The following is a 59,924-nucleotide window of genomic DNA, read 5'->3' on the forward strand; positions in this document are numbered from 1 at the left end:
CAGCAAAGATGAAAAATTGAAGCTAATATGAAAGGCATCTTGTTCCTGTCTAGAGGGACAACTTCCAGCCAAAACACATTTGAAGCTCTAATTACATACTTAAAGATTTATCCAAAATGCCAAGCATAAGTTATAGACTGCCTATGGTGGAGTGTATTTCTTCCAGTGGCAAATTTACATCTGTTCCTTTGGACACACTTCATTACTAGCATATGATCATCTTAAACATGTTTCCATAAACTCCCTCCTAGTATACATTCCCCCTAAATATATATACACACATACACACACAGACTTGAAGATTAAAAACCATGAAATGTATTTTTAGGGGATTTTTTTTGGTAAGAACTCATAATCAGATCCCTTTAAAATAATATTCACGTTACACAATAGTTAACTGTCTTCATCTTTTTGTAATTCTTAATTTTCAAGTTATGAAGATCCCACAACTAAGAATTGTTGTGGTTTAAGCCTCAACTCAGATGATAAAAATCTTAAAACTCACATAAAAAGATCTATTTCTGATCTTTATAATCTTATATCAATTTATCATACATTGGGAAACTTTATCACCAGCCCTTTAAGAAATTATAAAGGATAACACCCAGCATTTGATCTTGAATAGATTTTCAGCCAATGAATGAGCCTCAGAAATGCCTTTAAAAAGGCTGAAAATCTGAAATCATTTAAGACTTTTTTGGTGCATATTATCATGGCTTTTTTAAAGCTAAGAATCTCCTGGAGATGATTTAATAAAATGTGCTGATGCCTTGAGTACTTTACAACACACAAATTCAGTGTGATCTATTCACTTCATTCAGAAACATTTTTTGTGTGTGCAGACCGAAGAATTTTTCCCACAACAGTAAGGGTATGTGTCTTGCATCCTGATTAATTAAAGCATAACAGCATCTTACAGCCTATAATCTACTTTTTTAAGTGAGCATTTAAATTCAAAAGTACACTGTATACAGAAAACCAGGCTGTTTAAAGGACCACATCTCAATTATATTGCATATATAAATTGATTATATTTGTAAGAGTATTTTACATGTAAAACACCCCCAAAAGATTAATGGGTATATGCTTTTTAATAATGTGTTTATTTCCAGCAGTGTTTATGGTACTAAGGCCAACTTTCTTAAAATTTGAAGGGAAAATAAATATTAAAATCTACCAACAAAATTGAGAACTCACTCCAGTCCCAGGCTAACTCCAGTGATGGGGAGAACGGGCAGTGTGGGCAGCTAGGTTGATTCTACTGCCAACCTAAAAGCTTACAGTACTTGCATGATTTCCAGAAGACCATGGCAGACTGTGTGCAGACTGATGAATGGAGAACCCACAGTCATCGAGAATCGGCATCAAAATAACGTCTCAGTGATGACAATTTACCTTCTTCCCTTGATCTTCAACTCATAACCAAACAATTTTCAGACAAGACTCAGAAACCGTTTTATTAAACTGGAACACAAAATGCGTGTTATAATAATGTCAAGCCTTTATCAGAAATCAGTACATAAGTGAGGATACACAGCCAAAATGAGCCATCAACAAAAGCAGTATAAATTTTAAATAAGTTTCAGATTTCTATACTCAATATGCTAAAGAAAATAAAACCGAAAGAGTAGTTTCAATTTCACAATTCACAGTTGATTGGTTTTAATCCCATGACACGTTTGTCATTCTGCAGCCCCAGAACACAGACTTCCAAAGCAGTGACTGGCACTCCGACCCAACAGCATACACAGATCTTAAGCCTCTGTATGACATTTAGAGAAAATTTTAATAAACAACCCTAATTACACACAGTTTGGGCTGACATTTTTTAGCTATATCCTTTATCAAAGATAGTTCTAGTGAAATAGCAAAAGCAGTTTTAAAAGTTTGCCATGCCATTCAATAAAGGGTTCTAAAGCCTCCCTTGGTTTTACATTTTATTCTCTAATTTAAAACAATAACTGCATTAAAATGCAACCTTAATGGTGAAAGCAAAATCGGTTTTGCTTCTGAATCTAGAGCATATTTCCAAGGAGAAGCAACTTATTGTCCCAGCAGATATATGGAATGCTTTAAAGCAGGATCTGACATACTCCAGTAAGGCATTTCAAAGCAGACACATCATACCCAAACTAAATCATTATGGTCAGTCAAGGATACCACAGGTGAACACCAAGTAACGCAGAGTTAACGTGAAATTCTTACAAATGACACACGATTTACAAAACCCCAGAAAGGTACTCAGGTACCAAAAGAGGGCAGAACAATGACCAGCCACTCCAAAAGAGTTTTGTTCCTATACATGCCATATTTGCAGAGTAGAAACAAACTGCCCTATTTGCGCTTTGCCCTAGGATAATATCACTCATTCTGACATGTGGAGTTACTCTTCCTTAAAAAAATATATCATGTAGAGAATACACAAATAATAATAAATGATATAGAACATTTATTATTTTCACTAGTGAGGGGGTCACTTAAGCACTTACAAAGACTTATAAATGAATCATGAAGGTCATCAAAATGCAAAAACATCCAATAAATGTTGCATTATTAGTATTCAACAGTGCAGCAAGATTTTTAGCAACTGCGTCGGGCTTAATTTGGAACTATGGCCATGAGAATATGTTTAAGTTCAAAGAACTGCCAGATGTCTAAAAAAAAAAGTGTAATTAGTAAAAATATGGATTTTCCCTCCAAGGGCCCAAAGGAAGTGTTCAGTTACTTTGGAAGCCATGAATTTTATCAAACACACACAAGAATATGAATCTGGAACATTTCAATTCTGATTCAATTCTACCCATTGAATCTTCATGACCTGGAGAAAGTCACTTAAAATTCTTTAGATTTTATCTAAAGAATCTTATCCACAAAAAGTGGGCATAAAAATAAAGGCATATGTAAAAATAATTTTTTCTAAACATGACTACAATAAAGCTAAAGATGGTTACTAAGGCTTACAATTTCAACAACTCATTGTACAGTACAATCATTTTTAATTCTGCTAATTATAGCTGGAGGAAGTGTGGATAATTACAATTCTCAAGGAATTCAAATCAAATTCTTTAGAAAAATTAATAGTTTCAACTTACTAAGCTACTTAATCTGCTCTCCTAGAGTTGTTTAAAACAGCTAATTATATAGGGGTTTGACCCTTTACTCCCCTCTACCTTCTGGTAGAGCAGCTGAAAGTAGTGAAAGGAGAAGTGACAAGAGGGAGAAAAGCAGCAACAGATTGAAATGAGGTATTCGCTGATTTCATAAACCCCAATCAGTAATTTACAGTTTTTTGAAGAAGCTGCATAGTTTGGCAAAAATACATTATCAGAAGTGGGGAAAAGAAAAATTATATTGAAACTTTAAAATTTATGACAAGCACTTAAAAATGACCAATTCTAAAATAAACTTGTGTTTGAAAGGAATTGTCCTCCCTCACCCTAAGTACACACAAAAAGAGAAACTGGAAGACAAAAGTCCACAGGAGGAAAAAAAAAAAAGTATGTTAATTGGCTCAGATTATCAACTTCATACACCACTTTCAAAATAGATATTTAAACGAATACTAAACCTTAATTAATGACACCCATGCTAAGAATTTAGGGCAGTGTATTGCCTAAAATTTACTTTGGAATGTTCTTTAAAAAAAAAATCTGATGGATCGATGGATGAAAAGAGGGATAGAGAATATGAACAGATACATGGCAATACAAGTATAGTCAAATGTTGATGGCAGAATCTAGCAGTGGTTATACTGCAAAGTTTTTTCAACTTTGATATATGTCTGAAAATTTTCTTGAGAAAATGTTGAGGAACATGTTAACATTTCTATAATAAAATCAGTCTAGCAGGGCGTTTCTAAGATTCTAAGTAGTCAGGCAATTTAGAATTTTAAATTAATTAAACTAGGGAAAATTTTGCTTTTAATGGCTTCAAACCTGATTTGTGAAGATGCTTCATTTAATATAGAAATGAACTAACACAATTAATAATTATTGTGCCAGTCTCTTCGCTTTAGCTGCAAATACATAATTTTTCCCCTCTCTACAGAAGACAAGTTTGAAAATGACCACTAGAATAAAGAATTTTTCCAAACATCAGTGTCAAGCTCTTCCAATCAACCACACTGCCATTCACTAAGTACAAACGCAACACAGATCAAGGTGAAAAATGATCTCTGACTTCTGCCAGCTTGGGAAAACTGGATTCATTTTCAGAATGTATGGTTTCTGATCAATAATGACAATAGTTTTACTTGATATCAAATTGACATTTATTTAAAAAAGGGAAAAAAAAGACGTAGAACAGAATTCACACAGACCTTTGTTATTCCAAGCTCCTATTTATGAATGGTGATTAATAGCAATAATTCTGTCTCTCTTCTCTCTGTGAAATGCTAACACTTGCTAAAGGCACTCAGATTCTGGGCTTAACGGAGACAAGGTCACATGGGACCATAAGCCAGTACGTTTTTTGGTAGCTACCCAGAAAGGAAGTTTACAAATGTTCCTCCCATTCATAACGGGAAGAAAAAGTCAAACAGCTATCAGTAGAAGCGTTTTATGAGAAGCTATTTACACAGCTATTTGTCCATTCAGCCAGAGTGACAGTAACTGCTCACAATGGTAGGGGTTCTCCCCTGCCAAGAAAGCAAAAACAATAACAAAACACTTTTTATCATATATGAAACTCCTGTACAATGATTTGGCTAGAAGAAAAAAATAGTTGGTAAGGTCAAATTTGTTTTAAAACATCTGTTCAAAAGCCTGCATTAAACTTTTATCTGTCCTGACAAAACATGTCTCAATTTCTTTCTAAAGCAGCTCTATTGTCCTAGCATATGCCTCACCAAGTTCTTTAAAGGGCATTTCCAACCTTAGTTCTGACAATGAAGACACAAAGTAGGTTAGGTTCCAAAACCACCCTTCCTAGCCCTCCCTGTAGAAAATACCATGTTGCACAGTTACATGTGTCCCCTGACACAAACGACACTCATTTTACGTAGGTCACTGGACCTCAAACTGTTGTTGCTTGCTGTCCCAGCCAATTCAAGAGTGAAGGAAGATGTAACCAGACATACATATCTCCCTTTCTCCCTGTTCAAACTGTAGATAGGTAGCTATAAGCAAGCATATAGTTCTGTAGAAAAGCTTTCTAAAATGAGGTGGAAGATCTCGTGCTTCTTGTTAGCTTTTTAAGTCAGGGGAATGTAAGGATGATGTCAAATAGCCACGATTCTTCTTTTAAACTCAGGGCTTCAAAAATCCTACCTGGTTTTCTAAGTTTACCAACTAATTAAAAGGTCAGTGAAGAAGAGTTGGAGGAGGAACTTTTTCCAAATAAATGGTATAAAAAAATTATTCACCTTGCAGAATTTAGTGCAATAAGAGACAGGCAGACAAACATAAACAACATGCACATATTTACAAGTTGCAGGACATGATGCACAATGTGAAGACCAACAAAGTATTTTCAAAGCATCTTCAGTGCACTCAAAAGGATTACAGGGCACACTCAGTTTAGTAACTGAACTTTTTTTACAAAACCACTTCAAAGGTATATGCAATCCAATCTTTTAGTTGAAACACGAATTTTCTTTCTTTACAACTTCTTACCCTCAATACCTAAGAAGAATTCTAATTGTCATCTTCTAACGTTGATTTTTTATGACAACTTACACAAAGATATTATTCACAGAGAAAAGAGACTGATGCTATGAGTTCCTATGGATGATTACCGAAATCTAAGTATTTTTTTTTCTAATTTTTGTTGTTGTTGTGGTTTAGGCCTCTGTCCATCCTTGAAGACAGCATAGAAAAGGACACTAACATAATTCCTGGGGAGCACAAGGTGCAAATCCTAAAGTATGTTACAGAGACAGACTGAGCTTCACAAAATGAAACCAACGAAGATCACATATCACTGACTCAGAAGAAACAACAGTCTGCTTAAACAGAGAAAAAACACTGTTTATGGAATACATGAATATGAGAAATTGTACCATGCAGAGATGTATCTATTTAGGCATTTCCTGCCTGATAACCTCTGTCACCCTTTGTTTTCACCTATGGAACAGAGAAGAATACTGCAAGGTAACAAGCTCAAAACATAACCTACTGTCATAGAGATTTGTGATTTTTTTTCAGATGTGCATGTAACTTTTACAAGTGATCATGGAAGTTATTTATCAACTTCCCAGAGTTTGGAATTTAAGGAGCAAACTGAGTTATTGTAGGCAATACGGTACTAAAGTGTCCTATAAAACAAACACATAGCTCTTTTTTAGTGCAAAGAAATATAGCAAGTAAGAAATAACACTATAAATCTAACTTCTTTCTTTAAAAGAAAATGTGCTTATGCATTCATAACATCCATTAAGGGCACTGGGAAACTGGAAACCTGAATCCACAAGGCCTGAAAAAACATCAAGCCCTTAAGTCGGCTGCTTTTTCTACGTATATAATGAAATTGTTAAGTGGAGAGAGCAAGGGGAACCCTTCTTATAAAACTATTTCCAATGGAAAACAAAGTGGATGAATGACATTTTTACAAAATATAAATTCATGTTCGTATCTTCTACTGTTATTTGAAATAAGGGTTGAAATACCTCTCTATGACAACATATATGTACGTGTGTGTGTGGGGGTATGCATACACACACATCTACCTATGGAGGAAAAAAACTAGATTTTTAGGTAATCATAGAACCAAGCGGCCAGCACTATAATGTTAAAATTAACCAAAAAATTATATTTAGCAGCAAAATGAATAACCTACTGGCCAATAAGAAAAGCCCTAAATTGCTCAAAACTAAGCAACTCTACTTTATAGATTACTGAAAAAATAATAATAATAATAATAATAAAAGGGTTATTATACTAAGAGTCACAGGTCTAGATAGAATCCTAACAGAATAGTATTTGATTCTTCTGTTTCTGGGAGAAGAAAAGTTACAAAATAATTCTACTTCTCAAAGAACCACCACTTCAAGAGAAGACAGTAACTGGATACTATACAAGGGTTAATCACACAAAACTCGTTTTTAAACATGGGTCTGAGTTGTTTAAAAATTGTCCCAAAGTATTACAGAAGAAGAATGATTGTAATTTGCCTTCCCCAATTTTTTTTGCCTACAGAATTATCAAGAAAAAATAGAAGTTTTACCTCTAATTAGTAATACAAGCAATCAAATGTGAACTGACCATTGTGCAAACATACTGCTTAAAATATAAACTTCCTGATCAAGTGGGCTTTCAAAAGAAATACGGATGACCACTGGTCTTACCCATATAAAATATAGTAAATAGATAAAATGTAGTTAATGAATATTCACAGAGCACTCCATTAGTTAATCTAGATATATATTATAGCTTCTTTTTTTTTTTTTTTGGAGACGGAGTATTGCTCTGTCGCCCAGACTGGAGTGCAGTGGCACGATTCTTGGCTGACTGCAACCTCCACCTCCTGGGTTCATACAACTTCTTATTTTAAACGCAAAAAAACAAAAATAATAATACTGATATAATTATCAGATGCCAAAGTGATCTATCATATACTTGTTAGTATCTTCAAGAAAGCCGAATTACAAAGAATAAAACCATAGTTCGTGTATATTTCTACTGGAAACGAAGATAGTGAAACTTTATTTGCTTTTTAAAAAATTCCTCTGTGTATAAAACAGCAGGTGGTGATATTTTTCAGGATGGCCACCAGACTGGCAAGACAGAGGAAAATGTAAGTAAACCGTAAGAATCAGATTATCAAAAAAGTCTGGCAAAACAAAATATCAAGCAATCTGAACTTATGGTTTAGATCATGATATAAGCGCATGTTACTATCAATGAAGTAACTCTAAATTGGAAAATCAAACACACCTTTGTTTCCTAAAAACTGCTGGAAAATATATCTATATATATATATATTTTTTTTTTTTTTTTTTTTTTTTTTTTGAGACGGAGTCTCGCTCTGTCACCCAGGCTGGAGTGCAGTGGCGCGATCTCGGCTCACTGCAAGCTCCGCCTCCCGGGTTCACGCCATTCTCCTGCCTCAGCCTCCAGAGTAGCTGGGACTACAGGCACCCACCACCACGCCCGGCTAATGTTTTGTATTTTTAGTAGAGATGGGGTTTCACTGTGTTAGCCAGGATGATCTCGACCTCCTGACCTCGTGATCCGCCTGCTTCGGCCTCCCAAAGTGCTGGGATTACAGGCGTGAGCCACCGCGCCCGGCCCTATTTTTTGAAATCATATCCATCTTAAACTCATTGAATATTCAAATATGAGGCTTGGAAAACCCACAGCACAGCTGGGGCATGAAAATGGGCTTGTTAGACAAGCTGATTCAACTAGGGGGGAAAAAAGAGGAGGGAAGAAGGCGGCAATTATATGTGTGAAATCCACAACTGGAAATCAAGTTTAGCTGTTTGGAAGTATACAAGCTCATTGGGAGTATTTGAATTCAAGAAAATTTGCGCTTCAATGATGGGGAGACATGATACAGAAAAAAAAATGTCCTGGGAAAGACCCTAACAGTTTCTAATAATGTATCCTACTGACAATGCATTGAGGTGGCGGTTCTGGTTAAGCCCTGGGAAACTGAAATCTCTGCTGACCTATTTTTACTTTGATCTAAAAAGAATTCAATACAATTCTTTAACAGTACATAAAACTACAATTGCAAAAGAAAATGGCAGAAAAAAATGTCCCGGGAAAGACCTTAACAGTTTCTAATAATGTATTCTACTGACAATGCATTGAGGTGGCGGTTCTGGTTAAGCCCTGGGAAACTGAAATCTCTGCCAACCTATTTTTACTGTGATCTAAAAAGAATTCAGTACAATTCTTTAACAGTACATAAAACTAAAATTGCAAAAGAAAATGAAACTTTTAAATAGTCAAAGTTCTAAGCCGTCAGGCTACTAGTTGACCAGAACTTGAGCAAGATAAAAAGTTATTTCTGATGGGGTAGGTAGGTCACATGCTATGAGCGGCTCAACACCATTGACCCTGCAAAAGCGTTATGACCTAAGAAGCACGTTCTTCACACCCACCTCCCCCCGCCCCGCCCCCGGGCCCCCAGGTTTTGACATCTCATGGTACCACTGTGGGTTACATGTATTAACATTAAGCAGAGGAATGTACTCATATCAAAAAGACCACAAAGCAGGGCAAGTTGACAAAAGGCAAACAACAGGCAGGAAAAGCTGCTCTATCTTAATATGATAATCACTATACATATCCCAGATTCTCCATCTCATTCCTGTACCGCTGTTCAGACACCTTGCTCTTATGTTGCTTGCTCTCTAAATGCTGCCGGAATTCCATCTCTTCGCCAGCTCCAACATTACACATTGAGCAGTAAAACTGGCCACTTGGAGTAACACACATGGCCAGATCACGTGGAATTCTCTGCCGAGAGCGGGGATTGAAGTAAGGACCTGCTAAAGCAAGAGATAAAAATAATATATTCAAAATATTCATTAAGTGAATGACAACCTGACCAATTATCACTGTAATTTGTAATTCTAAGTTCAAATTATAAAATTCACAGATTCTTAGCTTTAAGTGAATGTGAAGTTAATGGATTTTTAAAATTACAATTTTACACAGGTTCGATCTAAAAAGATAAAATGATTCCTCCAACCATTGTCAGAAAAATTGCTGTAGAGCCAAACCCAAATTCCAAATGGCTGTGTCTCTAAAAAAGTGAATACGCTTTTAAAAATACTTTAATTTCCAAGCATTATATCAGAAGTCTTATGCTTATGCTAACCCTTTAATCCAAAAATTCTACTTGTAAGAATTATCCTAAGAAAATACTAAGAATTTTCACACTGAGATTTAATAGCAATATGTTTATCTCAGCAGTGATTATAAAAGCAAAAATTTAGGGGGAAGAAGAGATTCAAAAATAGGATTAAAGAAAGTATGGTAATGAATGCAATGGAAAACTATGCCATTGCTAAATATAATAATGCTATAGAAAACTCTTACGCTATTAAGTAAACTATGAATATCCCAAACTAGGATCCCATTTCTATTTTAAAGAAGTCATACATATGAAGAGACTAGAATGAAATCTGCAAAAGTGTTGGTGACATTACTGATCATTTCATTTTCTTCTTTTTACATTACTGACCTCATAAGCTGGACGCTTAGTTCGTTAACTTTATGCTTTTCACTTCCACTATAATAATATATAGGTAATACTTTTCTCAAAATACTGCTTTCACTGCATCCTACAAGTGTTAATATATTTTCATTACTGTTTCACTGTAGGAATTTTTAATTTCCAGTATAATTGTTTCTTTGAACCATGAGTTATTTAGAAGTGTTTTTAAATTGGAAAACAAATGGAAATTTTGTTTGCTTTTCTATTTTTGTTGTTGACATCTCATTTCATTGTACTCTGGTCAGAGAACATAATCTATCCTAAAATTTATTTTTCTGATATTAATACAGCTATCCCAGCTTCTTTCATTTCAGATGGATTTCTTTCATCCAATTTAACATTTTTTGGACTTTGGTAATTTTACATTTATTACAATTATTAATATATGTTTAGACTTTTCTTAATCATAATGAATTGTGCTTTTTTTTTTTTTTTTTTTTTTTTTGAGACAGAGTCTTGCTCTGTCACCCAGACTGGAATGCAGTGGTGTAATCTCAGCTCACTGTAGCCTCCACCTCCCAGGTTCAAGCGATTCTCCTGCCTCAGCCTCCCAAGTAGCTGGGATTACAGGCGTATGCCACCATGCCCAGCTAATTTTGTATTTTCAGTAGACACGGGGTTTCACCGTGTTGGCCAGGCTGGTCTCGAACTCCTGACCTCAGGTGATCCACCTACCTCAGCCTCCCAAAGTGCTGGGATTACACGCACGAGCCACAGGAGCCTGGCCTGAATTGTGCTTTCTATATGTCCTTTTTTTAGTAGGCTTCTCTGGCTTTTCAGTTAGCTCTGTTTTCTATTTGTTTCACTGTTCAAGTAAATGACCTCTGCTGGCATGTGCATGAATCAGAGGCTGAAGTAGAGGGGAGGGTGAGGGACTACTCAGCCCACTCTCCCTACTGAAGACAATCAGAAAATGCAGAATTTATTCCTATAAATCAGTGTTTGTGAACTAAATGTGTATATCAGAAGCATCAAGCAAGCATTTTCAAAACACACATATGTCTGGGTCCTACTCCAAATTTATTCATTGAAAATCTCTAAGTCATGGTTCAGGCATTTTGTAAAAGCTCCTTGGGTAATTCTGTTTCACTAGCCTGGTTAAAAAACACTGCTTTAGAATCTTTTCTTTAACATGGTACAACTTTAAACCAAGTAGCCCATTTTTATCATGTCTTTTACATTTCTCAGCTGGAAATATAAACAAACATAAGGGGACAAAGATAAGAGATCCTAAAACACAGACTATAGTGTAAAACCAAAATAAATAATATATTATTTACAACAATAAAGTAAATAAATGAGACCTGAAATACACACCAGCCTGAAAGGCCGCCACTAGACTAATTCAATAAAACACTGACTAACTCCAAATTCTCAGGGCTATCTATTATCATTAAAAGAAATAAAAACAAAGGAGACTAGGTACAGAATGTACCCAAGGTATGTGGAAACAGACAAGATACCTGAATTATTCTGTACTGTATACATATTTCTCCTGTTAGGCATCATCTTAAACTCATTCCCTTCTTTCCTGGCCCGCCGTTGACCCAGCTCTGAGGATTCCCTGGAGAAAAGAAGTTTAAAAAAGAGTGAGTCTTCTAAACAAGAATCCCTTTCTACTCTTTTTCTTTAAAGACAGTCAATCTCACATAACACTTTGGCCTCAGAGAAAATGGCAATACCTACGAGAATGAGTTACTCTGAGCTTCCGCCAGCCGCAGCCTCTTGGCATGATTCTTCCCTTGATAGTGAGCCTGAGCCACAGCTGGGGAACTGAAGGAGGCATCACAGAGCTTACAGTAATCATTCTCCGTGGCCAGGATCACTCGGCCTCCTGGCTTAAAGGAGCCCATCTGACATCAAAGACACAAGAAGAAACAAAGTTAAAAAAAATACAGAGTTTCCTCCTTCTCCTCAAAGGTCTTTCTAAGAGCTGAAAAACAACCAAAGGATATGGCATGACCACAAGCATTAAGCTTCATCAAGAAAATAATTCAATCCAGGAAAACAAAAAGGCTGGGAGATACTTAATCATGGTTTTGCATTATAATCACTTAGGTACCAAATTAGTGAATGGCTAGTTGCTGTCGCCACTGAAGACATTTTTTAAGAGTTTAAAAACCTTAGATTTAGGACAGTAAGTCATGGGTAAAATAGGTAAGGCCTAAAATCACATTACGGGAAACAGTAAAGTCTGCAGAATCCATCGATAAGCATTTAGTGACTGTTAACTCTTTATCAGGGTTGCTGTCTAGTCCAGGAGGGATACATAGTCATATATTTTTTTAAAAAGAGCCCCTGTCCACAAAGAGTCTACAAACTAGCTACAGATATAATCCGGAAAAAAATTAAAAATAAGTAGCAAATCCAGACAACTGTAGTCAGGTTGTGGAATAACATGTTAAAGAGAGCCTAACAGATTGCCCAGAAGATAGTAGGCATTCAGTAAGTATTAGGTTAACAAAAAAAATGACACACTAGGTTTTGGCCAGAAGAGAATAATATAGTACATGATAAAGATTCTGGAAACCACATATATCAGCAACAGTTGCAGAAAACAGCATCATTTCACTTGGAAGGGAAGTTTTTTCTGGGGTATGCTCTGAAGAAAGGCTTAGGCTGCCTGCCCGGGAGGGTGGAGCCCACTGAAAACAGCCCCCACTGGGGGTAGCTATTCAATTCTAGAGCAGCCTTCAGAAACCAGTGACAGGAAAACTATGCAGCTTGAAGATCTCTCTGGGTATCTTCTTGTTCTCTGATTTGGTTTTTTATATATCTCATTTTCCCCACAAATCCATGAGAAGGAAGAACAGCCAGAATTGCTACCCACACTTTTAAATACTAAAAACTAACACTCAGAAAAGTAAAATGATACAAACTGGTTAAAAGCAAAGGTCTAAGATCAAAAGAAATTCTTGGGCTGGACACGGTGGCTCATGCCTGTAGTCCCAGCACTTTGGGAGGCCGAGGCAGGTGGATCACCTGAGGTCAGGAGTTCAAGACCAGCCTGGCCAACATGACAAAACCCTGTCTCTACTAAAATAACAAAAATTAGCTGGGCATGGTGGCAGGCACCTGTAATCCCAGCTACTCAGGAGGCTGAGGCAAGAGAATTGCTTGAAACCCAGGAGGCGGAGGTTGCAGTGAGCCCAGCACACCATTGCACTCCAGCCTGGGCAACAAGAGCAAAACTCCATCTCAAAAAAAAAAAAAAAGAAAGAAATTCTTGCTCCACCACTTTACAAAACCTGTAACACCATGGAAAGTTACTTAGCTCATCTAAGCTTCTAATAAACTTCAGTGAGGCTGAAACTGCTGACCTATGGACACCAATTTGAGTAATATGGCCAATACCTCTAAGTCGCTGCAAGCATTAAATGACGTCAGGGCCTGGGACTAAAATGAAGCAAGTGAGACACTTGCCTTGGGCTCAGAATTTAATGGAGCATCAAAAAAAACTCAGCAATCAAGATTAATAATACTTTCATGGAATTTTTTTAATTACATTTTCTTTTTATTTTTTTGAGATAGTCTCGCTCTGTCACCCAGACTGGAATGCAGTGGCACAATCTTGGCTCACTGCAACCTCCACCTCCCGGGTTCAAGTGATTCTTGTGCCTCACCCTCCCAAGTACCTGAGACTACAGGCACACACCACCACACCCAGCTTAAAAAATTAAATTTAATGCAAAAAATTAAGGATGAATAAAATACCAAAATTTTACATTCAGAATCAGTAACAACACTGCCACACCAAGTCATATTGCAGCCTGGGGCAAAAGGAAAATCAGTAATACTTATTTTAAGTTTTTAATGTTTTGTTCACCACTATTTTAAATCAATTTTACATTTCTAAAATATTGTATTAAATATCTATCTTTATTACTGAGTTTTTTGGCTCCTTCTTAAATTTTATGCCCAAGTTTAGTGCATCCATCACCTCACCATAGTCCCAGCCCTGACTGAAACAACGTATGAAACATGCTCAGCACAGTGCCTGGCACGATATGTACTCTATTATAACTATTATTATTTATGACCACTGTATTGTTTTTATGGACATATAACACTTCAAAGACAGATTAAGAGTAGACTCCATGTTTCAGAGGCTACTAAGGTACAGGAATATCTTGCCTAAAGCACCTGTTCTATCTTCCAAAGAGCAGAAGAACTTGGTTTTCAAGTCTGTTTCATGATAGCAAGGTTCAAAACATGTTTACACAGGCTCTCTGAATAGAGGTAAGTAATAAGCAATCTCAAACACCTAATTTTGCAACTGGAAGGCAAAATCTGAAATAAATGGGATGAACTGCAATAAAGGAACACATGTTTGAAAATCTCTCTTTTCATTTTGGGGTTAGCCTAGACATTCAGGATCATTTAGCCCAGAATTTCTTTTTTTTTTTTTTTTTTGAGATGGAGTCTCGCACTGTTGCCCAGGCTGGAGTGCAGTGGTGCAATCTCAGCTCACTGCAAGCTCCGCCTCCCGGGTTCGCACCTTTCTCCTGCCTCAGCCTCCCGAGCAGCTGGGACTACAGGTGCCCGCCACCACGCCTGGCTAATTTTCTGTATTTTTAATTGGGACAGGGTTTCACCGTGTTAGCCATGATGGTCTCGATCTCTTGACCTCGTGATTCGCCCGTCTCGGCCTCCCAAAGTGCTGGGATTACAGGCATGAGTGACCGCACCTGGCCTATTTAGCCCAGAATTTTAAGAAATGTATAAAGACTCACGTAACAATAGCCTGCATTAAATCCAGCACTGTAGTTCAAGGAGTTAAAAGTACCAAGCAGCATCTTTCAGGATTATTTTCCCAACTGTACCCTAATGGACACATGGACGACAAATGTCATCTATAACCATTTGTGCATATTACAGCTTCCACCCTAATGCTGCTTCACCCTGACACACATGTCTCACCTGCGGAGGGACTGGAACAACTGGAGTAGCTGCAGGCTCGACCACATTGCTCATTCTAGCAGGAGGAGGACAGCTATTTGCTGCATAGTAATTTCGGAGTTTCTTACCATGATTTTTACCCTAGAAATAAAAATAAAATGAGTACAGCAGTCCACCCTTATCTGCAGTTTCAGCAATTTCAGTTAGCTATGGTCAACTGTGGTCCAAAAATATTAAGATATTTTGAGAGAGAGACCACATTCACATAATTTCCATGACAGTATATTTTTATAATTGTTCTTTTTTCTAATTAATTATTGTTGTTATTCTCTTACTAGCCCAATTTATAAATTAAACTTTCTCCTGGGTTATGTATGTACAGGAAAAAAAAAAAACGCATATAGAAGAGTTCAGAAATATCACGGTTTTAGGCTTCTACTAGAGGTCTTGATATCTCCTATGGATAAAAAAAAATGAAAACTGTAATCACCATGAGAAAGTGTGTCAAACTGAGTTAATCAATGTATTTACTTAATCACTTAAAAAAAAAAAGAAAAAAACACAATACTAACTACATTTTATTCCTTCACACATACACAACCCTGGGGGTAAACAGACTACTATAGTGCTAGATTTGATTGCTAGATCTTGAAGTAAAAGAGCCTACTCTTTGGCTCTAACAGAACAATTAAATTTTTCTGGGAAAGACAAGAGAACACAGCCAAAGGAAATTAATTTCCTGTATGTTTCTTAAAAAGTATCACATTGGCTGGGTGCGGTGGCTCATGCCTGTATCTCAGCACTTTGGGAGGCCAAGGAGGGTGGATGACCTGAGGTCAGGAGTTCGAGACCAGCCTGACCAACATGGTGAAACCCCATCTCTACTAAAAATACAAAAATTAGCTGAGCATGGTGGCACATGCCTGTAATCCCAGCTACTCGGGAGGCTGAGGCAGGAGAACCACTTTAACCTGGGAGGCGGAGGTTGCAGTGAGCGGAAATCACACCACTGCACTCCAGCCTGGGTGACAAAGTTAGATTCTGTCTCAAATAAAAAAAAAAAAAACTCTCCCTCTCCCTCCCCCTCCCCCTCCCCCTCCCCCTCCTCCTCCCCCTCCCCCTCCTCCTCCCCCTCCTCCTCCCCCTCCCCCTCCTCCTCCCCCTCCCCCTCCACACAGCCTCCCTCTGATGCTGATCCGAGGCTGGACTGCTTGCCGCCATCTCGGCTCACTGCAACCTCCCTGCCTGATTCTCCTGCCTCAGCCTGCCGAGTGCCTGCGATTGCAGGTGTGCGCCGCCACGCCTGACTGGTTTTCGTATTTTCTGGTGGAGACGGGGTTTCGCCGTGTTGGCCGGGCTGGTCTCCAGCTCCTGACCGCGAGTGATCTGCCAGCCTCGGCCTCCCGAGGTGCCGGGATTGCAGACAGAGTCTCGCTCACTCAGTGCTCAATGTTGCCCAGGCTGGACTGCAGTGGCGTGATCTCGGCTTGCTACAACCTCCACCTCCCAGCCGCCTGCCTTGGTCTCCCAAAGTGCCAACAGTGCAGCCTCTGCCCGGCCGCCACCCCGTCTAGGAAGTGAGGAGCGTCTCTGCCTGGCCGCCCATCGTCTGGGATGTGAGGAGCCCCTCTGCCCGGCCGCCCAGTCTGGGAAGTGAGGAGCGCCTCTTCCCGGCCATCATCCCGTCTGGGAAGTGAGGTGCGTCTCTGCCCGGCCACCCATCGTCTGGGATGTGGGGAGCACCTCTGCCCCGCCGCCCCGTCTGAGATGTGAAGAGCACCTCTGCCCGGCCGCGACCCCGTCTGGGAACTGAGGAGTGTGTCTGCCCCACCACCACCCCATCTGGGAGGTGAGGAGCGTCTCTGACCAGCCACCCTGTCTGAGAAGTGAGGAGCCCCTCTGCCCCGCAGCCGCCCCGTCTGGGAAGTGAGGAGCCCCTCCACCCAGCAGCCACCCCATCTGGGAAGTGAGGAGCGTCTCCGCCCGGCAGCCACCCCATCCAGGAGGTGGGGGGCAGCCCCCGCCCGGCCGCTACACCGTCTGGGAGGTGGGGGGGCGTCTCTGCCCGGCCGCCCCGTCTGGGAATTGAGGAGCCTCTCTGCCCGGCCGCCACCCCATCTGGGAGGTGTACCCAACAGCTCATTGAGAACGGGCCACGATGACGATGGCGGTTTTGTCGAATAGAAAAGGGGGAAGTGTGGGGAAAGGAAAGAGAGATCAGATTGTTACTGTGTCTGTGTAGAAAGAAGTAGACATAGGAGACTCCATTTTGTTCTGTACTAAGAAAAATTCTTCTGCCTTGGGCTGCTGTTAATCTATAACCTTACCCCCAACCCCGTGCTCTCTGAAACATGTGCTGTGTCCACTAAGGGTTAAATGGATTAAGGGCGGTGCAAGATGTGCTTTGTTAAACAGATGCTTGAAGGCAGCATACTCGTTAAGAGTCATCACCACTCCCTAATCTCAAGTACCCAGAGACACAAACACTGCGGAAGGCGGAAGGCGGCAGGGCCCTCTGCCTAGGAAAACCAGAGACCTCTGTTCACGTGTTTATCTGCTGACCTTCCCTCCACTATTGTCCTATGACCCTGCCAAATCCCCCTCTCCGAGAAACACCCAAGAATGATCAATAAATACTAAAAAAATTTTAAAAAAAAGGAAAGAAAGAAAAGAAAAGAAAAGAATATGGGATTTTAGGAAAAAAAAAAAAGAAGTATCACATTTTCCAGTGACTTATGTCCTCACCCAACTTCTTGCCATTTATATGCCACAGATAAATATGAATTTCATGACACTCTGATCTAATGTACTTTATAAGTTAGTAATGAAATGGATAATCCAATTATTCTTTTAAAATTGCCCTTACAGAGTATCTTTTTACTTACAAAGGATGTTCATTGCATTTATTCATTTGCTGCTCACAAAAATCTTGTAAGAGGAATTTGTTAATATTGTCCATTTATGACAGCCAAGGAACTGCAATCCAGAGACTGTAAGGAGCTTGCCCCCAGCTCCCTTCTCAAGGGCTAAATAGCACAGCCAAAGCCTGAGACAGGCCTTCCAAATCAAAGAATGGCCCTTTTCCACTACAGCATGATGGCTTCAAGATGCACTAGGAACCTCTACTAACATCAACTTGCCTTTCTCATCACGTTTTATTAGTCACATGATTATATTCCTTGAACTGACACAAACTAGTGGCAAGGGTCAATAGTACAAAAGCATTCTAAATAAGGGTAAAACAGTATATTATTCTTTAAACTGCATTGTAAAACTCAAACCTGCAGGCAAACATTTATTCACCATCTATTTATATGCTAAGCCCTAGAAATAAACTAAGGACTAGCACATAGAGGAGGAGACAGATACCTAAGCAGCTAAATAGAGTAATGAACTAAGATCCATCTTCTCCTCACTTCAATACCCTAAAGGTGCTTTTACCATGGTCACAGTGAACTCCAGAGTCAAATCCAGTGGTCACATATGTGCCTTCATCTTACTGGAACTCAAAGTAGCATGACACAGTTCATTTCCTTCTTGAAACATTCCTCCTACTATCATCTATACTCCTTCTTCCCTCCCCACCTCTCCTCCTCTATCAGACCTCTAAACTCTACAATGTCCAAGGACGCACCCTTAGCCCTCTTTTATTCTCTGACTCTAGGTTATTCTACCCAGACCTATAGCTTTCAAATACCATGAGTAAGTTGGTGACTCCCCAAATCATCAATCTCCATCTTTGACCTTCAGAACCACATATCCAGCTTCCTCCTGGTCATCCATACTTTCACGTCTTAAGAGGCATATCCAACTTAAAACAACTTTTGATTCCTCCTCCATAGAACTTTCTCATCACCACCATCACCACCACCACTAGTCATCCACAGTAGGTAAATGGCACCACCATCCACAAAATTACCCAAGAAAAGCCAAGGGGTCCTTTTCCTGATTCCATCCTTCCCTAAGCCCAACACATTCAACCCATCAGCAAGTCTTGTCATTCAAAATACATCCCACATCACTCCACTTCTCTCCATGGATACTACAAATACCACAGTAATCCAAGGTACCAACATTTTTCATTTGCAGTAGGTAACAGTGGTCATTTGCAGTAGGTAACAACTCCTAATTGGTCTCTGCTGTTAATCTTGTCCTCCTAGAATTCTCCTCATTATAAACCCAAGTAATAATTCTTGACATGAATCAGTTCCATGTCACTCCCTCACATAAAACTCTTCCAATGGCTTTCTGCTATACTTAAAATTGACAAATCTTACCTATAAGGCCCTACACGATCTGGCCCTGTCTAACTGACAAATCTCACCTATAAGGCCCTACATGTTCTGGCCCCATCTAATTGACAAATCTTACCTATAAGGCCCTACATGATCTGGCCCCGTCTATCTCTTGGGCCTTATGTCAGACAGCACTCCTTCCTTTCCCCTGCTCATTATGCTCCTGGCTCACTAGGCTGCATGTGCTCCTTAAACATGCCAAGCTCAGGCTAGCTCCAAGGCCTTTGTACTTAACTGTTCCTTTTGCCTAGAATGTACCTCTTGCAGATCTCTGTATGGATTGCTCCTTCTAATCTTTCAAGTCTCAACTCAAACTGGACCTCACTCACTCTCAAGTGTCACAACCACTCCCCCTCTCCACACCACACACACTCCATCATATTACCACACTGGCCGGTTTTATTTTATCTTAGTATCACTAATCACTATCTAAAATAATATAGTTTGTTGACTTGTTTTTTTTTCTCTTTCCTCCGCTCTGTAATGTAGACTTCTTGAAAATGAGGACCTCATCTGTCTTGTTTACTGTTCTAATCCCAATGCCTAGAATAGTTTCCAGAATATAGCAAGCAAGCAATAAATAACTGTTGGATAAATGAACCAAGTATTATAATGAAGATAATAAACTGCTAGGAGAACACAGAGAAGGAATTTCTTACTCCTGCCTGAATGTATCACGGAAGACTTCCCTGAAAAGGGGGCAACTGACTCATCTTTTTAAATGAGCAAATGTTTACAGGGGAGGTAAGCAATACGGAAAAAGAAAACTGTGCACCAAGAAAATAGCATGAGCAAAAGCCCAGCCTTCTGTGTTGAGGGGCTACAAGGAGAGATAACGGTCTTCTAGATCCTTTGGAGGAGAGGCAAAAATTGAAATACACAGGGGGCTCATTCTTAATGCCTTTGCCCATGATAAAGAACTTGGACTTCAGAGGCAGCAGGGAGCCTCTGAGGAACTTTAAGCAAAGCAGTGCATGACTTGATTGTATTTGATAAAGATGAGCATCAGGGTAGCAGACCAAAGCTGGAAGCTGGGAAGATACACAGAGGAGAGTCAAGGACAAAATCCTAGACACTACAACATAGAGTCTAGTAGAGAATGAAGATCCAGAAAATGAGATTGACAAGGTCTAGCCAAAAAGTAAGATAAAAATCAGATAGTATGTTATCATAGAAGCCCACAACCAAACTGGAGTTCAAGAGTGTGGTCAGGATGAAGACAGACTCTCAGGAATGATCTGAATGTGGATGGTATTTAAAGCTATGGAGCCAAAAACTATCACCTAGACAGAGTGGAGACAGATAACAGCTTGCAAAATGGGCCTCAAGCAAGATAATGGCTAGATAAAGGAGAAAGACGCAGGAACTATGAAGAAGGTAAGAACAAGTAATAGCATATTGGATAAGAGGGTAGAAGGGAGGTGAACCGCAGGGTAGATGGAAATATTTATGAAAAATTTTTAAAGGTGTGGGGAGGAAAAAAGGCTTTGGGGAAGAAGATAGAGTCAACAATCTCAATCTCAATATGAGATTGAGACAACCGAAAGACATCTTAATGAATCCAAGAGACAGTGCAATGTGTGGCTTAGTGACAGCAACTGGAGACAGACAAATTCCTAGGCAGACAGGGATGGGTCCCTGTGAAACCCAACCTCATGCCAAAGACAGTTTAAAGACTGAAAACTGAGCTGCCAGTTGCAGGTGGAGTCCACAACGAGAGTGAGAACTTCCTCGATGCCTTTTAGGCAATCAAATGGTGCTTTTTCCAAGCCGACCCGTGAACCAATCAGCACGCACTCCCCCATTCTGAGCCCATAAAAATCCCAGACTCAACCCCACAGATGGCAAACCTCTTTTGGGTCCCCTCTCACACACAGGGCTAATCACTCTTGGGCCCCCTCTCTGCTGAGAGCTTTCCTTCTATTGCTCAATGAAATTCTTCTCCACCCTATTCACTCTCCAGTGTCCATGTACCTTATTCCTCTTATTCCTCTTGGTCGCAGGAGAAGAACCCAGAATAGGCCAACCTGTAACACACACCCATTCACTGAGCTGCGGGTGGTGGGACCGACTGAGCTGTAACATGCCCCTGTTCGCCAAGCTGCAGGTGGCAGGAACAATACAAAGCTGCAACATTTCTTGGGAGGTCAAATCTTGGGACTCCCCGGATGAGAGCTGTAACACCCCTTGGGACTCTGCCATTACTGACATCTCTGAGTTTTCGGGCACCACCCACATTCCCCTCATCTAGACAACGACACCCAATGCAGAAGCTGCTGGCAACACACCCAGTGGAGCCATGGGCTGAGTGCAGATCCCTCAGCGGGCGCAGGATCCAGGCCAAGGCACAAGCCGAGCACAGCCTGCCAGGCTGAGTGGGCGGAGTGAGCTCGGTGGAATGAGGCCCCAGGCAGAGGACACAGCACCCACAGAGATTTCCGGCTGGTGAAGCAGCACCAAAGGAATCCTTACACTGCAACCCTCCCTCCTGCTCACTGAGCAACGGGGAAAAAAAGCCAGTGTGCCATTTCCTCCCGCTTGCTGAACTACAAAAGCTGCAACATTAGCACTAAGGAAGTCAAGGCTAAGAAGGTTTAGAAGTCTTCTAAAAACAGGTGAGAATTTGAATCTACAACTCTGGCGGAAGATAACAGGGTTAAATAGTTACTGACTACCCTCTATGTTCTGGCAACCATTCTAAGAAAAGGAGATAAAACAGTGAACAAAGGCAAAGTCTCTGCCCTCAAGAAGCTTTTCTAGGGGACATAAACAGAATATATACATGTACATATATATATGTACACACACACAACCAAAGAAAAAAGAGTTACTGACAACTGCTCTGCAAAAAATAAAACAGGATGATATAATAGATAATGGACAGGGAGAGAGTGGGGTGGGCCGACAAGGCTTTTCTGGGGAGATACATGTCAGCTAAAAGCTGAAGCATGAGATGGCTCCAGCCATGCAATGTAGAGAAAGGGGGAAGAGCTGGGCATCAAGAGACCCACTTGCTGTGTTAAGTCTGAGATCCCTTTCAGATGTCCAAAGAGAGACCAACCTGGAGTTTACGAACGAGGTCAGGTTAGAGATAGAATCTGAGGAGTTATCAGTATGTAGGTGGAATTTAAAACCATGGAACTAGGGCCAGGCACAGTGGCTCATGCCTATAATCCCAGCACTTTGGGAGGCTGAGGCAGAAGGATCACTTGAGTCTAAGACTTTGAGACCAAACTGGGCAAAATGACAAAACCCCATCTCTAAAAAAAGAAAAATGAGGCAGGCATGGTGGTGCAAACCTATGGTCCCAGCTGCTGGGAGCACTGAGATGGAAGGATCAGTTAAACCCAGAAGGTTGAGGTTGCAGTGAGCCATGACTGCAATGCTACACTCCAGCTGGGTGACAGAGCGAGACCCTGTCTCAAAAAATAAAATAAAATACAAGATGGCCAAATAGGAACAGCTCTGGTCTGCAGCTCCCAGCGTGATCAATGCAGCAGACGGGTGATATCCGCATTTTGAACTGAGGTACCTGGTTCACCTCACTGGGACTGGTTGTACAGTGGGTGCAGCCCACAGAGGACGAACTGAAGCAGGGTGGGGTGTTACCTCAACCGGGAAGCCAAGAGGTCAGGGGATTTCCCTTTCCTAGCCAAGAGAAGCCGTGACGGACTGCACCTGGAAAAACAGGACACTTCTGCCCAAATACTGCGCTTTTCCCAAGGTCTTAGCAACCGGAAAACAAGGAGATACTCTCCCGTGCCTGGCTTGGCAGGTCCCACGTCCACAGAGCCTCACTCACTGCTAGCGCAGCAGTCTGAGATCAAACTGCAAGGCAGCAGCCTGGCTGGGGGAGGGGCCTCAGCCATTGCTGAGGCTTGAGTAGGTAAACAAAGTGGCTGGGAAGCTCGAACTGGGCAGAGCCCACCACAGCTCAACAAGGCCTACTGCCTCCAGACTCCACCTCAGTGGGCAGGGCTTAGCTGAACAAAAGGCAGCAGACAACTTCTGCAAAGTTCAATGTCCCTTTCTGACAGCTCTGAAGAGAGCAGTGGTTCTCCCAACATGGTGTTTGAGCTCTGAGAATGGACAGACTGCCTCTTCAAGTGGCTCCTTGACCTCCATGTAGCCTAACTGGGAGACACGTCCCAGTAAGGGCCAACAGTCACCTCATATAGATGGGTGCCCCTCTGGGATGCAGATTCCGGAGGAAGGATCAGGCAGCAATATTTGCTGTTCTGCAATATTTGCTGTTCTGCAGCCTCCGCTGGTGATACCCAGGCAAACCGGGTCTGGAGTGGACCTCCAGCAAACTCCAACAGACCTGCAGCTGAGGGACCTATTAGAAGGAAAACTAACAAACAGAAAGGAATAGCATCAACATCAACAAAAAGAACGTCTACACCAAAACCCCATCTGTAGGTCACCAACATCAAAGACCAAAGGTAGATAAAACCAAAAAGATGGGGAGAAACCAGAGCAGAAAAGCTGAAAATTCTAAAAATCAGAGTGCCTCCTCTCCAAAGGATCATAGTTCCTCACCAGCAATGGAACAAAGCTGGACAAAGAATGACTCTGACGAGGTGACAGAAGTAGACTTCAGAAGGTCAGTAATAACAAACTTCTCCAAGCTAAAGGAGCATGTTCGAACCCATCGCAAGGAAGCTAAAAACCTTGAAAAAAGGTTAGACGAATGGCTAACTAGAATAAACACTGTAGAGAAGACCTTAAATGACTGATGGAGCTGAAAACCATGGCATGGGAACTTCGTGACACATGCACAAGCTTCAATAGCCAATTCGATCTAGTGGAAGAAAGGGTATCAGTGATTGAAGATCAAATTAATTAATGAAATAAAGCAAGAAGACATGGTTAGAAAAAAAGAGTAAAAAGAAATGAACAAAGCCTCCAAGAAATATGGGACTATGTGAAAAGACCAAATCTACGTTTGATTGGTGTACCTGAAAGTGATAGGGAGAATGGAACCAAGTTGGAAAACACTCTTCAGGATATTATCCAGGAGAACTTCCCCAACCTAGCAAGGCAGGCCAACATTCAAATTCAGGAAATACAGGGAATGCCACAAAGATACTCCTTGGGAAGAGCAACCCCAAGACATGTAATTGTCACATTCACCACGGTTGAAATGAAGGAAAAAATGTTAAGGGCAGCCAGAGAGAAAGGTCGAGTTACCCACAAAGGGAAACCCATCAGACTAACAGCGGATCTCTCGGCAGAAACCCTACAAGCCAGAAAAGAGTGGGGGCCGATATTCAACTTCCTTAAAGAAAAGAATTTTCAACCCAGAATTTCATATCCAGCCAAACTAAGCTTCATAAGTGAAGGAGAAATGAAATCCTTTACAGACAAGCAAATGCTGAGAGATTTTGTCACCACCAGGCCTGCCTTACAAGAGTTCCTGAAGGAAGCACTAAACATAGAAACAACCGGTAACAACCACTGCAAAAACTGCCAAATTATAAAGACCATCGATGCTATGAAAAAACTGCATCAATTAATGGGCAAAACAACCAGCAAACATCATGACAGGATCAAATTCACACATAACAATACTAACCTTAAATGTAAATGAGCTAAATGCCCCAATTAAAAGACACAGACTGGCAAATTGGATAAAGAGTCACAACCCATCAGTGTGCTGTATTCAGGAGACCCATCTCATGTGCAAAGACACACAGAGGCTCAAAATAAAGGGATGGAGGAAGATCTACCAAGCAAATGGAAAGCAAAAAAAAAAAAAAAGCAGGGGTAACAATCCTACTCTCCGATAAAACAGACTTTAAATCAACAAAGATCAAAAGAGACAAAGAAGGGCATTACATAATGGTAAAGGGATCAATTCAATGAGAAGAGCTAACTATCCTAAATATATATGCACCCAATACAGGAGCACCCAGATTCATAAAGCAAGTCCTCAGAGACCCACAAAGAGACTTAGACTCCCACACAATAATAATAGGAGACTTTAACATCCCACTGTCAATATTAGACAGATTAATGAGACACAAGGTTAACAAGCATATACAGGACTTGAACTCAGCTCTGCACCAAGCAGACCTAATAGGTATCTACAGAACTCTCCACCCCAAATCAACATAATATACATTCTTCTCAGCACCACATCACACTTATTCTAAAATTGACCACATAATTGGAAGTAAAGTATTCCTCAGCAAATGTAAAAGAACAGAAATCACAACAAACTGCATCTCAGACCACAGTGCAATCAAATTAGAACTCAGGATTAAGAAACTCACTCAAAACTGCACAACTACATGGAAACTGAACAACTTGCTCCTGAATGACTACTGGGTAAATAACGAAATGAAGGCAGAAATAAAGATGTTCTTTGAAACAAATGAGAACAAAAACTCAACGTACCAGAGTCTCTGGGACACATTTAAAGCAGTGTGGTAGAGGGAAATTTATAGCACTAAATGCCCACAAGAGAAAGCAGGAAAGATCTAAAATTGACACCCTAACATTACAATTAAAAGAACTAGAGAAGTAAGAGCAAACAAATTCAAAGGCTAGCAGAAGGCAAGAAATAACTAAGATCAGAGCAGAACTGAAAGAGACAGACACACAAAAATCCCTTCAAAAAATCACTGAATCCAGGAGCTGTTTTTTTTAAAAGATCAACAAAATTGAGAGACCACTAGCAAGACTAATAAAGAAGAAAAGAGAGAAGAATCAAATAGATGCAATAAAAAAATGATAAAGGGGATGTCACCACCGATCCCACAGAAATACAAACTACCATCAGTGAATACTATAAACACCTCTACGCAAACGAACTAGAAAATCTAGAAGAAATGGATAAACTCCTGGGCACATACACCCTCCCAAGACTAATCCAGGAAGAAGTTGAATCTCTGAATAGACCAGTAACAGGCTCTGAAATTGAGGCAATAATTAATAGCCTACCAATCAAAAAAAGTCCAGGGCCAGACAGATTCACAGCCGAATTCTACCAGAGGTACAAAGAGGAGCTGGTACCATTCCTTCTGAAACTATTCCAATCAATAAAAAGAGGGAACTCATTTTATGAGGCCAACATCATCCCGACACCAAAGCCTGGAAGAGATACAACAAAAACCAGAGAACTTTAGACCAATATCCCTGATAAACATGGATGCGAAAATCCTCAATAAAATACTGGCAAACCGAATCCAGCAGCGTATCAAAAAGCTTATCCACCATGATCAGGTCAGCTTCATCCCTGGGATGCAAGGCTGGTTCAACATACACAAATCAAAAAACATAATCCATCACATAAACAGAACCAATGACAAAAACCACATGATTATCTCAATAGAGGCAGAAAAGGCCTTTGACAAAACTCAACAGCCTTCATGCCAAAAACTCTCAATAAATTAGGTATTGATGGAACGTATCTCAAAATAATAAGAGCTATTTATGACAAACCCACAGCCAATATCACACTGAATGGGCAAAAACTGGAAGCATTCTCTTTGAAAACTGGCACAAGACAAGGATGCCCTCTCTCACCACTCCTATTCAACATAGTGTTGGAAGTTCTGGCCAGGGCAATCAGGCAAGAGAAAGAAATAAAGGGTATTCAATTAGGAGAAGAGGAAGTCAAATTGTCCCTGCTTGCAGATGACATGATTGTATATTTAGAAAACCCCATTGTCTCAGCCCAAAATCTCCTTAAGCTGATAAGCAACATCAGCAAAGTCTCAGATACAAAATCAATGTGCAAAAATCACAAGCACTCCTATACACCAATAACAGACAAACAGAGAGCCAAATCATCAGTGAACTCCCATTCACAATTGCTACGAAAACAATAAAATACCTAGGAATCCAACTTACAAGGGATGTGAAGGACCTCTTCAAAGAGAGCTACAAACCACTGCTTAAGGAAATAAAAGAGGACACAAACAAATGGAAGAACATTCCATGCTCATGAACAGGAAGAATCAATATCGTGAAAATAGCCATACTGCCCAAGGTAATTTATAGATTAAATGCCATCCCCATCAAGCTACCAATGACTTTCTTCACAGAATTGGAAAAAACTACTTTAAAGTTCATATGGAACCAAAAAAAGAGCCCGCATTGCCAAGACAATCCTAAGCCAAAAGAACAAAGCTGGAGGCATCATGCTACCTGACTTCAAACTATACTACAAGCCTACAGTAACCAAAACAGCATGGTACTGGTACCAAAACAGACATATAGACCAATGGAAAAGAACAGGCCTCAGAAATAACACCACACATCTACAACCATCTGATCTTTGACAAACCTGACAAAAACAAGAAATGGGGAAAGGATTCCCTATTTAATAAATGGTGCTGGGAAAACTGGCTAGCCATATGTAGAAAGCTGAAACTGGATCCCTTCCTTACTCCTTATACAAAAATTAATTCAAGATGGATTAAAGACTTAAATGTTAGACCTAAAACCATAAAAATCCTAGAAGAAAACCTAGGCAATACCATTCAGCACATAGGCATGGGCACAGACTTCACAACTAAAACACCAAAAGCAATGGCAACAAAAGCCAAAATAGACAAATGGGACCTAATTAAACTAAAGAGCTTCTGCACAGCAAAAGAAACTACCATCAGAGTGAACAGGCAACCTACAGAATGGGAGAAAATTTTTGCGATCTCCCCATCTGACAAAGGGCTAATATCCAGAATCTACAAAGAACTCAAATTTACAAGAAAAAAACAAAGAACCCCATCAAAAAGTGGGCAAAGGATATGAGGATATGAACAGACACTTCTCAAAAGATGACATCTATGCAGCCAACAGATACATGGAAAAATGCTCATCATCATTCGTCGTCAGAGAAATGAAAATCAAAACCACAATGAAGATTCACACCAGTTAGAATGGCAATCATTAAAAAGTCAGGAAACAACAAATGCTGGAGAGGATGTGGAGAAATAGGAACGCTTTACACTGTTGGTGGGAGTGTAAATTAGTTCAACCACTGTGGAAGACAGTGTGGCAATCCCTTAAGGATCTAGAACTAGAAATACCATTTGACCCAGCAATCCCATTACTAGGTATATACCCAAAGGATTATAAATCATACTACTATAAAGACACATGCACACGTATGTTTATTGCGGCACTATTCACAATAGCAAAGACTTGGAACCAACCCGAATGTCCATCAATGATAGACTGGATGAAGAAAATGTGGTGGCCGGGCACGGTGGCTCACGCCTGTAATCCCAGCACTTTGGGAGGTCAAGGCAGGAGGATCACAAGGTCAGGAGATTGAGAACATCCTGGCTAACATGATGAAACCCTGTCTCTACTAAAACTACAAAAAATTAGCCAGGCATGGTTGCAGGTGCTTGTAGTCCCAGCTACTTGGGAGGCTGAGGCAGGAGAATGGCATGAACCCAGGAGGCGGAGCTTGCAGTGAGCCAAGATTGCACCACCACACTCCCGCCTGGACGACAGAGCAAGACTCTGTCTCAAAAGAAAAAAAGAAAGAAAATGTGACACATATACACCATGGAATACTATGCAGCCATAAAAAAGGATGAGTTCATGTCCTTTGCAGGGACATGGATGGAGCTGGAAACCATCATTCTCAGCAAACTATCACAAGGACAGAAAACCAAATACCTTATGTTCTCACTCATACGTGGGAATTGAACAAGGATATCACTTGGACACAGGGCGGGGAACATCACACACTAGGGCCTGTCAGGGGGCGGGGGACTAGGGGAGGGATAGCATTAGGAGATATACCTAATGTAAATGACGAGTTGATGGGTGCAGCAAACCAACATGGTACATGTATACCTATGTATCAAACCTGCGCATTGTGCACATGTACCCCAGAACTTAAAGTATAATAAAAAATAATAATAATAATAAATAAAATTAAATAAAACCATGAAACTAGGTAAGTTACCTAGACGAGTCGGTGATAGAGAGCAAAGGACAAACCTCTAAGACACTACAATATCAAGTGTGGCAAAGAATCCAAAAATAAGATTGAGAATGCCCATGAAATAAGATAAAAACCAGACAAGTGCAGTGTCATAGAAGTCTGGAACAAAGTGGCTCAAAAGAAGAGTCTAGTTAAATACATTATGACCCAGGAACTATAGTTCTAGGTATTACGAAACAGAAACATACATAGGAGATAACCATAAGGATGCTCCTAGAAGTATTGTTTGTAACAGCAAAAAAGGTGGAAACAATGTAAGTGACCACCTACAGGACAACAGATAAATTGTAGATTATTCATACAGAGGAACACTACACAGTAGTGAAAGTAAACACTCTAGGGCCATGCATGGAAACATGAATCGGTCTCATAACAAAATACTGAATAAAAAGAGCAAATTGCAAAAGAAGATATGTAAGAATAATTTTTAATATAGGGTCTAAAAATATAAAAAACAACACTATATACTTATATAAGGGAACATATATGTAGCAAATATACAAAAACAATGTGTGGTAACAATAAATATCAATCCAGTATAGTGGCTACATCTAGGGGCATAGGATAGGGATACAATTGGGAAGAGATACATGGGGACTTCAGCTGAATTAATAATTTTTACTCCTTAAGCTAGATGGCAAATACAAATGTTTATTATATTTTTGGTACCTTATATCTGAAGGACTTCATAATCATTCAGCACAACAATAACCAAAAAAGGGAGTAGTTCATCAGGTCAAAAGCTGCTGTGAATAAAGTCAGGAGAGAGAAGTGATACTTGGATTTGCAAAGACAGAGGTCACAACTGGCCTAGGTAAGAATCACTTCAGCAGAACAGTGAGAGATAAAGGTCATGTGAAGTGGTTTAACTAGGAAAACACCCAGTACAGGCAACTATGCAGAAGAGCTCTATGACAGGGAGCAGAGAAATCCGGCATGCAGCTAGACAGAGAAATGGGATCATTTCCCTTTGAAATATGGATTTTAGAGGCTTGTCTGTATGACAACAGGAAGAAGTCACTAAAAGCAGAAGAACAGCTGATACAGGAGCTGAAGAGCATGACTACAGGAACACAGTCCATGAAAAGGCAGAAGAGGTACCCAGTACTAGTGGAGGGGTCAAGGTTAGATAGTATCAGGTATTTTATTTCCAAAGCAGCATCCCCAGTAGTATTCAAGCAGATATTGCATCCACAACATAATGATACTAATGGCAACTAAGAAAAGTATGCAAATTTGCAGGGAAAATAGCAGACAGGAGGCAGGACTAACTAGCAGCTCCCACTCAGATGGACAGAGCAGTGTGTGGAGACCCATATCATGAAATTTTGCTCCAAGAACTACAGCAGGAACATACCAGGAAAGCGGAGGGTATTCACAGGCCCTTTGAAGGAGGCGGATTGCCACTGCAGACTCCGTGGGACAGCTGAGGAACTGAGTCGGCCTGCTTTCTCAGCTGGGAGGCTTGTGGTCTGGGGCAAGTTCTCAGCCCTGACCACCAGCTGCCTGGAAATGAACTCAGTGCTACAGATGAGGCACAGTGGGAGGAAGACCAGCCTTTAGGGCTGGGGGATGCATGGGAGCTGGGTGAGGCCTGTAACAGCCAGCTTTCCCCCAATTCCCTGGTGACCTGTGTGACACAGCAGAGGCAGCCATAATCCCCCTGGGAACATAACTCCATTGGCCCGTTCACACCCCTATTCCCCATAGCAGCTGCAGCAAGCCCCACCCAAGGAGAGACTGACCTCAGACATGCCTAACCCTGCCCCAACCCGATGGTCTTCTCTACCCACACTGGTGGCCGAAGACAAAGGACATAAGCTCTTGGGAGCTCTGGGGCCCCACCCACCGCATGATCATCTCTATACTACCATAGCTGATGCACTCTTGAAAGCACCACCTCCTGGCTGGAGACCAACCAACACAAAACCAGCACACTTAACAAAAATACAACCAAGGACCCTCACTGAGTCCACTTCACTCCCCGGCTACCTCCACCAGAGCAGGTGCTGGTATCCACAGCTGACAGACATGAAGATGAATCATATCACAGGACTCCCTGCAGACACTGCCCAGTACCAACCCAGAGCCCAGTAGCTCCACTAGGTGGCTAGATCCAGAAGAAAAATAACAATTATTGCAGTTCAGCTCTCAGTAAGCCCCATCCTAGAGGAAAGGTGAGAGCACCACATCAGGGGAGCACCCTGTGGGACAAAAGAATCTGAAGAGCAGCCTCTGAGTCCCAGATCTTCCCTCTGACATAGTCTACCCAAATGAGGAAGAACCACAAAAATAATTCTTGTGACATGACAAAACAAGGTTCTTTAACACCCCCAAAAGATCACCTTAGCTCACCAGCAGTGGATCCAAACCAAGGTGAAATATCTGAATTGCCAGAAAAAGAATTCAGAAGGTCAACTACTAATCCAATCAAGGAGGCACCAGGCCGAGCGTGGTGGCTCACGCCTGTAATCCCAGCACTTTGGGAGGCTGAGGCAGGCAGATCACCTGAGGTCAGGAGTTCAAGACCAGCCTGACCAACATGGTGAAACCCAATCTCTACTAAAAATACAAAAAAAAAAAATAGCCGGATGTGGTGGTGCTCGCCTATAGTCTCAGCTACTCAGGAGGCTGAAGCAGGAGAATCACTTCAGTCCGGGAGGCAAAGGTTGCAGTGAGCTGAGATCATGTGACTGCACTCCAGCCTGGGTGACAGAGTAAGACTCAGTCTCAAAAAAAAAAGGAGGCACCAGAGAAAGGTGAAGTCCAACTTAAATAAATCAAAAAATAATACAGGTATGAATGGAAAATGTTCAGTGAAATAGATAGCATAAATAAAAAACAATCACAACTTCTGGAAATGAAGGACACGCTCAGAGAAATGCAAAATGCACTGAAAAGTCTCAGCAATAGAGTCGGACAAGTAGAAGAACTTCAGAGCTCAAATATAAGGCTTTTGAATTAACCCAAATTGATAAAGACAAAGAAAAAAGAATTTTTAAAAAATGAACAAAGCCTCGAAGAAGTTTGAGATTACGATAAACGACCAAACCTAAGAATAATTGCTGTTCCTGAGGAAGAAGAGAAATCTAAAAGTTTGCAAAACATATTTGAGGGAATAATTGAGGAAAACTTCCTCAGCCTTGCTAGAGATCTAGACATCCGAATACAAGAAGCTCAAAGAACACCTAGGAAATTCATTGCAAAAAGATCATCGCCTAGGCATACAGTCATCAGGTTACCTAAAGTCAAGATGAAAGAAAGAATCTTAAGAGCTGTGAGGCAAAAGCATCAGGTAACCTATAAAGGAAAACCTATCAGATTAACAGCAGATGTCTCAGCCGAAACCCTACAAGCTAGAAGGGACTGGGGTCCTATCTTTAGCCTTCTTAAACAAAACAATTATCAGCCAAGAACTTTGTATCCAGTGAAACTAAGCTGCATAAATGAAGGAAAGATACTGTCTTTGTCAGACAAAAAACTTCTGAGAGAATTTGCCACTACCAAGCCAGCATTACAAGAACTACTAAAAGGAGTTCTAAATCTTGAAACAAATCCTCCAAATACACAAAAATAGGAAATCCTTAAAGCATAAATCTCACAGGACCTATAAAATAACACAATGGAAAAAAACCCAAGGTATTCAGGCAAAAAAAAAAAAAAAACAGCACAATGAACAAAATAGTACTTCACATGTCAATATTAACATTGAATGCAAATTGCCTAAATTCTCCACTTAAAATATTCCAAATGGCAAAACGGATAAGAATTCACCAACCAAGTATCTGCTATCTTCAAGAGACTCGTGATACATAAGGACTCACATAAACTTAAGGTAACAGGGTGAAAAAAGATATTCTATGCAAATGGACAACAAAAGTGAGCAGGAGTAGCTATTCTTATTTGAGACAAAATAAACTTCAAAGCAACAGCAGTTAAAAAAGACAAAGAGGGACATAATACAATAATAAAAGGACTAGTCCAAAAGGAAAACATCACAATCCTAAATATATATGCACCTAATACTGGAGCTTCCAAACTTATAAAACAATTACTACTAGACCTAACAAATGAGATAGACAGCAATACAATAATTGTGGGGGACTTCAATACTCCACTGACAGCACTAGACAGGTCTTTAAGACAGAAAGTCAACAAAGAAACAATAAACTATACGTTACAATAAATGCACTTCACAGATATTTACAGAGGATCCTACCCAACAACTGCAGAATATACATTCTATTCATCAGCACATGGAACATTCTTCAAGGTAGACCATATGATAGCCACAAAACAAGTCTCAACAAATTTAAGAAAATCGAACTTATAGCAAGTACTTTCTCAGACCACAGTGGAATAAAATTGGAAATCAACTCCAAAAGAAACCCTCAAAACCATGCGAATACATGGAAATTAAATAACCTGCTCCTGAATGATTGTTGGGTCAACAATAAAATCAAGATGGAAATTAAAAAATTATTTGAACTGAACGATAATAGTGATACAACCTATGAAAACCTCTGTGATACAGCAAAGGCAGTGCTAATAGCATTAACTGCCTACATCAAAAAGTTTGAAAGGGGCTGGGCATGGTTGCTCATGCCTGTAATCCCAGCACTTTGGGAGGCCAAGGCAGGCGGATCACGAGGTCAAGAGATCAAGACCATCCTGGCTAACATGGTGAAACCACGTCTCTACTAAAAATACAAAAAATTAGCTGGGCGTGGTGGTGGGCGCCTGTAGTCTCAGCTACTCGGGAGGCTGAGGCAGGAGAATGGCATGAACCTGGGAGGCAGAGCTGGCAGTAAGACAAGATCGCGCCACTGCACTCTAGTCTGGGTGACAGAGCAAGACTCCGTCTCAAAAAAAAAAAAAAAAAAAAAAAAAAGCCAAGCCTAAAAGAACACAAATAGACAATGTAAGGTCACACCTCACAGAACTGGAGAAACAAAACAATCCAAACCCAAACCCAGCAGAAGAAAAGAAATAGTCAAGATCAGAACAGAACTAAATGAAATTGAAACAAAAAAAATACAAAAGATTAAGTGAAACAAAAGGTTGGTTTTTTGACAAGATAAATAAAACTAATAAACAATTATTGAGGTTAGCCAAGAAAATAAGAGAGAAAATCCAAATAAGCTCAATTAGAAATGAAATGGGAGATATTACAACAAATACCACAGAAATACAAAAAATCATTCAAGGCTATTATGAACACCTTTATGTGCATAAACTAGAAAACCTAAAGGAGATGGGTAGAAATATACAACCCTCCTAGATTAAACCAAGAATACATAGAAACTGAACAGACCAATAACAAGCAGCAAGATTGCAATGGTAATTAAAAAGTTACCAACAAAAAAAAAAGTCCAAGACCAGAAAGATGCACAGCTGAATTCTATCAGACATTCAAAGAAGAACTGGTACCAATCCTACTGACACTACTCCAAAAGACAAAGAAATAGGGAATCCTCCCGAAATCATTCTATGAAGTCCATATCACCCTAACACCAAAACCAGGAAAGGATATTCCAAATAAAAGAAAACTACAGACCAATATCCCTGATGAACACAGATGCAAAAATCCTCAACAAAATACTAGCTAAGCAAATCCAACAGCATATCAAAAAGATAATCCACCATGATCAAGTGGGTTTCACACCAGGGATTTAGGGATGGTTTTACATCTAGGGATGGTTTAACATCCTCAAGTCAATAAATGTGATACACTACATAAAAGAATTAAAAACAAAAATCATATGATCACCTCAATAGACACAGAAAAAGCATTTGACAAAATCTAGCATCCCTTTATGGTTAAAACCCTCAGCAAAATCAGCATAGAAGAAACACACCTTAAGGTAATAAAAGCCATCTATGACAAACCCACAGCCAACATTATACTGAATGCGGAAAAGTTGAAAGCATTCCCCCTGAGAACTGGAGCAAGACAAGGATGCCCACTTTCACCACTTCTATTCACCCTAGTACTGGAAGTCCTAGCCAGAGCAATCAGACAAGAGAAAGAAATAAAGGGCATCCAAATCAATAAAGAGGAAGTCAAACTGTCACTGTTTGCTAATGAAAATGATTGTGTATCTAGAAAACCCTAAAGACTTATCCAAAAAGCTTCTGGTACTGGTAAATGAATTCAGCAAAGTTTTAGGATACAAAATTAATATATACAAATCAGTAGCTCTGCTATACACCACTATACACCAACAGCTACCAAGCAGAGAATCAAATCAAGAACTCAGCCCCTTTTACAATACCTACAAAAAAAATAAAATAAAATACATAGGAATATACTTAACCAAAGAGCTGAAAGACCTCTACAAAGAAAAGTACAAAACACTGCTGAAAGAAATAACAGATGACACAAACAAATGGAAACACAAACCATGCTCATGATGGGTAGAATCAGTGTTGTGAAAATGACCACACTGCAAAAAGCAATCCACAAATTCAATGCAATTCCCATCAAAATACCATCATCAAATTCAATGCAATTCTCATCAAAATACCATCATCATTCTTCACAGAACTAGAAAAAAATTTATATGGAACCAAAAAAGAGCCTGCATAGCCAAAGCAAGACTAAGCAAAAAGAACAAATCTAGAGGTCTTACATTACCTGACTTCAAACTATAGCATACGGCTACAGTCACCAAAACAGCATGGTACTGGTATAAAAACAGGCATTTAGACCAATAAAACAGAATAGAGAACCCAGAAATAAAGCCAAATACTTACGGTCAACTGATCTTCAACAAAACAAACAAAAACATAAAGTGGGGAAAGGACACTCTATTGAACAAATGGTGCTGAGATAATTGGCAAGTCGCACGTAGAATAACGAAACTGGATCCTCATCTCTCACCTTATACAAAAATCAACTAGAGATGGATCAAAGACTTAAATCTAAAACCTGAAACCATAAAAATTCTAGAACATTGGAAAAACTCTTCTAGACATTGACTTAAGCAAAGACTTCAACAAGATAAAGATAAATAGATGAGATTTAATTAAACTAAAAAGCTTCTGCACAGCAAAAGAAATAATCAGCAGAGTAAACAGACAACCCATAGAGTAGGAGAAAATTTTTGCAATCTACACATCCAACAAAGAACTAATATCCAGTCTACAAGGAATTCAAACAAATCAGCAACAAAAAACAAACAATACCATCAAAAAGTGGCCTAAGGCCATGAATAGACAATTCTCAAAAGAAGATATACAAATGGGCAATAAACATATGAAAAAAATGCTCAACATCACTAATTATCAGAGAAATGTAAATCGAAACTACAACATGATACCACCTTACTCCTGCAAGAATGGCCATAATCAAAAACTCAAAAAATAATAGATGTTGGCATGGATGTGGTCAAAAGGGAACACTTTTACACTATTGTTAGGAATGTAAAATAGTACAACCACCATGGAAAACAGTGTGGAGATTCCTTCCTTAAAGAACTAAAAGTAGATCTACCATTTGATCCAGCAATCCCTCTCCAGGGTATCTACCCACAGGAAAAGAAGTCATTACACGAAAAAGATACTTGTGCACACATTTATACCAGCACAATTTGCAACTGAAAAAATATGCCCATCAATCAACGTGTGGATAAAGAAAATGTGGCACATATTAATATATACTATGGAATACTACTCAGCCATAAAAAGGAACGAAATAATGGCATTTGCAGCAACTTAGGCCAGGCGCGGTGGCTCACACCTGTCATCCCAGCACTTTGAAAGGCAGAGGCAGGCGGATCACATGAGGTCAGGAGTTCAAGATCAGCCTGGCCAACATGGTGAAACCCCGTCTCTACTAAAAATACAAAAATTAGCCAGGCACAGTGGCGGGCATCTGTAATCCCAGCTACTCAGGAGGCTAAGGCAGGAGAATCGCTTGAGCCCAGGAGGCGGAGGTTGCAGTGAGCGGAGATTGTGCCACTGCATTCCAGCCTCGGTGACAGAGCAAGACTCTGTCTCAAAAAAATAAAATAAAATAAATCAAAATAAATAAAATTAGAATATAGGTATAGATATAGAATATCTATAGATATAAAATATATCTAGATATAAAATTCTATAGATATAAAATATATCTACAAAATATCTATATTCTATATAGAGATAATTTATATCTATAGATATAGATATAGAATATCTATAAAATTAGAATCCATAAATCCCCAGTAATATAAATAACTGAATAAATAAATGCAAAAATGGGAAAGCTCTTTCTTAAAGTAAAATTCCAAGTAACAAGCTTAGAAGAAATGATTAAAACAGAAAAATCACCATTTGGCAAATGCCACAGTAATAATTATTGCAGACAAGAATCATCACTGACCAAAACTATGATGAGAAATAAAATATTCGCAGTCTTAAAGCACCTCCCCATATAACATTTGTTGAACACAAAAAGAAAAAGAGTAACTTTGCAAAGGAGAACCATGGCAGGCAGTAGCTTAAACAAGTGATCAGAGTTAACAGCACCAGTAATACAAGACATTCACATCACATCCTTCTTGACATGACACACTAGGAAGAACACAGTATCATTTCTGTGGTATTCTTGCTAAAAAACACATAACCTGAATTTAATCAAACATCAAACAAGCCCAAATTTGGGACATTCTACAAAACAACCCTTCAAAAATGGCAAGATGATAAAAAGCAAAGAAAAACCAAGGACCTATCCAAATTAAAGGAGACATGAAAACTACCTGCAAAATTTCATCCTGGATTAAATAACTAGAACCAGGGAAAGGCCATTAGTACACAATTAATGAAATGTAAACAGTATATAGATTAAACAATATCATTTGAATCTGTGTTAAATTCCTGATTTTGACAACTATACTGTAGTTATGTAAAATGTTAATGTTTGGGGAGTCTGAATAAGGTGCATACAGGAATTATTTGTACTACTTTTGGAACTGTTTTGTAAGTCTAAAATAATTCAAACTAAAATGTTGATAAAATAAAAATAAAACTCGGCCAATGCCACAATTGTCCAATGCAGAGCTGGGACAATCTGGTTCCACTGCACCTTGGGACCACTCAACACTGTCAAGGACTATCTCAGGTACCAGGAACTATTCTAAATGCCCCACACATACTAACATGCAGATATTATTAGTATCATCCTCCTCATCATCATCTCCTTCTTCATGAGGCAGAGAAGGGTTAGGAAATGTTTTCGATATCATACATCTAGCGAGTAGTAAGACCACAACATCAAATACTAGTCTGACCTCAAAGTCCGCGATTTCAGGTTCTTAATATCCTATAAAACAGATGCTATGAATTGAGAATAAAAAATCTGGAAGTCTTATTTATTTAAATCTGTGTTAATTTCCTGATTTTGACAATTGTACTGTAATTATGTAAAATGTTAATGTTTGAAATGTAACATTAAAATTTAAAAATTAAAAAATTCAATATGAGGCTACCCTCTTTGGGTCCCCTCCCTTTGTATGGGAGCTCTGTTCTCACTCTATTTCACTCTATTAAATCTTGCAACTGCATTCTTCTGGTCCGTGTTTGCTAAGGCTGGAGCAGAGCTTTCGCTCACCATCCAACACTGCTGCTTGCCGCCATCGCAGACCCGCCGGCGACTTCCATGCCTCCGGATCCAGCAGGGTGTCCACTGTGCTCCTGATCCAGCGAGGCGCCCATTGCTGCTCCCAATTGGGCTAAAGGCTTGCCATTGTTCCCACACGGCTAAGTGCCCGGGTTCATCCTAATTGAGCTGAACACTAGTCACTGGGTTCCATGGTTCTCTTCCATGACCCACGGCTTCTAATAGAGCTATAATACTCACCACATGGCCCAAGATTCCATTCCTTGGAATCCGTGAGGCCAAGAACCCCAGGTCAGAGAACACGAGGCTTGCCACCATCTTGGAAGTGGCCCGCCGCCATCTTGGGAGCTCTGGGAGCAAGGACCCCCCAGTAACATTTTGGCAACCACAAAGGGACCTCCAAAGCGATGGGAAACATTCCCCCCAAGGCAAAAACGCCCCTAAGATGTATTCTGGAGAATTGGGACCAATGTGACACTCAGACGCTAAGAAAGAAACGATTTATATTCTTCTGCAGTACCGCCTGGCCACAATATCCTCTTCAAGGGAGAGAAACCTGGCTTCCTGAGGGAAGTATAAATTATAACATCATCTTACAGCTAGACCTCTTCTGTAGAAAGGAGGGCAAATGGAGTGAAGTGCCATATGTGCAAACTTTCTTTTCATTAAGAGACAACTCACAATTATGTAAAAAGTGTGGTTTATGCCCTACAGGAAGCCCTCAGAGTCCACCTCCCTACCCCAGCGTCCCCTCCCCGACTCCTTCCTCAACTAATAAGGACCCCCCTTTAACCCAAACGGTCCAAAAGGAGATAGACAAAGGGGTAAACAATGAACCAAAGAGTGCCAATATTCCCCGATTATGCCCCCTCCAAGCAGTGAGAGGAGGAGAATTCGGCCCAGCCAGAGTGCCTGTACCTTTTTCTCTCTCAGACTTAAAGCAAATTAAAATAGACCTAGGTAAATTCTCAGATAACCCTGACGGCTATATTGATGTTTTACAAGGGTTAGGACAATCCTTTGATCTGACATGGAGAGATATAATGTTACTACTAAATCAGACACTAACCCCAAATGAGAGAAGTGCCGCTGTAACTGCAGCCCGAGAGTTTGGCGATCTTTGGTATCTCAGTCAGGTCAACAATAGGATGACAACAGAGGAAAGAACAACTCCCACAGGCCAGCAGGCAGTTCCCAGTGTAGACCCTCATTGGGACACAGAATCAGAACATGGAGATTGGTGCCACAAACATTTGCTAACTTGCGTGCTAGAAGGACTGAGGAAAACTAGGAAGAAGCCTATGAATTACTCAATGATGTCCACTATAACACAGGGAAAGGAAGAAAATCCTACTGCTTTTCTGGACAGACTAAGGGAGGCATTGAGGAAGCATACCTCCCTGTCACCTGACTCTATTGAAGGCCAACTAATCTTAAAGGATAAGTTTATCACTCAGTCAGCTGCAGACATTAGAAAAAACTTCAAAAGTCTGCCTTAGGCCCGGAGCAGAACTTAGAAACCCTATTTAACTTGGCATCCTCAGTTTTTTATAATAGAGATCAGGAGGAGCAGGCGAAACGGGACAAACGGGATAAAAAAAAAAGGGGGGGTCCACTACTTTAGTCATGGCCCTCAGGCAAGCAGACTTTGGAGGCTCTGCAAAAGGGAAAAGCTGGGCAAATCAAATGCCTAATAGGGCTGGCTTCCAGTGCGGTCTACAAGGACACTTTAAAAAAGATTATCCAAGTAGAAATAAGCCGCCCCCTTGTCCATGCCCCTTACGTCAAGGGAATCACTGGAAGGCCCACTGCCCCAGGGGATGAAGATACTCTGAGTCAGAAGCCATTAACCAGATGATCCAGCAGCAGGACTGAGGGTGCCCGGGGCGAGCGCCAGCCCATGCCATCACCCTCACAGAGCCCCGGGTATGCTTGACCATTGAGAGCCAGGAGGTTAACTGTCTCCTGGACACTGGCGCAGCCTTCTCAGTCTTACTCTCCTGTCCCAGACAACTGTCCTCCAGATCTGTCACTATCCAAGGGGTCCTAGGACAGCCAGTCACTAGATACTTCTCCCAGCCACTAAGTTGTGATGGGGAACTTTACTCTTTTCACATGCTTTTCTAATTATGCCTGAAAGCCCCACTCCTTTGTTAGGGAGAGACATTCTAGCAAAAGCAGGGGCCATTATACACCTGAACATAGGAGAAGGAACACCCATTTGTTGTCCCCAGCTTGAGGAAGGAATTAATCCTGAAGTCTGGGCAACAAAAGGACAATATGGATGAGCAAAGAATGCCTGTCCAGTTCAAGTTAAACTAAAGGATTCCGCGTCCTTTCCCTACCAAAAGCAGTACCCCCTTAGACCCGAGGCCCAACAAGGACTCCAAAAGATTGTTAAGGACCTAAAAGCCCAAGGCCTAGTAAAACCATGCAATAGCCCCTGCAATACTCCAATTTTAGGAGTACAGAAACCCAACAGACAGTGGAAGTTAGTGCAAGATCTCAGGATTATCAATGAGGCTGCTGTCCCTCTATACCCAGCTGTACCTAACCCTTATACTCTGCTTTCCCAAATACCAGAGGAAGCAGAGTGGTTTACAGTCCTGGACCTTAAGGATGCCTTTTTTGCATCCCTGTACATCCTGACTGTCAATTCTTGTTTGCTTTTGAAGATCCTTGGAACCCAGTGTCTCAACTCACCTGGACTGTTTTACCCTAAGGGTTGAGGGATAGCCCCCATCTATCTGGCCAGGCATTAGCCCAAGACTTGAGCCAATTCTCATAATACCTGGACACTCCTGTCCTTCGGTACGTGGATGATTTACTTTTAGCTGCCCATTCAGAAACCTTGTGCCATCAAGCCACCCAAGCACTCTTAAATTTCCTCACTACCTGTGGCTACAAGGTTTCCAAACCAAAGGCTCAGCTCTGCTCACAGCAGGTTAAATACTTACGGCTAAAATTATCCAAAGGCACCAGGGCCCTCAGTGAGGAACGTATCCAGCCTATACTGGCTTATCCTCATCCCAAAACCCTAAAGCAACTAATAGGGTTCCTTAACGGGTTTCTGCCGAATATGGATTCCCAGGTACGGTGAAATACCCAGAACATTCTATACACTAATTAAGGAAACTCAGAAAGCCAATACCCATTTAGTAAGATGGACACCTGAAGCGGAAGTAGCTTTCTAGGACCTAACGAAGGCCCTAACCCAAGTCCCAGTGTTAAGCTTGCCAACAGGACAAGATTTTTCTTTATATGTCACAGAAAAAACAGGAATAGCTCTAGGAGTCCTTACACAGGTCCGAGGGATGAGCTTGCAACCCGTGGTATACCTGAGTAAGGAAATTGATGTAGTGGTAAAGGGTTAGCCTCATTGTTTACAGGTAGTGGTGGCAGTAGCAGTCTTAGTATCTGAAGCAGTTAAAATAACACAGGGAAGAGATCTTACTGTGTGGACATGACGTGAACGGCATACTCACTGCTAAAGAAGACTTGCTGTCAGACAACCGTTTACTTAAATATCAGGCTCTATTACTTGAAGGGCCAGTGCTGCGACTGTGCACTTGTGCAACTCAACCCAGCCACATTTCTTCCAGACAATGAAGAAAAGATAGAACATAACTGTCAACAAGTAATTGCTCAAACCTATGCCACTCGAGGGGACCTTTTAGAGGTTCCCTTGACTGATCCCAACATCAACTTGTATACTGATGGAAGTTCCTTTGTAGAAAAAGGACTTCGGGACGGGCGCGGTGGCTCACGCCTGTAATCCCAGCACTTTGGGAGGCCGAGGCGGGCGGATCACGAGGTCAGGAGATCGAGACCATCCTAGCTAAAACGGTGAAACCCCGTCTCTACTAAAAATACAAAAAATTAGCCGGGGGTAGTGGCGGGCGCCTGTAGTCCCAGCTACTTGGGAGGCTGAGGCAGGAGAATGGCATGAACCCGGGAGGCGGAGCTTGCAGTGAGCCGAGATCCCGCCACTGCACTCCAGCCTGGGCGACAGAGCGAGACTCCGTCTCAAAAAAAAAAAAAAAAAAGAAAAAAGAAAAAGGACTTCGAAGAGTAGGGTATGCAGTGGTCAGTGATAATGGAATACTTGAAAGTAATTCCCTCACTCCAGGAACTAGTGCTCAGCTGGCAGAACTAATAGCCCTCACTTGGGCACTAGAATTAGGAGAAGGAAAAAGGGTAAATATATATACAGACTCTTAAGTATACCTACCTAGTCCTCCATGCCTATGTAGCAATATGCAGAGAAAGGGAATTCCTAACTTCCAAGGGAACACCTATCAAACATCAGGAAGCCATTAGGAGATTGTTATTGGCTGTACAGAAACCTAAAGAGATGGCAGTCTTACACTGCTGGGGTCGTCAGAAAGGAAAGGAAAGGGAAATAGAAGGGAAATGCCAAGTGGATATTGAAGCCAAAAGAGCTTCAATGCAGGACCCTCCATTAGAAATGCTTATAGAAGGACCCCTAGTATGGGGTAATCCCCTCCAGGAAACCAAGCCCCAGTACTCAGAAGAAGAAATAGAATGGGGAACCTCACAGGGACATCATTTCCTCCCCTCAGGATGGCTAGCCACCGAAGAAGGAAAAATACTTTTGCCTGCAGCTAACCAATGGAAATTACTTAAAACGCTTCACCAAACCTTTCACTTAGGCATTGACAGCACCCATCAGATGGCCAAAGCATTATTTACTGGACCAGGCCTTTTCAAAACTATCAAGCAGATAGTCAGGGCCTGTGAAGTGTGCCAAAGAAATAAACCCCTGCACTGCAGGCCATACATTTCAATCCCTGTATCTTTAACCTCCTTGTTAAGTTTGTCTCTTCCAGAATCAAGGCTGTAAAACTACAAATCGTTCTTCAAATGGAGCCCCAGATGCAGTCCATGACTAAAATCTACCATGGACCCCTGGACCAGCCTGCTAGCCCATTCTCCGATGTTAATGACATCGAAGACACCCCTCCAGAGGAAATCTCAACTGCACAACCCCTACTATGCCCTGATTCAGCAGGAAGTAGTTAGAGTGGTTGTCGGCCAACCTCCCCAACAGCACTTGAGTTTTCCTGTTGAGAGGGGGGACTGAGAGACAGGACTAGCTGGATTTCCTAGGTCGACTAAGAATCCCTAAGCCTAGCTGGGAAGGTGACCGTGTCCACCTTTAAACACAGGGCTTGCAACTTAGCTCACACCCGACCAGTAAGAGAGCTCACTAAAATGCTAATTAGGCAAAACAGGAGGTGAAGAAATAGCCAATCATCTATTGCCTGAGAGCACAGTGGGAGGGACAATGATCGGGATATAAACCCAGGCATTCGAGCCAGCAACAGCTACCCTCTTTGGGTCCCCTCCCTTTGTATGGGAGCTCTTGTTTTCACTCTATTTCACTCTATTAAATCTTGCAACTGCAAAAAAAAAATTCAATATGAGATTAGAAGTCAAGAACATGTCTCAAATTAAAACAAAAAAAGAATGATAAAAGATAGCAGAGACAAACAATATAAAGTATCTATCCATCAATTATACTTCAATAAAGCTAGAAAAATAAAAAAGAATCAATCAAGCAGAACCATGACAATAGCTAACAGGATTCCTAGAAGGAAAGACAAAAAAATCTGGAGAATAGTGACTAAGAAAGAATATTTTTTTTTTTTGGGAGACCAAGGCAGGTGGACCATCTGAGGTCAGGAGTTCGACACCAGCCTGGGCAACGTGGTGAAACCCTGCCTCTACTAAAAATACAAAAAAATTAGCTGGGCGTGGTGGCAGGCACCTGTAATCCCAGCTACTCAGGTGGCTGAGACAGGAGAATCGCTTAAACACAGGAGGCAGAAGTTGCAGTGAGTTGAGACTACACCACTGCCCTCTAACCTGGGTGACAGAGTGAGACTCTGTCTCAAAAATATATATATTTTTTAAATTCTCCAGAGCAAGAGAAACAGAAGTACACAAACTGAAAGGATCTACTAGTGCTGACCAGGACAAATGAAAAAGTATCCTGGGGAAAACTAGACACAACCATCATTGTCAGATCTCAGACTACAAGGATAAAAGGGAGAGCCTAAAAGCTTCCAGGGGAAAAAAAAGAAAGACACAAAATTAAAACAGGTCACCAAAAAAAGAATAAGAATCAGAAGATTTCTCTTCAGCAACATTAGATAAAAACAGAAAATAGAGGGCAGCTGTTAACATTCCAAAGAAAAATAATTTTCAACCTGGAACTGAACTGTCAAACATGAAGGCACAATGCAAACATTTTTTAGAAACGCAAGGGCTCAAAAAAATTATTTCCCATTACTCCCCCATTTTATTTCAAGAAAAAAAAAAAGTGTTGTACATTTATATTCATTCTTTCTTCCTTAATGTGACAATATACTCCAACAAAACAAGATTTAAAAAAGAAAACATATATTTAGAAAATAGTGATCCCACCTAAAGAGTGGTAAGTCCAAAGCTGACAAAGCTGTGCAGCAAACCCAACAGACTCCAGCTGAAAATGGAGCAAGGAGATAGAGGGATCTAGGATAAAAGGAAAATTCCATACAATAAATAGTGGGGTTGAGATTTAGGGATGGAGGGGAGAACGATAATATGAAAAATATAATGCAAGAAAAAGAGGGGAGAAGAAAAGCAACTAAAATCTCCGGGAAATACAAAACCTACACAATGAAGTAGTGATTCAAATATGGAACAACTAATCCAAATTAGAACAACTAGTCAAAATCAGAATCAGAAAACAGTGGGTTTCATGAAGATAAATGAAATGGGTTGTAAGCAATATAAAGAAAGATTGAGATGCTAATACCTTTTTTGAAAGGCTTAAGATTCTTCTCTCTAGTTTTTTTTTTAAGTACCAGAAACTCAAGGAAAAACAAAAAGTTATTTCAAAGTTATAATCCACATATGAAGCAAACTAAAATAGACACAATTTTGAGCAACTGGTGGCATTCAGGAAAGGGTTACCTATTTGAACATCTCTTGTGAGTAGCATGGGATCATGACACTGGAAATACAGGGAAGGAAACAGCTCTGCAGTGAACAATATTTCCCCACTCATAATAGTGCAAAATTCCCTATTCACAATAATGCAAAAACTCAATGTTAATTTTCAACAATTGGCATCAACCTGCAAATAGAGCATGGAAAACTTAATTTGATGACAGAATGGATAAAAATGTGATCAATCTTGACAGTGTCAAAGTAAAACTATAGCCAGCTCAAGTTGGGAGTCAGAAAGGAGAAGAGAATGGAGAGGAAAAAAAAGGTAGGGAATGGGTGGAGAACAGGTGATTACTACTTTTCATTATAAATCCTTTGGTTCCTCAGGCATTATTTTAAATAAAAATATTTTTAAATTTTTTTAGGAGAAAGTTGTTACCATTGGCTAATGCTACAAAGGGGTCAAGTGAGAAGGAGTTAGATTTGGCCTGTAAGATCATGGTGACAATGGAAAGGACCATTTCAGCGGCCTATAGGAATGGAAATCAGAGTACAGTGGGCTGAGGAATGAATGGGAAATAAAGACCTGAAGAGAACAATTCTACCTGCAGAATGCTAAGGACAGGAGAGGAGAGGAGAAAGGTTGCTAATAGAAGGGATTAAAAGTAAACAGAAGGTTGCTGCTGCTATTTTTATTTATATAGAAAAGACTTGGGCATAGTTTTTGATTGAGGTGAAAAGGTGATGAAATCCAGAAAACAGGATGAGGAATCAAACTTGGACAAAAGAAAGGGTATCTATCATTTCGAAATAAGAAGAAATGAGGTAGGGGTAGACTAGAGGAGGAGGCAAAAAACTGGCAGGATCACAGAGAGCTTCTGTCCTCTAAAGTGATCAAAGCAAGAGCTAGAAAAGCCTACAGAGCTGGCGATTTCAGAGAGCAGAACAAGAAAACCAACAAGGATTGATTATTGGGTAAATGGACTAAGCTGACAGACGAGTAGTATGGTTGAAAGCATATTTACATTTGAAAATCATTTTATTTTGCCTCATTTGTTGGTTGAATTATTCTTCATGAGAATCTTTTAAGGTAACCTGGTATCTGGATCTAAAAGACTATCTCGGGAGAACAATCAAGGAAAACAAAGTTTTGCTTATTTACACAAGGTCCTACAGCAAGTTACTATCAAGGTAGTAACAACAGTAAGACAGCTGTGTGCCATCTCATTCTGCTCATTTGAGACCCAAACACTTCTAAACAATAGCAACCTATTTCAATCAACCAGCATTTATTAAGATAACATATGCAAGTCTCACAATCCTGCAGAGGAAGTACAATGACCCCTACTTTACAGATATTGAATAAAGAGAGATTCAGTGTCTTGCCTAAAGTAACTGAGCCAAGATCCTAGCCCAAAGTTGTTAGATTCCAAAGCATATATGCCACGTGTAAAGCACATGCATTAAAACCAAATCTGAAGTGTGTTTTGGCCATTCTCAGTCCACTGCAAGTCCATTTGGAAAAAAATCAGATAGGAGAATTTTGAATACATGAAAATTAGCTGAGATTTAATTCAGTGATCCAAACCTGGGTGATCAATATTAAAATGTAAGTGCCAAAATCAGTGCTTTAAATTTTGGGAAAAATCTAATAGCATTCTCTTCATTATGAATTATGAATTAAGACCACTACACTCAGCATCCTAATTCTAAAACTATTCTTTCACCTGTGTTCTCTTTCTCTAATCAATCTAATTCATGGTAGGTTGCTATCTGGCCACTAACTATTACAAATAGAAAGCCATGTTTATGACAAATTTTATAAATGTACTTTGAGTAAGTAGATCTTTTTAAATATATACATGCAAATTAGCAAATAAACTGGTGACTTTAAACTGTGGATGCCTTAGCAAAATTCATCCGTGCTTTTTGCTTTTCTTTATTTCTGTTAATAACCTTCCCTGCTAAAGCAATTCTTCCTCTGGGCATTTATGCTGATGAAACAGTGGTATGTTACCCCATGCCAGCCTTGCCCTAAGTAACCTGAAGCCTGCAGATAGACTTTAATAAAATGAAAATATGTTTCTCCTCCAAAGATTGGATTTTAAATTAAGTTATATCCAAAGCCCTAATTTTAAGAATATAATATTTGATGGCTTCATTAAAAATAAAACAATAGCTAATGATGTTTTGAAGCCAACTGACCAGTTTTTAAAAGTCCTTGGAATAAAACTAAATCTGTGATGACTACAGATACACATGGGTCACTGCTAAGGTAGCCCCAGCTTGGGAACACTGGGATGTCAGGAAAAAATGCTAGTGAGCTTAAAGGGAAGTATTTATTGGGCAGTTTCCACTGCGTGTCCTGGATTACTGGCACATGATACAGTCCGGCTCTAGTGTAACCACCATTGTTTACAATACCCGAGGCAATTTGAAACTCCACGATTTCAACAATGGCATCAACTGACTAAAAAGTTTTGAGTAATGTAATCACAGTGATTTATCACTTCACACAAATGTGTTTCTAGCTCATAAACAGGCTACCCGTGACCCATTTTATCTCACACATAACTGAAATAATGAAGGTACAGCTTGGTAATGCTCTGTATTAAAAATTAGTAAGTTTTTAGTCTTGAAATAAAATTTTACATCCATCATCTCATTTAATCCTAAACCACTTTATTAGTCTACAATCATTGGCATTCTACTTATTCCTGTGCTTGGTAAGCCTTACTCATTGGTCTTATCCTTCTCTTTTTTGTGTGTTTTTTGTTGTTGTCTTTGTTTGCTGGAGTGCAGTGGCATGATTATAGCTCACTGCTGCCTCAATCTCCCAGGCTCAAGTGAGCCTCCTGTCTCAGCCTCACGAGTAGCTGGGACTACAAGTGTCTGCCACTATGCCCAGCTAATTTCCTTGTATTTTTGTAGAGACAGGGTCTTGTTATGCTGTCCATGCTGGTCTTGAACTCCTGAACGCAAACTATCTTCCCGCCTCAGCCTCCCAAAGTGCTAGAATTACAGGTGTGAGGCACCACACCTGGCCTGGTCTTAGCCTTGTCTTCAGTAATCTTTCTTTTATTACTGCTTATTCATGTACACCCTCTGATGCATCTTTTTGGCTAACATTTCTACGCTTTCCTTCTTTGGTAGCTCACCCACTTCTAGAGTTATGTTCACACTCTGTTTATTATTCTGATCTACACTTTGCACTATCCACTCTCATCTTGACCATTTCTATCTTATTGAAATCCAGATTTCACTTCTAAGATTACCTTTCTTCTATGTTACCCTAACATAATTGCTCTGTATTTTTACACATGAACTGCTTTGCCTTAGTTGTCTGTTAAAACCTTCTCTCTTTAAGAGTTACCAATAACATCAGTCTCATTCGAATCTTTGCTTCTGAAGTCTTAGCAATATACTTTATTATACCCAAACTTTTCATTTTCTGTAAGCTCCTACTTTCTGATTACTTGCTTGCCTCTTTTCTTTCCCATCTTTACCCTGGTTTTTAGCTGCTTAAATTGTCCCATTACATCCTGTTCTCCTTCAACCTTTCCACTTAAAAATTCTGATTTTTGAGAAATTTACCTAAATTGTATTTCCCTTTTCTTATATTTTCTAATTTATTTATTCACTGTATCACTGAGGAAACTGAAATTAAGTATAATTACTAATCTTGTCAACTACATAGTTTAGAACATACGCAAAAATGTAAAATAAAAGAAAAAAACAAATGTTGATTCTGCTTATCTAGTTTTAGCCTTATAATCCAAAGACCTTGCATCAAACTGAATCTTCTCTATGTATCATCAGTAGCACCTTTCAAAGTCCATGAAGTCAAAAAGTTTTATTAGGAGAAAAAAAGAAATAAGGTATATGTATAATCCATGGACATGTTAAAATTACACACTGCCCGAGAGTTTTCCCTCATAAAAGTAAACAACTCTTCCTTAAAAGGGAATTATAGGCTGGGTGCGGTAGGTCACTCACGCCTGTAATCCCAGCGCTTTGGGAGGCTGAATCTAGCCAACATGGCAAACCTCCATCTCTACCAAAAATACAAAAATTAGCTGGGTGTGCTGGTGTGTGCCTGTAATCCCAGCTACTCGAGAGGGTGAGGCATGAGAATCGCTTGAACCCCGGAGACAGGGGCTGCAGTGAGCCAAGATCGCGCCACTGCACTCCAGCCTGGGCAACAGAGCGAGACTCTGTCTCAAAAAAAAATAAATAAATAAAGATAATTATATATGTGTATAGCATACAAGTGGGTTTGCCCCCAAGTTAATGATTTGTTAGGGGCTTTATATGGCTAATAATTAAACCTTTAGAACCCTGGCTTCTTTTTTCAAAGTGAGTCTTAGGCTATAAAACTGAACATTCCGTAGGAATAAATGAAGAAAGCTAATACAGTCTTGGAGTTGAGATTAATCATGCTAACAGACTCTGCTTGAATGGTAAAGACAGGCAAAGGAAGACCCTGTATCAAACAACTGTACTGGACAGCAAGGTGATGAGAGTACGTACTGGGGAAAGGGGGAAAACGTAAAAATAAAACCAGAAGAGGCCTTTAGGAACCAATGATGACACATGTCAAGAGCTGCGAGATATAATTAACTCAACTCTCTGCACCTGAGGGCAAAACAAAACCACATAATGGGAACTTAAAGGAGGCAACATATTATGTCTTCCCCTAAATACCAGAGAAAACAATTGACCATCAAAATACTTCCGACATACAATCAAAAAGCAACACAATAATCAGTCTTTGGGATCAAAACAAAACAGAAAAGACTTAACACCCACAGTAAACAAAGTGGAGAAAGTTATAGTGCACAACAGAAGAAACACCTGTGTAACAGTCTTCTACCATACTCTCTTATTACTAGAGATTTTCAAGCAGATAATAAATAATCAAATCAGTGATGACCCGGGAAGACATCATTCACTGGGTTTTGTCCTTGATTATCTCCCAGGTCTCTTTTCTCCAAAAAAGGAAATTATTTAACTTTATACAGACAAATGTCTAGAATAAAAAGAAATATTGTACCGTCTCTTGCTAACCAAAGTTTAATTTTCCATTTGTTCTTAGGTAATATTACCCTTTAAAATGGTCCTTTCCACTAGCTATTCAACATGGAGGTGAAAGCTTTAAATCTTAAAAACCAGTATTAGTTTACGCTAATGGGCTAAAATAAATCAGAGTATGTTTATTATGAATGAAGGATAGGGCTCAATATTGCAATGTCATTTTATTCTCACCACAAAAAGATACCTGTGTTTTCCTTACCAGTGATAGGATATATAAGAGTTAGAAGTCAAAAATGGAAAGCATAAGAGTCATGCACAGAGGTCACCTCGAAATGATGCAAATTATATTAGCTTCTAAACAATTTTACACTGAATTGAGTTCGGTACATCATGGGTTTTTTTGTTTGTCTGAGACAAAGTCTCGCTCTGTCACCCAGGCTGGTAAATAGTGGTTTAAATACTTGTTCTTCTTAAGACTACAGGTTCAGATGCCAGCATAGATCATTTACATTTGCCTACAAAGACTGGTAAGCTATCGCATGCCACACAGCTTAGTGTAACAGGTTGAGATCCAGTCTACAAAAAGTGATACTTATTTTTAAAGTAAAAACATAAGGCTTTTAATCAAACAAATTCATAGTTAGTTGTTCTCTAAGCCATCTTGGTATTCCAGGCACAGTCATATCTGGAGAGACAACTGCTAAATAGCCAGAGCCCTGAAATGTTCACCCTACTCAATGCCTGGTTTTCTTTTCTCCCTTTACCTGATAATGAGCCTGGGCTTGCTGTGCAGAGTTCAAGGTGACATTGCAGAGTTTGCAGTACAGGGGCTTACATAGCTCCTCCAGGGCACAGTCTTGCTCCCCTCCCTTCGATAACTCTTCTTCCCCTGCAAGAGGCAAGGAAGCCTCCTGCCCAAAAGGCTTCTGTGGTGGAAGCTGCAAGGTTCCTGTAGACCTGGTGGCCACTGACATAGGAGGCGAGGGTGAGGGCTGCTTAGGTGGAGGAAGCACGGCGTGTTGCAAGAGGATCATTGGGTAGGGAAGCCTGGGGCATAATCCAGTGGGTGATGAGAAGCAAGGTCTTCAAATCTGAATCAACAGCAAAAAAACAGAAAAAAAAACTCACTTGAAAATCAGACTTCAGCAAGATAACATGTAAATGACAACATAATCTGACCCTTTCTTCTACTTCTCCAAACCCATCTTTGGGACTTCTTTCCTTTGGCCTCATTTAGCAGACTTCCCCTGCCTGTTAATTCATGTTAACACGGTGCTCTTCCACTGAGAATGGCTTTATAGATTTGGCTTTATTTTGCTTGGCACAGTTCCAACTGCTATCCCTTTGGCCCGTGAACATTAACAGCATTGCATCCACGGCTAAATCTAAAAGTCACATGGCTGAAATGGACATCAAATGTCACCTAGTCCAGACCCCTTCCCTCAGGCACACTTACACTTAAACACTCTTAATGATAATCATGCACAGACAAAAACACCACGAGCTGTCCAGGTGTGGTGGCTCACGCCTGTAATCCCAGCATTTTGGGAGGCCAAGGTGGGCAGATCACCTGAGGTCAGGAGTTCGAGACCAGCCTGTTCAAGACAACATGGTGAAACCCCGTCTCTACTAAAAATACAAAAATTAGCCAGGTGTGGTGGCGAGTGCCTGTAATCCCAGCTACTCAGGAGGCTGAGGCAGGAGAATCGCTTGAACCGGGGAGGCAGAGGTGGTCGTGAGCCGAGATCGTGCCATTGCACTCCAGCCTGGGTGACAGAGCAAGACTGTGACTCAAAAAAAAAAAAGACCACCAGCTAAAAATCTTAGCAAACATATCTTCCAACCAACCAATATCAAAAAGAGTGTATAAAAGAATATCATCTTGCAGAATTCTTAAAGCACTTATAGAACTAGCTAAAATTTCAGGGAACTCTAGGAGTAGCCTAAAGTATGACAGAAATAAATAAAATATGTTCCTTCTGATCAACTAGCAATATTTAAGTAGTTGAGCAAATGTATAGCAGAGGTGGCAAACAGCCTGTGGGCCACATACAGCCACAGATGTGCTGTTTGGAATATACAGTTTTGTTTTCATTTTTTTAAGTCGAATTAGTTGTTAGCATTTAAAAATCAAGAGATTCATGGCTTCTCTTGAAAAAGGATGATCTGGCATCACTTGGCCCACATTCCTATATGGGACGCAATTAGCTAGTTAGTGCTCAGAGGCACTGTGCCCTCTAGCGAGGCCTGCCTTCTCTGGGACACCTCAGTCCCCACTCAGCTGCTGCCTGTACTTGTTACTTGCCTGTTCTCTGTGAGCTCTTGAGTTTACAGCCCTGCCTCATACAGCCTTAGATTATATTCATCAGCCCCTGTAAAACCCAAATTTTTCCTCCTTCTCTAGGTAAATTACCTACACAAAATAAGGTATCAAGGAAATGTCCAATGGAGTAATGGATCACACCACCATAAGCCACAGTATAATTCCAGTTCCTCAATCTTGAGGCTATTTCCCTCCTCCTTCTTAACAAATAACTGATAGTCTCTATTATAATTCCCTCAGAAAAGACCCAAAATGTTCCTCTCCCTCTTCAATCTTTATCCATAATGTCTCCTGCCTCCCCCCCAGATGGCGCCGTCTAACCCTGAGTGTCTCAAAATGAACCACAGTACACCCTTTGAGTTCCCAAGATTCTAATTAACCCAAATTAGAATCCTTATTTCAAAATCCACAATTCCCTCCACTCTCTCAATACAGTATTATTAAAACCTCTTCTCTTGGTCAATAGAATATGGCTATTTTAAGCTGCTGAAATTTTCCATCTGCAATGGAAATGTGTACATTATGGCAATAATAGAATTACTAAAATGAATCAAGTAAATTTTGAAAAGTTAAAGTCTATTTTACCATATTTGATAACTACACAGCACCTGAAAATCAAGTAACAACTTTCAGACGAAATTTGGGGTGGGGAGGCAACAAAGGAAATCAGCGTGATGGGAAAATAATGTAGTTAAGGACAAAGTGCATAAGTATTAGTCATAGAATTTAACAATACTTCTCATTAATCACAAAATTTAGAAAAATGATAATATTATTTAATTTTTAAGCAGAAGTGTACTGCCCATATCTCTGGGAACATAAAAGAAAAGCAATATAGAGTTTTAACATTTAAAAAGTCAGGTTCTCTGTAATGGTATTATTTCTCTTAATTGAATCAAGCAAAGATAGTCCAGAAAGCAAAGACAGATATGGTCATTTTAGAAAACGGAACTAAGTAGACAAAGAACAGCTTTTAAAAAGTTTAACTACCTAATAATAATAATTCATAATGTTGAAAAGCTACTGATGTCAAATTGCCACAAACATTCTGCTAGTTCATTAGTGAAAAGGTGGGGGGGGGTGTCAAAACCTCTGGATAAAGGAAATCAGCAATATAAACAGAAAATCAAATGCTACCAATTGCCTAGGCATGTCTGGACTTGTTTTATGAAAGCTCACTTTCACTTGAGGAAATTCTAGCATGTGTCTCCCCCAGTGTTATCTACAGGTTTCCCTCAAAATAAAGATCCTTCTCAAAGAACAGAGGCACAAAAGGCCTCCTACCAGAGGTGACAGTTACCTGATTTAAAGAAAAAATTCTTGCCAAACACAGATTTACCCATTATCACATTTGATCTTTACAATTTTTAAAGAGTAGCTTGATATCCCAAATTTATTTCTTGTTATATTTAACAATCAACACAATGTCGACTCCTCAAAAAAATCTATGTATGACAATTGCATCAAATATTAGTACATTTGCAAACAAAAATTAGTATAAAATATAAATCTTAAAATGAATAAAACCAAGTCTTCAGTGAATGCATGAATGATGGAATACAGAGACCCAAAACATGCAACTCAGATCTGTTCAACTGTTGCATTGGTTTAAAAGGGACTAATTTGAAGACTGGCATAAATATTCTTCAAATCTTAAAAACCAGTCACTTTGATGCTTGCGATGGCATAAATGAAGGATTTATGCTGGTTAATGTCCTGGTTTGGAAAGGAGCTAAGACGACATTAAAGAAAATCAAAGCTTCACAAGGTACCCTGTTTAAAGAAAATTAATTGTCATAGCATACTTAGTTTTAATGATTGGACTGGGGCCTACTCTTCACATACTGTGTTAAAGACAATCTCTTGTCTCATTTGGAGAAATCTACAGAGGAAAGAGAATAGAATAAAGGAACAGGTTAGGAGCACCTCAGCAAACTAGGTAAGTCTGTAATTGGGAATTCTGGAAATGAGGGAAAGGCAGCGAGCATTACTCAGAGGTCATCAGAACGCAGCAAGAAGGAATGAGAGGGAGAAAAGTTAAAAAAAATAATAATAATAATCACTTGAGGCAAGGTGTATCCTATAAAGAAGGCTCAAAAGAACGCAGAAAACTGGGGAAGAGGCCTTGGTGAATTGGCGAATGTTTTTCAGTCTCCGCTGTGACGGTTCCTAATCCTAGAGAACTGTTTACAGATTTGAATCAAAGCTACAGACAGTTCAGCGTCGCCCACATCCACCTTACATTCCTAAGATGTGCATGCATACACACGAACCCACACACGCACCTCAACCCGGTATGGATGCCATCACGAAGGATGGAATCCCCCGACTCCCACGGGGCGGGGGCAACTGAGAGGGCCAAGGCAGCTGCACGCACAGATGATCCACCTGGTCCACGTGAAATGCCTGAAACAAGCAAACTGATAAATAGAAGCAGCGCAAGCCCTGTCACGTGGAGGGCAGATGGAAAGAGCATCGGAAAGGAACCGCTAGTCCCCGGCGCTCCAGGGGCTCGTCCTGAAAGCTCCGCGGCTCCCAATCGCCCGCACTTACCGGAACCCCCGGGACGCGCCGGCAGTCTCCGCGCCGCGTCCGCCCGGGACGCCCGCGACGCCCGCCCTGCGCGCCCGGCTCGGCCCAGCTCGACCCAGCCTCTTCTCGGAGCAACTTTCTCCGCCGGCCGCCGCCGAGCCCCCTCCGCAGCCGAAGGCTGACTGTCAAAAGTCAGTCCAACCCGACCCACAGGGAAACAGCTGCAGGAAGTGACTGCGGAACCGGGAGGCGGTGGAGGAGGAGACTGAGGGCGCCGGCTCGGCGTCGCCACTGCGCATGTGCTTGGCGGAGCAGGCCCGGCAGCGGTGGCAGCGGTAGCAGTGGCGGCTCCCGCATCCCCGGCGGGCGGCGCGTGGGTCAGGTGCCCTGGCCGCGAGCGCAGGGGCGCGGGGTTAGGCCGGCGTGGGGAACAAAGGCACGAGTGAGAGGCGGGAGGGTCCCGCCGCCAATCTCAGCAGACAGCCCCGAAGAGCAGTTCAGCAGATGCCCTGGAAAGTTAATCCTTGGTAGAAGCCTGGGCAGAGCTTTTGCAACTTTCATCTCCAGTCATTGGGATCCAAACATTGTTCATTCTGTTCCTCCCTTAGCCTGCTGGTTGGCGGTTAAGGCGGCTGAGTGGATCCTTTAAACTGCTGCAACAGAACCTTTAAACTGCTGCTCTCCCCACTTCCGCCCCAGGATGGAGGAAGAAGAGCGTGGCTGCCTGCCCAGTATCGGCCTCCCTCACACAAAACGCCCCCACCCACCCACACACACACCTTCCCTCCCCTACACGAAAGTGAGCAGGAGATAGAGGAGACTTTCTCCTGACCCCCAGAGGCTCACCTGCAAGACAGGAAGGACCAGGAAAAGAGTGGCCAACGCTAGGATGTCACATCCTTCATAACCAACCTGGACATCTTCAATGTTAACACTGAGTGATGAGCTGAGGAAATTCCGGCTCTAAACTTATAGCGTAAATTAACTCGTATGAAGATCTGCTGGGGTATTATTTTTGTGTGTGGCAAACGATAACAAATATACTACTTTAAGAGTACAGGCCGGGCGCGGTGGCTCACGCCTGTAATCCCAACACTTTGGGAGGCCGAGGCGGGTGGATCACGGGGTCAGGAGATCGAGACCATCCTGGCTAACACGGTGAAACCCAATCTCTACTAAAAATACAAAAATATTAGCCAGGCGTGGTGGTGGGCGCCTGTAGTCCCAGCTACTCGGGAGGCTGAGGCAGGAGAATGGCGTGAACCCGGGAGGCGGAGCTTGCAGTGAGCCGAGATCGCGCCGCTGCACTCCAGCCTGGGTGACAGAGCGAGACTCCGTCTCAAAAAAAAAAAAAAAAAAAGTACAGTTCAGTGGCATTAAGTACATTTGCATTATTGTGTGGTTATTTTTTAAAACACGAATTAAAATGCCAAGGAGATCTAAGTATAGTAAGATGTGCCCTATTAGTAGGGAAACAACTGCAGGAAATCAAGGCTGTTTCTTTGGCTGAAAAATGCACCAATCCAATACCAACAACAACAAACCATAAAAGACTTCATAAGTACAATGAATATGAAGTACAAACATATACACACAGTGTACACCAGCCATTTGGGGAGAGTAATCCATCACCTGAATTGTTTTTCCAGCTGTATAGGTACATTTACTTTATGTGTCACTATTTTAAAGGGCTATATTGTTTCTAAAATAATAAATGCTGCTAAAATCCACTCTCCAGCCCCTTTTCTATATGGTCTTTAGCCAGTCTTAGAACTTCACAGTCCACACTCCTTATCTAGGACCACAAGTAGGCCTTGCGGAGCCTTTCCGATCTGACCTTCCACCAGTCTCCCCTCATCATTTCACTCACACCCCCATCCATGCCCCTTCATTTCCTGCCTCTGTAATTTAGCTCTGTCTGCATCTTGAATACAAAATGCTTTCTCTCCCCTCCCCTTGAATTGTCAAATCCTACCTGTCCTTCCAGGCCTCTTCTTTCATGAGGTCCCACAGCACTTTTCTCCGCACACCTTGATGACACACTATTTGTTGTCCCACATTATAATTACTTAAGAGATATTTCCTCTGCCCTGTAAATACCTTGAGTCCAGGAAGGATAAATGTCTTGGAGTTTTCAAGTTTTATGTTTGATAGTTTGATGTGTTCTTGTCCATCAGGATGAAAATCTGAACAATTCCATGTTCTCTGCTCACATACTCTTCTCAGACAGCTAGGGCATTTCCTTCCCTGCCTCGGGGAGAAAGAAAAGGCAAATCTGATGCTTGTGTAATAGATATTTGAAGCTCATGGCAGTGACAGTAGTCTCATAAGTCAGAGTTTGTAGTTTAGAATTGGCTGGACTTCATGAGTTTCAGCACATGAGGTGAAAGGAAAAAAAGCCACAAACAATATATTCATCACTTTTGCGGTTGAAAAAAAAAAAAATGGCTGATGGCCACAAAGGTTTATTTCTTATTTGTATTACATGCTGGGTCAGCTGAGGTTCTGCTCCATGGGTCTCCTCAATCCAGTGCCCAAGCTGAAGAAGCTGCCCCTATGTAGAACTTGGCAATTCTCAAGGGAGATGGGAAGAGCCAGAAAGCTGTTAGAAACTTGTGAAGCCTCTTAAAGCTGCTTCTCTAATGTCTCATGACATGTCTACTCAAATCCCATTGGCCAAGGTCTTTCATATGGCCAAACCCCAAGTAAGTGGAGAAGTCTACTTCTTTCATAGGCAAATCACATGGCAATGGGCATGGATTGTAATTTTTTTGGAGTGGGGGTTGTGTGGTTAATTGTAAACAATAATGCAATCTGCCACAAAGATGGGGGAACCAATTTTCTCTCCCCAGAGATATTGGTGTATGTCCCAAAGAAAGGCCTATAAATCCCCACCCACCCACCAGCCACACACACCCAGTCGTTGGGATTCCTTTGAAAGAAACTGTGGAGCTAGAAATAATACAATTCCCACATGTGTGAAGATCTAGAGATTGGGGGCATCTGAGCTCTATTCCCAGTGGGGATCAGAAAAGCAATCAAGGTCTAGGGTTTTGCCTCAATAAGTCAAAAGAGAGTAGGATGTTAGCCTGAACTGTTTCAGCCAGAGGAATGCCCCTAAACTTTTTTTTTTTTTTTTTTTAGTATTTATGGCATTAGAGACTATTCAAGGGAGCTGACAGCTGTAGGGGGCTGATGAGCCTACAGGTCGGAAAGGGGAAGGATAGAACTGAATGAACAGAGCACTGATCTGATAGCAGAGAAAAAATAGACATCGCCTATTGAGGTCAAAGCCAAGGCGTGTTTGCACTGATGTCTACTTCCTCTTGCCACCTGCCTCCCCACTTCACCCAACCCCACCCCAAATTTTAGGGTTATCCTCAGAAAAATAAGGGGAAGCAGATCATTTTGAAGTGAATAGATATTAGCCAGAAATGACTTGGAGACAGGAGAGATTTGTGGGTAATAGAAATACATGTAGAATTGACTAATTTGTTTCTCTCTTGAAAAAGAACAGGATCTCAACATTGAGACTAATTTTAATTACTTTTTTAAAAGCAACGTTTTTATACACTGACTTTCATGACCTGATATAGTATAACCAGTACATTTGGATGACCATAGTTGATTGCATAAATGTATGAATGAATGAGGAATTTATTTTCTGCATTCTGTAATAGGCATTATAGTGCCTGCCTATGTACTTCACTGCAATGTTTCCTTTTTTAATGTAACTATTATGTGGGAAACTCTCTGAATTTATCAGAAAGGAACTCTCATATTAAAATAAGGATAATTATTTTTCATTATGCTAGACCGTATATTGAGAAAATCTACATTTGTATTTATTTACCAAGGAGATGGTCCTAACACACTTAACTTTTGGTGGCATGGCTTTAGGTTTTGGGAATCTGTCCAGAAAGCTACATGATGTACTCACAATCAGGAGAAAAACACACATCCCTCTCCAGGGACTGATACAATTCGTCAGGTCAGATCCTCTCTTGTATGGGAGTTTGTGTCATCCTTTGAGACTCCACATACCTTTTCTTTCATAACACATAATGTCTTCCAGACCGACTTCTTTCTTTAAATCATCAGAGAATGCCTCCAACATTCATTGTCTCTCATAATAACCTCGGC

At 40.7% G+C, this 59,924-nt stretch overlaps 1 protein-coding gene across 11 annotated transcripts, besides 5 other annotated features; it reads right to left on the reverse strand.

Moving 5' to 3' along the window:
* On the reverse strand, positions 1,431-56,721 carry ZMAT3 (zinc finger matrin-type 3). Of its 11 annotated transcripts, none has more exons than NM_001375828.1 (7): positions 56,628-56,721; positions 55,535-55,655; positions 51,691-52,017; positions 15,088-15,207; positions 11,854-12,020; positions 11,631-11,731; positions 1,431-9,433 (listed from the first exon to the last, which is right to left on the reverse strand). In NM_001375828.1, the coding sequence occupies exons 3-7, from the start codon at positions 51,958-51,960 to the stop codon at positions 9,225-9,227; spliced, it is 867 nt and encodes a 288-aa protein (NP_001362757.1). In that variant the 5' UTR covers positions 51,961-52,017; positions 55,535-55,655; positions 56,628-56,721; the 3' UTR covers positions 1,431-9,224. The 11 variants fall into 11 exon arrangements, 9 of the variants coding, with proteins under 9 accessions (NP_001362757.1, NP_689426.1, XP_011511375.1 ...); NM_152240.3 differs by lacking the exon at positions 56,628-56,721 and adding an exon at positions 55,803-56,017; XM_011513073.3 differs by lacking the exon at positions 56,628-56,721 and adding an exon at positions 55,803-56,017 and having other exon boundaries at positions 1,431-9,436.
* Positions 1,506-1,615: an enhancer, noted in NCBI's record as "active region_20856". NCBI's record gives its function as "activates an Ori minimal core promoter by ATAC-STARR-seq in GM12878 lymphoblastoid cells {active_cell/tissue: GM12878}" and the evidence as "EXISTENCE:reporter gene assay evidence [ECO:0000049][PMID:35858748]".
* Positions 30,564-30,703: an enhancer, noted in NCBI's record as "active region_20857". NCBI's record gives its function as "activates an Ori minimal core promoter by ATAC-STARR-seq in GM12878 lymphoblastoid cells {active_cell/tissue: GM12878}" and the evidence as "EXISTENCE:reporter gene assay evidence [ECO:0000049][PMID:35858748]".
* Positions 30,724-30,803: an enhancer, noted in NCBI's record as "active region_20858". NCBI's record gives its function as "activates an Ori minimal core promoter by ATAC-STARR-seq in GM12878 lymphoblastoid cells {active_cell/tissue: GM12878}" and the evidence as "EXISTENCE:reporter gene assay evidence [ECO:0000049][PMID:35858748]".
* Positions 55,744-55,893: a silencer, noted in NCBI's record as "silent region_14908". NCBI's record gives its function as "represses an Ori minimal core promoter by ATAC-STARR-seq in GM12878 lymphoblastoid cells {active_cell/tissue: GM12878}" and the evidence as "EXISTENCE:reporter gene assay evidence [ECO:0000049][PMID:35858748]".
* Positions 56,034-56,443: a silencer, noted in NCBI's record as "silent region_14909". NCBI's record gives its function as "represses an Ori minimal core promoter by ATAC-STARR-seq in GM12878 lymphoblastoid cells {active_cell/tissue: GM12878}" and the evidence as "EXISTENCE:reporter gene assay evidence [ECO:0000049][PMID:35858748]".

This window comes from Homo sapiens, chromosome 3 (assembly GCF_000001405.40).
Source record: "Homo sapiens chromosome 3, GRCh38.p14 Primary Assembly".
Lineage (NCBI taxonomy): Eukaryota > Metazoa > Chordata > Mammalia > Primates > Hominidae > Homo > Homo sapiens.

Excerpts from the sequence above, each read along its gene's own strand:
- ZMAT3 (NM_022470.4), bottom strand. The coding sequence starts at position 51,960 with ATGATCCTCTTGCAACACGCCGTGCTTCCTCCACCTAAGCAGCCCTCA. Across the intron at positions 15,208-51,690 it reads AAGCCCAGGCTCATTATCAG|GGTAAAAATCATGGTAAGAA; the intron begins GTAAAGGGAGAA and ends TTTTATTTCTAG. Across the intron at positions 12,021-15,087 it reads TTGTTCCAGTCCCTCCGCAG|ATGGGCTCCTTTAAGCCAGG; the intron begins GTGAGACATGTG and ends CTTTGATGTCAG.